The sequence below is a fragment of the Zingiber officinale genome, chromosome 9A (genome assembly GCF_018446385.1).
Source record: "Zingiber officinale cultivar Zhangliang chromosome 9A, Zo_v1.1, whole genome shotgun sequence".
NCBI classification, from domain to species: domain Eukaryota; kingdom Viridiplantae; phylum Streptophyta; class Magnoliopsida; order Zingiberales; family Zingiberaceae; genus Zingiber; species Zingiber officinale.
Genome location: NC_056002.1, coordinates 121295351 through 121367439, shown reverse-complemented (window position 1 = coordinate 121367439; position 72089 = coordinate 121295351).

Below are 72089 nucleotides of genomic sequence, written 5' to 3'. Positions count from 1 at the left end.
CTTGCGCCTTAGACTTCAAAGGAAGCTGGTGCCAATATTTATGCTTAGCAGAATTCGCTTACAACAATAGTTACCAGGCTACTATTTGAATGGCGCCCTACGAGGCCTTGTATGGGAGAAAATGTAGATCCCCTATATGCTGGTATGAAGGTGGTGAAAAGAAAGAGATGGGATTCCAAACAGAGTTCATCGATAACACAACTCGTGTTATACAGAACATCCGCCAAAGAATAGAAACTGCTCAGAGTCGACAGAAGAATTACACGGATAAGTGAAGAAGGCCATTGGAATTCAGTGTCGAAGACTCAGTATTTCTCAAGGTAGCTCCTATGAAAGGAGTAATGCGGTTTGGTAAGAAGGGGAAGCTAAGCCCGCGCTATGTGGGGCCATATCAAGTTCTGAAAAGAATTGGCAAGGTAGCTTTGAAATAGAGCTGCCTCAAGAGATGTCAGCCATCCACAACGTGTTCCACGTTTCGATGCTAAAGAAATGTATTCCGAGCATGGACCAAGTGATCGAACCACGGACAGTACAAGTGCAAGAGGACCTAACCTACGAGAGTCGACCGGTTCAGATATTGGATTGAGATGTCAAAAGGCTAAGGAACAAAGAAGTGCCCTTAGTAAAGGTCCTGTGGCAAAATCAAAGGTTCGAAGAAGCCACTTGGGAACGAGAGGATGACATAAAATGGAAGTATCCGGAGCTATTTTAAGTTCGAGGACGAACTTTCTATGAGGTATGGAGTACTGTAACACCCACAAAAACTAGTAGTTATACATATGTGAGTATCCTTTGTTTTTGTAGAATAAAAAGGGAGATAAAACAAAAAAAAAAGATATAAAAAGAAAAGAGGTGAGGTCAAGGATTGAATCTCGAACCTTTTAATTAAATGGCAACCTTTAGGAGTTATGGAATGACCACTTGGCCATCATGAATTATTATTGAAAGGGGGATGGAAATTTTAGATAAAGTAAGAATATGGTTAAGAGAAGGAAACAAGAAAATATCAAGTAGCTTTCTTCCTCCTTCTCTTGATTAAGAACAAGCAAAAGACAATTGTCTTTCTCTTCTTCTTCCTTCCATTTTCATGAGGATAAAGGAGGAGATAGGATTAGAAGAATGAAGGGGATGAATGGGGACATATTCTCATTAGGGAAAGATATAAATGAGTTAAGGAGAAAGGGAAGGCAAAGTTCATCTTTGCTTCTTCCTCCCACTTAGCATAAAGAGGAAAGAAAGAAAGGGATTTCATTTTTCTTCCTTCTTTTCCTCTTCCTCACCATTGCCGAAACCTAAAGCTCTCCCTCTCCTAATTCCGAAATCCACCTAAGGTTTTTCTTCTTAAGAATACTAATCCACAAGAAGGAGCCTTCAAGATCTACCCCTTCCAAGCAAGAGAAGAAAAAGGGAGTGCTAGAAGGAGAAGCTCTCTTCTTCCTCCTCACAAGGGTACCATTCTCTTTAGGAACAACAAGCGAAAGGAAGTGAGTATTCCCTCACCTGTGGTACAAGTAGCTCATGGTTTTTCCATAAATTTAAATGGCTTAAAAACCTAGGAGGTTTCTTGCAACTTTCGGCCATGCCAAGTTTAAAAGTCTAGGAAAGTTTAAACTCAAATCTAACATGCTTATGATCTTTCTTATGACATGATATGAATATTTTCTTGGTGTTTCATGCTTGTATGTTACTTAGAAGGAGATGAAACCATCTTAAGGTTTCAGCCATGAGGAGACTAAATGCCTAGGAAAGTTTAAATTCAAATCTAACATGTTTATGATCTTTCTTATGACATGATATGAATATTTCCTTGGTATTTCATGCTAGTATGTTACTTGGAATTAGATGAACCCCACCTTAGGGTTTCGGCCATGACAAGTTTAAAAAGCCTAGGAAAATTTAAACACAAATCCAACTTACTTATGATCTTCCTCATGATATGGTATGAAGATAACTTGATGTACTTATGATTTCATGTTGGTTAGAACTAGGTATTCATGCTTTGACCTTTCGGCCAAGTTAGGATTAAAAAGGGCTAGGCAAGCTTAAACTCAACCCTAACATGCTCATGTTTTTTCCCTATGATATGATATGAAGATAACATGATATTCTTATGCTTGTCTTTGGTTTAGAACTTAGTTTCACACTTCATGATCACTTTCGGTCACATCATGATTTGTAGACCTAGGAGCTTAGAACCTAAACTAAATATGCTCATGATGTTCCTTATTATAAATGATATGAAATTGGTTTAGGGTTCACATGTTTATATGCTATTTGTAACCTAGGTTTAGGCTTTGTATGTTTCAGCCACAACATGATTTGTAGACCTAGGAAGCTTAGAACCTAAATTAAATATGCTTATGATGTTCCTTATGATAAATGATATGAAATTAGTTTAGGGTTCACATGTCTATATGCTATTTGTAACCTAGGTTTAGGCTTTGCATGTTTCGGCTACACATGATTTGTAGACCTAGAAAGCTTAGAACCTAAAGTAAATATGCTCATAATGTTCCTTATGATAAATGTCATGAAATTGGTTTAGGGTTCATATGCTTGTATGTTGCTTTCAACCTAGGTGATTCCTTGCATGTTTCGGCCACCTATGATAGGTTGATGATTGAGACCCAATTATGACTCTTTATGTGCTTCACATGCCATGATATGAATTAGGAGATGTTAACTTATGTTCCTTGCATGATTATGTTCCCATGATATGATATATGTTCATCTATGTATGCTTATGAATCATGCATTTGAAATGTCTCCTATGATGTGCTATATACTCAAGTACGTATGTTTATGATATGCTAAGTGAAAGGCCTAAGAGTTGCTTCCCTATTTGTTGGGACCAAGAGCACTCTTTATGATATGCTAAGTGAAAGGCCTAAGAGTTGCTTCCCTATCAAGTGGGACTAAGAGCACTCTTTATGCAAAGTTAAGTTATGAATGACATGAACATGATGAATTATGAATGACATGAACATTATATGCTATGAATGACATGAATATGATATACTATGATTATATGACATATTATTTTACTTTGTATGGCTTGTACCAAGGGTGAGCTCCATAAGCGCCCCTAGGTCGACGGACTATGAACGGGTCTAGTAAAGGGATGGGCTCCTTAGTACGCCCCTAGGTCGACGGTCGTAGTACGGACCTAGATCCCTAGTAGGTTCGGGGCTAGCTACCCTGTCCTAGGGAATGCGCGCATTTATATATGTATGTGGTACAAGTCGGGCCCTCATGATGATATTATGTTCAAGTATTATATGATATGCTTTGTTTTTTTTAAAAGCATCTTGCACATGATATTACCTATGTTTTAAAAGACATTTTGCATTGCATATAGGATTATGCTATGATGTGATAGGTCATGATGCTTTCTTTTACATTATGATATGACATGACATGATGTTTCTTTTATGTTATGATATGATATGATATGATGTTCTTTATGCTATGATATGATATGTCATGATGCTTACCTTTACGTTATGATATGATATGACATGATGCTTTCAATTATGTTATGACATGATATGACATGATGTTCTTTTCTGCTATGATATGGTATGATATGATGTTCTCTTTTATGCTATGTTAAAATGTGATATGATACTCTTGCATGATATGTTGGTTAGATGTTTTATGTGTCCATGCTATATGTTGTATGATTTTGCTATGACATGTTTTTTTTGTGAGTAGGAAAGAATCTCACTAAGCCTTGTGTGCTTATAGTTACTGTCCTTGTACCACAGATAAAGGTAAAGGATGGATAAACTAAAGGAGCAGCAGGAGGGGTAAGAGATGTGTGTGATGGTGGCTTAGCTATGAAAGAAAGACCTGCTTACGTTGATTTAGGATTGATATGAACTATGTTTGATTTATGAACTTATGTTAGAAATGGATATTATGACTCTTTAAGTTCATAACTATGCTAAGCATGCTTGTGTGATTAGTAGTAATTTAAATGAAAAATGATTACTTCCGCTGTTTTTGAAATTCATGTACGTATGTTATGTATGTAGAAAGTAACCCCGCCTCCACTAGCAGGAGGGGCGGGCGTTACAGTATGAGACCTTCATTGTTGGAATGATGAATGTTCTTGGATGAGCAGTGTGGCGTGGTTTAATGCTCAAGGGTGAACCTTGGATACAATGAAGGGTATGAGACCTTCATTGTGATGTTGTGACCAACATGGCAGGTTGTGAACAACGTTGAGTAACTCTTCAAGGGGAGAATTTTTTATGTGTGCCAATAGGGAGAGAATGTAGGGTTTAAGTTAGACCTTCAATGCCCCTCTAGAAAAGTTTGGGGAAGAATGTAGGGTGTAAACTATGCCTTCATTATCCAAAGGGGGAGTTTACCCTCTAAGAAAGGGAGAGAATGAAGGAAACCCTCATTCATGCATTGACATGAAGAAAAACTTGAGGTTATGGGATTAGCCTAACTTAAAGGTATTGTCAAACATCAAAAAGGAGGAGATTGTTGGTGCAATATCCCTTGGGTCAGGTTGACTAGGTTGACTAAGTTTGAGTTGGCTCAAGCTTGAGTCTTGATGTTTGGATTTCGATGTTTGATAATATATGGAGATTGCAGGAGCAATCGTCTGATTGGGGGAGATTGTTGGAACAATTCCCTTCTGATTAAGGTTTGACCAGTCTGATGTGAAGAAGAGTCAAGCAGGTTAAAGGATTGACTGGATATTTGACTGGAAAAGTCCTAATTGGAGGTTAGACATATTGGAAGTTTTGGTGAGTGAAGCCAGACAGTTGGAAATCCTCGTGAGTGAAGCCAGATGAAAGACCTAGTGAGTGAAGCTAGGCAGTTGGAAAATCCTGGTGAGTGAAGCCAAGTTAAAGATCTAGTGAGTGAAGCTAGGTAGGTGAAAGTCCCAGTTAGTGAAGCCGGGAAGTGGGAAAATCCTAGTGAGTGAAGATAGGTGAAAGCCCTGGTGAGTGAAGCTAGGCAGATGGAAAGTCCTGGTGAGTGAAGCCAAACGAATGAAAAGTCCTAGTGAGTGAAGCTAAGCAGATGGAAAGACCTGGTGAGTGAAGCCAGGCACGTGGAGATCCAGGTGGGTCAAGGTTGACCAACACCTGGTGTTCGGAAGCCCAAGTAGGTCAAAGAATTGACCAAATACTTAGCATGAGGAAATTCAGATGGGTGAAGGGTGATCGAACATCTAGTGGAAGTCTAAGTGGGTCATGGAGGACTAGACACTCGGCATGAGACGATAAGTCCAAGTGGGTCAAGGTTGACTGGACGCTTGGCATGAGGAGAAAAGTCCAAGTGGGTAAAAGGATTGACCGAACACTTGGCACAAGGAGAAAAGTTCAAGTGGGTCAAAGGATTGACCGGACACTTGGTGAAGAAGTCCCAGCAGGTCAAGGTTGACCGGATGCTAGGCACGAGGAGTTTCAATAGGTCACGGTTGATCAGATGTTGGATTTGGGGACCCTTGAGCTTGAGTTAAGCAAGTCAAGGGTGGTCAATCGATCAGCCGATCGATTGGACCAAAGCCCAATCTATCAGCCGATCGATTGGGAGAATGATGCGATAAACAACAACCCAATCGATCGGTCGATCGATTGGGAGTGTTTATCGCACAAACAGAAGCCTCCCCAATCGAGCAGCCGATCGATTGGGCACTGCCAATCGATCGACCGATCGATTGGCAGCTGGAAATCACACACGATGCGTTGAAGGCTGAATCGATCGGACGATCAATTTAGGTCTTCTCCAACAGAGCACAGAGATGCTCTGAATCGATCGACCAGCCTCCCCAATCGATTGGTCAATCGATTGGGATGTAACTATTATGAAGGAAGCGTCGAGTTTAAAGCGTCCTCCTCGCAGCGACTCTGTAGAACTTCCTCTCCACTTCTTGTGATCATTTCTCACAGGTTCACGCTAGTTCTTGAAACTTCTTGGATCAAAGTGTTTCTACACTTCCAAGGTTAAGAGACGTTCCACACAAGAAGGAGAAGCTATCTAAGGTTTCATTTGTGTAAAATCTTGTAAGACTTTCTTTGTGTTTGCTTCTTTATTTCTTCTTGTTGTATTGAGAGTTTGTACAAGGCTTCTCCGCCTTCGGTAGTTACTGAGAAGGAGTTATTTCATAGTGGATGAGTGAGTGAGGGTCAGATTCTTAGATTAGTCACCTCTTCTTCAGGTGGATACCAAGTAAATCCCTTGTGTTAGCGTTGTGAGAGTTGCTTGAGTGTTTACCACTGCAACAACATCATCAAAGCAAGCAACCGAAGTACGATGAGTTATTCACCCCCACCTCTATTATCAATCAACCCTAACAATCAAAATTCAAATAGATGCACTAAATCAACATCTTGAGTCTTGTTCATCATCCTAACATTTCACTTGTATTTAATGTGCACTAAAACACATACAAGTCTCCTTATTGTTGAATCGTGACACACATTTGAGAGGGGTGAATCACGTGGTTTTTTAAAACTCTTCTTTTTTGGTTTTTAAAACTTGAGTATGCAATGGAAAGTAAGAAAGCAAGAACTAAGACATAAGAAAACATAGACGGTTTTTACATAGTTCAGAGACTTCGGTGACTCCTACTCCAAGGCCCAGGCCCCGGGGACCTATCGATGGGCAATCCACTAAAAACCTCTTCCGGTACCCCGGAAGAGAGAGTCGAGTACAAGAAGATTGAACAAGTGCAACACATTGCACTTGTTCTTTTGCAGTAATTAATTACAAGAAAAAAAGTTACCTACACTTAAGGATCTAAGTGGAAGTGTTCGTGTGTTGGTGTCGGTCTACTGACCGCGATCAAAAGTCTTCGGAATAGTCCTCGGGCATAGTAGCTTTGTAATAGAGTCGTAGCAGAAGCCTGGAGTAGTCAAAAACTCTAATGGATGCGCAGTAGCTCGTATATCGTTGTTCTTCCAATGCCTCCTCGAGACTACCTTATAAAAGGCTTGGAGGACGCCTCCCATAAGCATGGAAGGCGCCTCCCATAAGTATGGAAGGCGCCTCTAATGGGATAAAATTTATCCTGACTTCGTTGAACCTTATCTGTGAATCGGTCAAATTTTATCCGCGGAGGGTGCCTTCCATAACCATAGAAGGCGCCTTCCATGAACAGTATCAAGGCACCTTCCATAGCCATAGAGGACACCCTTGGGTACTATTCACCCAAAGGTAACTTGCTTACTTGCTTGCTTTCTTGCCCTGAAACAAATGTGTTAGTCTAAATACCCTGCAAGATAAGTGTTAGCATAAATATAATAAATAGAGTAATTAGTTCCTATCCTCCTAGGACCAGGAAATAGTCAAGGTCTTAGTATAGGAATCCCAAATGGACCTAAACTGGACCGATGCCTACTGCCCCTCAACTGGGACGCATTCTCACAGTCACTCTCCTCCAGCGACTTACCTTCACTTACTGTTTGCCATACATCCGGTAGCCCTGCTAGCTATCTGATAGTCCGTCAACCTAGCTGAACTTCCTTACAACACTGAGTTAGCTCAATAGATAAAATGTTAAGGTAAAATAGTGTTAACAGAATTCAAGTATAACCTAGGGTTATCTCCCCCTAAGGTTGCCTAGCTTGACTCACTAGGACTTCCATTGCCTGGCTTCACTCACCAGGACTTCCTCCACCTAGCTTCACTCACTAGGACTTCATCCACCTAGCTTCACTCACTAGGGTCCGACTTCACTCACTAGGACTTCCACCACCTAGCTTCACTCACCAGAACTTCCACTACCAAGCTTCACTCACTAGGGCCCGACTTCACTCACCAAGACTTCCACCACCTAGCTTCACTCACTAGGGTCTGACTTCACTCACTAGGACTTCCACTACCTAGCTTCACTCACTAGGGACTGGCTTCACTCACAAAGACTTCCACCACCTAGTTTCACTCACTAGGGTCTGACTTCACTCACCAGGACTTCTACTACCTAACTTCACTCACCAAGGCCCGACTTCACTCACCCGGACTTCCACTTTGCTTAACCTTTGGTTAGGACTTATCTTTGCTAGTCATCTAGTCCTGACTAGGCTTCTCTCTTCCAAATATCAAGTCTTGTTTGGATCAACCCTTAGTCAAATTATCAAAGATTGAAACCCTAGAGGTTGATTGCACCAATACTTATAGTCTTTGTGAGATGTAGATTTTGGTTTTGCCCTAAACTAAGGATCATGCATATCTATCTAGGCATTTTAGGAATTATAAACATCCACCTACGATGTCACTTGTTAATAAATGTCATTGTCATTAATTACAAGAAGATTAAAATAATGCATGATGATTTTATGGCATACATCAAAATAAGTAATTTTTTTAAAAAAAACATACTATAGCTACATGATGTATGTATGATATGATATGGTATCTTGTTGTATTTTTCATAGTAAGCATAAATGTAAAATATGATGTCATGACATATAATGAGCAAACAATCATGACAATTATCATAAATAAAATATACCTAGATAATCTATCTAAGTATCTTTAATTCTTAGCTAAGCTTAAAATTAATCCTAGATTTGTCCATATCTTCCTAAGAAAAATGTCAAAACCCAACTTGACATTTCTTTTGCTCTTGATGAGTGATCCTGTCTGGAATCTAAGTAAGATGGACCATAGGGTGAGGTGGATGGAATGTTGACTAAATCACGATGTCCCGGAGGAAAGGTATGTTGAGATGGCTTCTATGTTGACCAAGTCGTCAGAAATCCTTTGGTTAACGTCACCTGCAGCTAGCGATCGAGTCGCCCCGGTACCTAGTACCTCGATGCTTGAGGTAGATCCAATGAATATATAAGTAATAGACTTGTTAGGGTCATTTGGTGCTAGGGGGGGTGAATAGCTCATCGCGTGCTCGTCGTTGCTTGCTTCGTGATGATATGCAGCGGAATGAACAAGAAACAAACTTACAATGCTAACACAAGGATTTACTTGGTATCTACCTCACGATGAGGTGACTAATCCAAGGATCCATACACACGAGCACTCTCCACTAAGAAAATACTCCTTCTTGGTAACTATCGAAGGTGGAGAAACCTCGTACAACACTCACACATACAACACTCAACACAAGAAGAAAAATACAATGAATACAAGTGTAAAACCCTCTCTTCTTGCTTACTTGTTACTTGTTATTGCCTCTTGAACCTTGGAAGTGTGCCAACACTTATCCCTAAGAGCCTCCAAGAACTGGTTGTGAGCGTTGAGGAAGAGCGTGTGAAGATCGGGAGAAGTGTTGCGGAGAAAAAGCTTACGAACGGCTATATACCTCGCGCTCCTAGGGCTCCCAATCGATTGAGCATGCTCCCAATTGATTGCCACGTCAGATCTGCGCCATCCCAACCGTCCATTGCTCGCTTCCTATACAACATTTGAATCCCAATCGATCGGCTAATCGATTGGGGAGGCTTGAATCGATCGGTCGATTGATTTAGAGTGCCTCTGTGCTGTCTAGAACTAGCCTGAATCGATCGACCAATTAATTCAGACTTTCTCAAGAGAATTCTAGCCCTAATTGATCGACTAATCGATTGATAGCTTTTAATCGATCAACTAATCGATTTAGAAGCTCATTGTTCACTCAAAAACTCTCCCAATCAATTGACCAATCAATTGGGGAAGTTTTAATCGATTACCCAATCGATCAAGGCAGTTTCTGCACCAAATCATGTCAACCAATCGATTGGCTGATCAATTGACCCCCCTAATCAATTGGCCAATCTATTGACAAGTAGAAAAATATGTAGAGCTTGAAACGAGCTTCGTTTGGAATCTGAGATCACCTCATTCCGATATCCGAGTCAAAAGTTATGGCCTTCGGAAGTTTACTACATCCGAACTTCCTAGTTCCATGCCAACTCCCTATTGGACTTACGACCGCTAAGTATTCGATCAACTTTTGACCCATCTGAACTTTCTCTTTGCCAACTTCTCATTGGACTTCTGATCACCAAGTGCGGTCCTTCTTGACCCACTTAGATTTACTGTCTCGTGCCAAGTGTCCGGTCCTCTATGACCCACTTGGACTTCCTTCTATCAGATGTCCAGTCACCCTTGACCCATCTGGATTTTCTTGTACCAAGTATCTGGTCAATTCTTTGACTTACTTGGACTTCTCTGTTAGTTGCTACTCGGAAAACCTATAGGTTCCACTGTACAAAAATTTTGTACAAAGGTCTGAACCTTTTCCTAGCTACCATGTGTTCTTTTAAATTAAATTTTGGATCGCCTGCGGAACTTAACACGTTTGATCCAAAACTTAATCTATTTGTTCTTTTAGGTTTTGACTTGGATCTCCTGCGGAACTTAACACGTTCGACCCAAGTCTCCTTAAGTTATTAATTCCATTAAATATTAATTTCCATAATTGGTTCCCAGTACTGACGTGGCGAGGCACATGGCCTTCTTGGATATGGGAGCAACCACCACCGACTAGACAAAACCTTTTATAGAAAGCTAATATTTAATTTCCTAAAATAACTTTAGGTTAACCAAAGAGAACAATCAAATCACAAGGAAAAGAAAATACAAAAGAACACAACATCGAAAAACATATTCGAAATTCTAGAACGTAAGTCTCTTGTATTTGGTATTATTTCCATAAATAACTAGCATGATGCGGAAAGAAAAATTACTAGTTATACCTTGTAGAAAAAAACCTCTTGATCTTCTACCGTATTCCTCTTCTAACCTCGAACGTTGTGTGGGCAATGATCTTCCGAGATGAGAAACCACCAACCACCTTCTTCTCCTCCAAGCAAGGTTCGGCCACAAAGGAAAAACTTCACCAAGGAGGAAAACCAAAATACTAACCAAGCTCCAAGAGATGCTAGCTTTCTCTCCTTCTTCTTCTTCTTCTCCGAGTAGTATCCGGCCACCACAAGAGCTCCAATGGAAGAGAAGGGTTCGGCCACCACAAGAGGAAGAGAGGGAGAGGATGGCCGGCCACACCAAGGAACAAAAGAGGGAGAGGAATAATAGATGTTGTATCTCATGAAGGCACCCCTACCCCTTCTTTTATATTCCTTGGCCTAGGCAAATTAGGAAATTTAATTACAATAAAATTTCCTCAATTTCCTTGACATGATTTAATTGAGAAAAATAAAATAAAATTTCCCAAATTACAATCTCATGGCCGGCCACATCATTGGAGAACAAATTGGACAAGTTTTAATCAACAATTAAAACTTCCTAATTTGTTTCCGGAAATTTTAAAAAAATAAAATTTCTCTTTAAAATCTCTTCATGGTTGATAAAAGGAAATTTCTATAATTTTAATTTTATCAACATGTGAATAATTTTTAAAGAGAAAATAAAACATCTCTCCAATCTACAAATAAGGAAAGAGATCTAATCTCTTTCTTTAATCTTTTGTAGATCTTTTACAAGAGAGATATTTTAATTTTAATTCTCTATAAATTATATCTTCCACATAATAATAAAAATTAAAATTAAATTTCTTTTTTAATTTAATTTGGCCGACCCCACTAGCTTGGGTTCAAGCTAGGGCCGACCACCCAATTTTATACCTAGGCTGGCCCTAGCTTGGTTCCCAAGCTAGCTTGGTCGGCCCCTATTGGGTGGGTATAGAAGGTGGGTATAGGTGGGTATAGAACTCTATAAATAAGAGGCTACGATAGGGACCGAGAGGAGGAATTGGTTTTGGTCTCCCGATAAAATTAAGCATCCCGTGTTCGCCCCGAACACACAACTTAATTTTATCAATGATAATTCATTCCACTAGAGAACTATCATTGAACTACCGCACCAATCCCAAATTACATTTTTGGGCTCCTTATTATGAGTGTGTTAGTCTCCCTGTGTTTAAGATATCGAATGCCCACTAATTAAGTGAGTTACTGACAACTCATTTAATTAATATCTAAGTCCAAGAGTAGTACCACTCAACCTTATCGTCATGTCGGACTAAGTCCACCTGCAGGGTTTAACATGACAATCCTTATGAGCTCCTCTTGGGGACATTATCAACTTAGTATCTCTAGGACACAGTTTCCTTCTATAATCAACAACACACACTATAAGTGATACCATTTCCCAACTTATCGGGTTTATTGATTCATCGAACTAAATCTCACCCATTGATAAATTAAAGAAATAAATATCAAATATATGTGCTTGTTATTATATTAGGATTAAGAGCACACACTTCCATAATAACTGAGGTCTTTGTTCCTTTATAAAGTCAGTATAAAAGGAACGACCTCAAATGGTCCTACTCAATACACTCTGAGTGTACTAGTGTAATTATACAGCCAAGATAAACTGATACCTAATTACACTACGACCTTCCAATGGTTTGTTCCTTTCCATTATGGTCGTGAACTACTGTTTATAATTTATAAGATACTGATAACATGATCCTCTGTGTGTGGCACCACACACCATGTTATCTACAATATAAATTAATTGAACAACTACATTTATCATAAATGTAGACATTTGACCAATGTGATTCTTATTTCTTAATAAATGTTCATACCAAAAGCTAGGCTTTTAGTATACACTCTGACAATCTCCCACTTATACTAAAAGACTAAGCTGCTATATCTGCTGCCATACATCTGATTCCTAACCCTTCAACATGTCCATCAAAAGCTCTTGCCTTAAGGACCTCGGTGGAAGGATCTATAGGTCATCACCTGATGCAATCTAGGCAACAATAACTTCTCCTTGTTTATACGATTTCTCATATTGGGTGGTACTTGCGCTCTATTGTGTTTTCTTGCCTTTATAGACTTATGGTTTCTTCGAGTTTGCTACTGCACCAATATTATTACAATAAATTGTAATAATCTTTGGACAAACCAGAAATCATATCTAAGTCTATCTTGAGATTATTGAGTCATTCAGCTTTTATAGCTACCTCAGAGGCTTGCCATATACTAAGCTTCTATGGTGGAGTCCAGAAAAACACCTATGTTTATCACTCTTCCATAGTTATGACTTTACCTCCTAAAGTAAACACAAAACCCCGAGGTTAACTTATTATTGTCCCTATCCGATTGGAAGTCAAAATCCATGCAACCCACAAGGACCAAATTAACTGCCTTGTAAGCTAGCATATAATCTCTAGTGCCTCTAAGGTACTTCAATATATGCTTTACTGCAGTCCACTGTCCTTGTCCAGAGTTATTTTGATATCTGCCAACTATGCCCTTGGCAAAACAGATTTCTTATCTCGTGCATAGCATTTATTAGGCTTCTGACAGTCGAAGCATAAAGAACTACCTTTATTTCCTTTATCTCCTTTGATGTCTACAGAGACATATCTTTAGATAAAGTTACTCCATCCTGAAAAGGTAAGAAACCTTTCTTGGAGTTTTGCATGCTTTAAAACGAGCAAGGATTTTTCCGATGTATGAAGCTTGGGATAAGTAAAATATTCTTTTCTTGCGATCCCTTATTACTTTGATCTCAAGAATATATTCATTCTCCCAAGTCCTTTATATCGAATTGTTTGGACAACCATACCCTTACTTCTGGCAACATTTTGATATTGTTTCCAACTACCAAAAATGTTATCTTCGTATAGTACAAGAAATACCACCACGTTTCCATCACATCTTTTGTATACACAAGACTTATCCGGTTACTAAATCCATAGATCTGGATTACTTTGATAAACCGGATGTTCCAAGACCTTGAAGCTTTGCCTCAGTCCATAGACTGATTGAGCTTACACACAAGATGCTCTTAGCCCTTTGCAATGAACCCTTCTGGTTGCTTTATATGGATGTTTTCTTCAAGACTTCCATTAAGGAATGTTGTCTTAACATCCACTTGCCAAATAGATAAAAGAATCCGGATAGACTTAAGCATGACTACCAGTGAAAAAGTTTCCTTTTTCATCTAGCCTTGCTTTGAGAGTTTCTACCTTCCTGTCTATCCCTCTTTTCCTAATATAGACCTTTTTACACCCAAAGGCTTTTATACCATTTGGTGGTTCTATAAGCTTCCAGATTTTATTAGAATGCATATATTCTAATTCTGTTATTCATTACTCTTTGCCAAGATATTGCATCTTTATCTTGGAGTGCTTCGTCATATGTCCGGAGATCAGATTCATGTCCTCCAGGGATCGAGTCCAAAAAACTCTCCCAAAACATAAATCTTTTTAGGTTGCCTAACAACCCTCCCACTACGATGAGGCACTTTCTTCAATTGTGTATCATTTGTGATACGTGTTGCAGTTTCCTTGTGGTATCTCATCTTGTACAGTTGGTACTAGATTAGACATGTCTTTTATTATTTCCTTAAGAACAAATTTTCTTATGGGCATGAGGTTTATTACATAGTTCTTTTCTAAAAATCGATCATTGATGCTAATAATGACCTTCTGATTTTTAAGACTATAAACCTACTTTCATTTCTCTAGGATAACCCACAAACAAGTGAATTCCTGTCCAACTTATCATTGTCTCTCTTCAGCATATGTGCTGGACTACCCGAATCTGAATATGCTTCAAAATAGGTTTATGCCTATTCAGCAATTCTATATGAGTAGAGAGTTATGACTTTGGAAGGTACTATGTTCACTTCCATTTCCATAGATATCCTTAAAATGAATTTGGTAATTTTCTAAATAACTCATCATCAATCTACTTATTTCCATAAGAGTCCTATACCTTCCTTTTTCTACACCATTCTGTTGGGATATACCTAGGTGTAGTTAGTTGGGATTGAATCCCTACTTCTGATAAGTGACTCCTAAATTCTCCCAAGAGGTACTTGCCACTACGATCTCACCGTAGTGTCTTGATACTTTTACCTTGACATTTCTCCACATCAGCCTCATACTCTTTGAACTAATCAAAGCACTTAGACTTGTGGCACATCAAGTAAATGTATCCGTATATCAAATAATTGTCTATAAAATAGACGAAATATTTGAAACAACCTCTTGCTTGGATAGTCATAGGATCACACAAATCAGAATGAGCCAATTCCAATATATCTTTGACTCCATACCCCTTAGACTTAAAAGCTTCTTGGTTATTTTTCCTTCCAAGTAAGACTCGTAGGTTGGAAAGATTTCCACTACTAATGAACCCAAAAGTTCATCAGCTACCAATGAATCATACTCAAGTTAATATAACCTAGCCTTAGATGCCAAAGATATAATTGGTTCATTTCCGAAGGTTACTTTCTCTTAAAGTTAGAAGATGTGTTACTAATTTCCATTTGTTGCATCGTAAGAGTTATTGGATTTATAAATTGCCAACCAACGTACCAGAACAGATAACTTCCCTCTTTTTCTTAATAACAACTTTGTTATTAAAAGAGGCAGAATATCATGTTCTTTGAATAGTTTAGAAACTGAAAACTAGTTCTTTCTAAACTTGGTGCGTAAAGACAATTACTCAAAAATCCATGTTTTATTTTTATCAAAAAAATAAACATCTCCCACTACAACAGCTGCCACTTTTACAGCATTGTCCATGTGGACGGTGTTTTTATTTTCATTTAGTTGTCGGGTTTCCTGGCACCCTGCAATGAATTGCAGACATGATTAATGGCATCTGTATCTACACTCCAGGTTCTGGTAGATAACACCACTAAACATGTTTCAACTAATGAATTAAATACACCTATATTGTTCTTAGTTCTAAGAAGACAGTGTACCTTAATGTCCAAGTCCTATTTCCAATCATTACAATTGGGATTACTAAGTCTTTCTTATAGTATGACTACTAGGGGATTGACAAATATTTTAAATCCTAAGAATCTCAAAAATACTTGGTCAAGATCAACTCCTTAAAAATCCCCATGAATTTTGTATGCCACGATAGTGTGGACGTATACAAAATCGAAGAGAAGATTTTATTCATTAATTTTATTATCTCGTCAACTTTACTTTATGACGAATAAAATTAATAGTTGATCTGTCTTTAATCAAATATTTGGTCAAAAACTTTTGAATTAAAAAAAATATTGATTCCTCAAACAATATTATTTAAATTCTCCAACACCTCAAACACCGTGAATTTTGCATGCCACGTTAGTGTGGACGTATACAAATTCAACATTTGTAAAAGGAGGGTTTTAATCCATTAATTTTATTATCTTGTCAACCTAACTTTTTGACAAATAAAATTAATAGTTGGTATCATTTGGTCACACAAATAATAGCAGTGACTCCGATGGGGAGGATACTATTAGATGTGTCTAAGTGTATACCATTACTTGACACTAAGTCCATTAATAAGATTATGCCCCTTCCGTTGGGGAAGATCACACGCTCTTAATTAACTTCCTATAGTCATCCAAAAATGGAAGTCTGTTCTAGTGATCCATAAACAAGCTCATCCGTTATGGAGGAAGGCACTCAGAGCCAACACGCAAGCTTGTTTGCATCACTTACAAACCTGTAATAGAGACCATGGGATTTATTTAAAAATCCCTCTCCCACTTAGTTATTTATAAATGAGGAATTTTAACTATGCTAGCCTACTAAATATGTAAACTAACATGCACACACAGCACAATATAAAAGCAATAAATAGAAAATCTAATTTTCAACTATTATGACTTTTATCTCTAGTTGTTCTCCGTGTGTTGTCATCCCAAGCTGCTGCCATATTTGGCCACTGCCACCGGGTCTAGCTGTCGCATCCATCTTGCTCCTAGTTCCGCTGCGCCTCTGGTCCTTAGAAGGTTCCACGCTTTGCAAGATTCGATCCGCAACATAAATAGAATTTTACATTTTGATCCTATATTCCTCGAAGGAATGTACATGTAAAGTAGATCGAACATAAAATAAAATTTACATCCATCGATCCTATATTCCATAAAAGGAATGTACATGTAACTAGATCAAAAAATAAAATCCTAATAAAACTAAATACAGCTCCTGCTGTATTTTATAATACAATCATACACACACAATAAAATGCCCTTGACATGTCCAAGGGTCCAATCACACACATAATAACTATAAGCCATAATAGTTGGATCCTGCATCCACAAAGTTAGCACATCCTACTATTAACCTGCCTAAATTATGTATGACATGTGCATAATTAAACTAATACCAAATACACAGAGGCAAAACCCTAGCTCTGATACCAATTGTTGGTTGCTACTCGGAAAACCTATAGGTTCCACTGTACAAAAATTTTGTACAAAGGTCTGAACCTTTTCCTAACTACCATGTGTTCTTTTAAATTAAATTTTGGATCGCCTGCGGAACTTAACACGTTTGATCCAAAACTTAATCTATTTGTTCTTTTAGGTTTTGACTTGGATCTCCTGCGGAACTTAACACGTTCGACCCAAGTCTCCTTAAGTTATTAATTCCATTAAATATTAATTTCCATAATTGGTTCCCAGTACTGACGTGGCGAGGCACATGGCCTTCTTGGATATGGGAGCAACCACCACCGACTAGACAAAACCTTTTATAGAAAGCTAATATTTAATTTCCTAAAATAACTTTAGGTTAACCAAAGAGAACAATCAAATCACAAGGAAAAGAAAATACAAAAGAACACAACATCGAAAAACATATTCGAAATTCTAGAACGTAAGTCTCTTGTATTTGGTATTATTTCCATAAATAACTAGCATGATGCGGAAAGAAAAATTACTAGTTATACCTTGTAGAAAAAACCTCTTGATCTTCTACCGTATTCCTCTTCTAACCTTGAACGTTGTGTGGGCAACGATCTTCCGAGATGAGAAACCACCAACCACCTTCTTCTCCTCCAAGCAAGGTTCGGCCACAAAGGAAAAACTTCACCAAGGAGGAAAACCAAAATACTAACCAAGCTCCAAGAGATGCTAGCTTTCTCTCCTTCTTCTTCTTCTTCTCCGAGTAGTATCCGGCCACCATAAGAGCTCCAATAGAAGAGAAGGGTTCGGGCACCACAAGAGGAAGAGAGGGAGAGGATGGCCGGCCACACCAAGGAACAAAAGAGGGAGAGGAATAATAGATGTTGTATCTCATAAAGGCACCCCTACCCCTTCTTTTATATTCCTTGGCTTAGGCAAATTAGGAAATTTAATTACAATAAAATTTCCTCAATTTCCTTGACATGATTTAATTGAGAAAAATAAAATAAAATTTCCCAAATTACAATCTCGGTCACATCATTGGAGAACAAATTGGACAAGTTTTAATCAACAATTAAAACTTCCTAATTTGTTTCCGGAAATTTTAAAAAATAAAATTTCTCTTTAAAATCTCTTCATGGTTGATAAAAGGAAATTTCTATAATTTTAATTTTATCAACATGTGAATAATTTTTTAAAGAGAAAATAAAACATCTCTCCAATCTACAAATAAGGAAAGAGATCTAATCTCTTTCTTTAATCTTTTGTAGATCTTTTACAAGAGAGATATTTTAATTTTAATTCTCTTTAAATTATATCTTCCACATAATAATAAAAATTAAAATTAAATTTCTTTTTCAATTTAATTTGGCGGCCCCACTAGCTTGGGTTCAAGTTAGGGCCGACATAATATACCTAGGCCGGCCCTAGCTTGGTTCCCAAGCTAGCTTGGCCGCCCCTATTGGGTGGGTATAGAAGGTGGGTATAGGTGGGTATAGAACTCTATAAATAAGAGGCTACGATAGGGACCGAGAGGAGGAATTGGTTTTGGTCTCCGATAAAATTAAGCATCTCGTGTTCGCCAACACACAACTTAATTTTATCAATGATAATTCATTCCACTAGAGAACTATCATTGAACTACCGCACCAATCCCAAATTACATTTTGGGCTCCTTCTTATTATGAGTGTGTTAGTCTCCCTGTTTAAGATATCGAATGTCCACTAATTAAGTGAGTTACTGACAACTCATTTAATTAATATCTAAGTCCAAGAGTAGTACCACTCAACCTTATCGTCATGTCGGACTAAGTCCACCTGCAGGGTTTAACATGACAATCCTTATGAGCTCCTCTTGGGGACATTATCAACCTAGTATCTCTAGGACACAGTTTCCTTCTATAATCAACAACACACACTATAAGTGATACCATTTCCCAACTTATCGGGTTTATTGATTCATCGAACTAAATCTCACCCATTGATAAATTAAAGAAATAAATATCAAATATATGTGCTTGTTATTATATTAGGATTAAGAGCACACACTTCCATAATAACTGAGGTCTTTGTTCCTTTATAAAGTCAGTATAAAAGGAACGACCTCAAATGGTCCTACTCAATACACTCTGAGTGTACTAGTGTAATTATACAGCCAAGATAAACTGATACCTAATTACACTACGACCTTCCAATGATTTGTTCCTTTCCATTATGGTCGTGAACTACTGTTTATAATTTATAAGATACTGATAACATGATCCTCTGTGTGTGGCACCACACACCATGTTATCTACAATATAAATTAATTGAACAACTACATTTATCATAAATGTAGACATTTGACCAATGTGATTCTTATTTCTTGATAAATGTTCATACCAAAAGCTTGGCTTTTAGTATACACTCTAACATTCTCAATACTAGGTGTTCGATCAACTTTGACCCACCTGGATTTCCATGTACCTGACTTCACTCATCAGGTCTTTTCATCTGCCTAGCTTCACTCACTAGGACTTCCCATCTGCCTGACTTCACTCACCAGGACTTTCACCTAACTTCACTCACTAGGGTTTTCATCTGGTTTCACTCACCAAGATTTTCCCACTGCCCGGCTTCACTCACCGGGACTTTCACCTGCCTGGCTTCACTCACCAGGACTTTCACCTAGCTTCACTCACTAGGATTTTCCAACTGCCTAGCTTCACTCATTAGGTCTTTCACCTGACTTCACTCACCAGGACTTTTAACTGCCTAACCTCCAGTTAGGACTTTCCCAGTTAAGTATCCGGTCAACCCTTTGACCTACTTGACTCTTCTTCATATCTAATTGGTCAACCTTGACCAGAGGGGAATTGTATCAACAATCCCCTCAAACGGACGATTGCATCAACAATCTCCATGTATTGTCAAACATCGAAACCCAAACATCAAGACTCAAGCTTGCGCCAACTCAAGTTTAGTCAACCTGGTCAACCTTAACCAAAGGGATATTGCACCAACAATCTTTCCCTTTCTGATGTTTGATAATACCTTAAAGTTAGGCTAATCTCATAGCCTCAACTTCCTTTCATGCCAAAGTATAAATGAGAGTTTCCTTCATTCTCCTCCTTTCCTAGAGGGCAAACTCCCTCTTTGGGTAATGAAGGTCTAACTTAACCCTACATTCTCCCCCTATTGACACACATAAAAAACTCTCCCCTGAAGAGTTACTCACCGTTATTCACAACTTCACTCGTTGTCTACAACACCATAATAAAGGTCTCATATCCTTCGTTGTATCAAATGCTCACCCTTGAGCATTAATCCTTTTCACAATGCTTATCCTAACGCATTCATCATTCCAACAATGAAGGTCTCATACCTTTAACTGTATCAAATGCTCACCCTTGAGTATTAATCTACGTTATAATGCTCATCCTAGAGCATCTATAACTCAACAATGAAGATATACACTCTCCATTATTTTTCAATGCTCAACCTTGAGTATTTTTCTAAATGAAGGATTTACCACCTTTAATGGGTTCGAAAAAATATTTCCATATTTTTAAGAGTATCTCCCCCTAAAATCATGATTTAAACTTCTATCATTGCACCAACAATGACTTGGAATCCCTAAACCTTTAGGAAATCCAAAATTAGAAGTTTTGAGATTCAAAAATTCAATATTGAAATTAAACTTCTACTTAGTCTTCTTTAACCAATCCATCTTTTTTTTCATCATAAAAACTCTCCCTAAATATATACAAATGTGTGTCAAAGAGTTAGGAAATGGTTACCTAGACTAAAAATGATTTAAAATGCTGAAATTAGGCTTTCCCAGCCAAAATCAGCACTCCCAATCGATTGAAGTTGGGTCTCAATCGATTGAAACCATTTCAATCAATCCATTGATCGATTCCGCAAGCTTCTATTCACAGAAATTACCCTTAAATCGATCGACTCATCGATCCAGCTTGGGTCAATCGATCGACTGATTGATTCCGCGATGCTCTGGTCGCAGAAAATGCATTCTCAATCGATCGACTGATCGATTGTATTTCTGATTTCCTGAAATCCAATTTCAGCGAAATTCAAAAATGGCTTAAAAATTCTATAAAATTTTAAAAATCATGAAAATTCATGTAGACATTACTTAGTGTATATATTATCATGGAAAAAATAGTTTTCTAAGAAAATACTTCCTATTTTCAAAGATTGACACAAACTTGAAAACTTGTAAAAACTTTAATATTTTCTTCTAGTTTGTGTCTAACTTTTCAATGATGATTACTATCAAAAGATGGTCTTCACCAAGGTTTTCCAAAAGTATTTTAAAATCATTTTCAAAACCAATTTTCAACCATGTTCTTTGGGCTCAATGCACATGATTTGTACATTAACTTTCCCAATGATTGGAGTACAGATAACTATGTGTTTAGATGAAATTAAGACTCAAAAAAATACACTAAATCGACATCTTGAGTCTTGCTTATCATCCTAACATCTCACTTGTATTTAATGTGCACTAAAATATATACAAGTCACCTTATAGTTTTTGTGGGATGTAGATTTTAGTTTTGCCCTAAACTAGGGATTATGCATATCTATCTAGGCATTTTAAAAGTTATGATCATCCACCTAGGATGTCACTTGTTAGGATCCTACTTGTTAGGGGATTCACCACTCGTTAGTAGATGTCATTTGTCCTTAGTTGTAAGGAAATTAAAATAATGCATGATGATTTATGGCATACATCAAAATAGAAATAATTTTCAAAAGAAAATATACTATAGCTACATGATGTATGTATGACATGTCATGGTATTTTGTGTTTTTCATAATAAGCATGAATGTAAAATATGATGTCATGATATATAATGGGCAAACAATCATGGCAAGTTTTAGCATAAATAAAATATACCTAGATTATTTATCTAAGTATCCTTAATCCTGAGCTAAATTTAAAATTTATCTAGATTAACCCCATTTATTCAAAAAAATATCAAAACCTAACTTGGCATTTATTTTGTTCTTTTCCTTTTTGTGCCAATGAAAATTAAATCCATTTCCTCAAATTATGGCACATTTTACTCTTCCAAAGAGTAAATAATAATCCATTTCATTTTCAAAGGTTAATAATAACCTTGAAAATGCTCTCCGAATGTCAACTTCATCAAGGTTGGGTTAACTACCCTTCCAATTTGAGTTGACACTCTCTAACCTATCTAAGGGGTAGAGAAGATGCTCCTAGGAACCCAACACCTATTGGTGCTCCTTGGATGTTCTAGGTATTCACTAGGGATAACTTCCCTTGATACCTTCCTGATAACCTTTCTAGGCTTCTTAGAAGCCTTGGCCACTTCCTCTAGGTTAACTCTAGGGATAACTTCCCTTGTGACTTTCTTAGTGACTTTCTTAGACTTCTTAGAAGTCTTAGTCACATTTGTTGTTACAAAAATACTCCTAGGGATAACTTTCCTTGTATCCTTGACTTGACCCCTAGACCTAGGGTTGATTCCATAACTATATGGAACCCTATGATAAGATATTATATCCTTCTTAGCCTTGGGTTTGTATCTCAAACCTCTATGGCCATTGGATGACCTTTAATGTCCTAAATCTAGGTTATGCCCATTTTGACCCTTAAGAAAATTTTTGATTTTCTTTAAGGTCTTTTCCATGTTATCAAACATTGACCTCAAAACTTGATTTTCCATCATTAAATCCTTAGCTTTGGATTTTTCTTTAAATCCTTGAGCATTTCTATTTTTGGTCTTGTATCTACTATCCTTAGTATTTTTTCCCCAAGTAGTTATCTACCTTCCTAACCTTAGGTGAGGTAGTTTTAGCATGAAGAGCTACATGTTTTTCCTTAATGCTATCATTCTTTCTATTTTTATGGTAAATGACATTAAAATGATATAAACTAGAATTAGCATGTTCTTTACCATTTCTAAGAGGAATTGCATCAATAAATGTTACCTTGGGTATGCTCTTAAGAGCTCCCCCTTGACTTGTGCTTCCTCTTTTGAGCTTGACCAACTTCTTCCCCTTTAGGCATTGGCTCCGGTAATGTCCTTTTTGATTACACAAGAAGCACACTATGTTCTACTTGCTCTTCTTTGTTGTGGGGGCGGTCTTCTTGGACTTCTCCTTGCCTTTTGGTGCCACTTGGCCCTTCTTCTTAATCAATTTGGGGGACTTGCTCTTATAGTTCTCATGTTCCCTACACTCAAAACATATAATATGATTTTTATTTTTACTTGAGCTAATTATACCTTCACGGGTAGGGATGACACTTAATTCTCCATTTGATTTTGCTTGTGTTGTGGAGGTTGCCCCATCTTCTTCTTCTCTTGACCCGGAAGTAGAAGTTTCTCCTTCTTCTTGATCCGGTGTCAACAAAGGTCGCTACCCCTCAATTCTCAAGGTGGAGGCCTCTTCATCTTCATCCTCTACATGGAACAAAGAGTATGCTCCCTCTTTGACCTTCTCATTGCACTCCGTTGAGGATGAAGTTGTTGGATCGTAGACGTTCGATAGAGGGGGGGGTGAATATCGAATAAAAAAATTCGTTCGAGTATAAACGTAGCGGAAATAGAGAAACAATGCTAACACAAACCAATTTTACTTGGTTCGGAGCCTGTGTCGACTCCTACTCCAAGGTCCGCGGTCGTTGACCGCTTTCGGTGGGCAATCACTAGCAATTCGAAATTTATTACAAACTAAGTATAGAAAAAGCTAATGAAAATGACAGCAATACCGACAAAGGAATGAATCGAAAAGAAAATGTGTGTTGTCGGAGCTTCGTTAGCATCGTAGGAGCACAAAGCAGCAGAGCAAGCAGTAGAAGATCTCTTTTTTCAGTTGTGTTTGAAACTCCCCTCTGACCCTCCTTTTATAGGATGCTCGGGGCGCCTGGATCCCTTCCGGGCGTCCTGGTGTGACGTAGCCCGCCAAACCAATGAGCTCCACGTGTCGACGCACGCCAGGGATAGAAATTGCCTCCCGGGTGCCCGGATCCCTTCCGGGCGCCCAGACCACTTTTTCTCTAGAAACTCCTTTATCTGCAAGAAAGAGTTAGTCTGAGGCAAACAATATGTATATCCTGCAAAATAAGATGTTAGCACAGTTTATACTTTAATCAAAGAAGATTATGACTTAGATTTCGTCTTTCCGAGACTGGAATCTAGTCACGATCTCGACTTAGATATCCAAAATGGATCTAAGCCAGATCGACGCCTAATGTTCCATTCCCGGGAACGCGTCCTCACAGTCACTCCCTTCCAGTGACTTACCTTTACTCACCTGCCAGACGTCCGGTCAGCCCTTTGACCCGTCTGGACTTCTCGCCAGCTATCCAGTCAGCCCGTCGACCTGCTTGGACTTCGTGCCAGACATCCGATCAGCCCGTCGACCTGTCTGGACTTATCCTGCACACTCAATCAGAGTGTTAGATAACGACAAACCTAACTTAACCTGATTTATCATTTATCAAAACCTGAGTTAGACCGTTAGTGCTAACCGCACCAACAATCTCCTCCTTTTTGATGGAATGACAACCTGGTTAAGTTAGTGAAAAATATATACAAAAATCAAGCATGATTTTCGAGGTTTTTAAGATTTTAAGTTAGTTTTTCAAGTTTGCATTTAGTTGCTCTAACTTAACCACCTATCCCTCCCCCTTTGGCATTCATCAAATAAGGGCATAAGCATCAATACAGAGTATAAAGAAAGTAACAGAGATTTAAGAAATGATGACAAGTTAACTTGGGGGAATTTAAACTTTGGAAGACTTGTTTAAAACATTAGCTTTAGCTTTTGGAAAATAGCTAAGTTTTGAGAGAGTAGTTAATTTTTAAAGATCATTTTTGCAAAATTAATTTTTAAAAAATGACTTTGCAAACTCAAAGAGAATTTTCTAATCAGAAATTTGAAAAGCTTATCAAGTTTTAAAATTTCAAAGTATTTTCAAACATAAGTTTTCAAAATTAAAATTTTAAGACTAAGTTTTCCAAACTAGATTTATCAAGAAAATTTACAAACATAAGTTTAATTTTGAAACACTTTTCAAACCTGAGATTTCAAAGTTGAGTTTAAAAAGATATTTACTAAACTAAGTTTGCAATAGATTCAAAAAATCTTAGTTTATAAAATCTAATTGAAGAATATAGTTTTATAAAAGTTAGTTTAGAAAATTTAACACAAAAGTTTTTAAGATTGAGGATTTCATGGCTAAGTTTTTAAAAAAATATTTACTTTTCAAAACTGATTAAGTTTGTAAAAAACTATAAATTTGAAAGCTGAAATTTAATCTCAAAATAAAAAAAAAACTTAAAAAATATTATGTATAAGATGGAGAAAATAATTTTGGTGTTAAGTGATGATTTAATCCTCCCCTTAAACCTGACATCTAAAATAGCTGTCTAACCAATTAGGTACTTACTGACTATCAGAAGATAGCAGTTTTCACTTGGTTAGTCAAGTTAAGTTCATTGTGTTGGTGCGGGAAGCATCTAACGATCGAACCTGAGTTTTGATAATGGCAAAGGATTCAAAGTTAAGGTGTGTTGTGATCTAACATGTTGAATGAGTATTTCAGGAAAAGTCCTAACTGCGGTTAGGCAGGTGAAAACCCCTAGGGGGTGGTAACCCTAGGTGGAGAAAAGTCCTAGCTGCGGTTAGGCAAAGGGAAAAACCCTAGGGGGTGGTAACCCTAGGTCATAGAGGGTGGTAACCCTATGCGGAAAGTCTTGGCAGGTCGATGGCTTCAGGCAAAAGTCCTAGGGGGTGGTAACCCTAGGTGGAAAGTCCTGGTGTCGCGAACCAGGTGAAAGACTGGACTAGCCGGGAAGCGGATGTCCAGTAGAAAGTCCGAAGCGCCGAGTGTCGAGCAAAAGTCCGGTCGATCCGGAGGATCGCACCGCAATGTAAATCTCCGAGTGGAGTAGGTGAGGCGTGTTCCCGGAAACAGAGGCGTCGGGTCAACCTAGGGTTTCTGGGGAAATCCGTCGAATGATGTCAAAACTTTCATTATTATCATTCATTATGTTTCTGTGCTAACTTTGTTTTGCAGGGCATGTGTTTGGGACTAACACATTTTGCAGAACAAAGGAGCAAGTTACAACTTGGATGAACCGAGGCGCCCCCATGGAGCTTGAGGCGCCTCGGGTACAAGGTAGAAGAAGGTTGGAGGCGCCTTAGATGAAGTTCAAGGCGCCTTGGTCGAAGGTTGAAGGCGCCTTGGTATGAAGGCGCCTTGAACTGGATGAAGTTCGACCAAGTCTGTGCTGATCTCCGCGAGTGACTCGGCCTGTTTAAGGCGCCTTGAAGGGCTTCAAGGCGCCTTGAACACCCTTTATAAGGGGTCTCGAGCAGCAGCACCAGGACAACAAATACCAAGTAATCTCTCGTCAACGTGCTGCTCCAGAAAACATTCCGAAGTGTTGCTACATGTGTCCGACGACCCGAAGCTTCAGATTTAGCATTTCTTGTTGTCGGTATAATACTTATAGCTTTTAATTGTACTCATAATTGTAATCTTTTAACGAGCTTATAGTTGTTGCCCACGGAAAGCGATCAAGGATCGCGGGCCTTCGAGTAGGAGTCGCCTTAGGCTCCGAACGAAGTAAAATCTCTCGTGTCTCTCTGTGTGTATTTGTTCTTTATTCCGCTGCGTGTTTTTAAACTCTGATAGTTCTTCGATTTAACCGAACGATTTAGCCACGAGTGCTATTCACCCCCCCCTCTAGCACGTCTCGATCCAACAATTGGTATCAGAGCGGGGTCGTCTTGAATCAGTGCAACCACTATTCAAGACAATTTTCTTTTCGTGGTTTTGTTCGGAGTCAATTAGAATTTAGCCTCATAGCTATATTCTAATTTCTTTTTACGAATCGATTTTTTGCCCGAAGTTGGTGCAACACCACTCGAGCTCGTAATTATTACTATTCTCTTCCCACACTACTAATCCAAGACTCAGTCTTGGAATAGATCTTGTTGTTTTTTGTTCTTTTAGATCTAAATGGCCCAACAAGAAGGATATAGCACCGTTCGCCCCCCACTATTTTCCGGAGAAGACTTCGGATATTGGAAGGGGCGAATGGAAATATATCTAAAGATCCAGTTCGACACCTGGATGATTGTCAGAACAGGACTACAACTACCAACTGGTACCGATGGTAAGCCTACATCCTGTGAAAACTGGGAGCCCGCATTTATTAAGAAGGTGGAAGCCGACGCCAAAGCCACCTGCACCATCCAATGCGGTCTGACCAAAGAAGAGCTCAACAGAGTCGGTCCATTCTCCTCCGCAAAGGAACTATGGGAGAAACTGATCAAACTACACGAGGCACCTCGGAAACCAAGGTAAGTAAGCGTGATTTGTTATTAAATAAACTATACAATTTGAAAATGCAGGAAGGCGAGACGACAAGCTCTTTGCACGCCCGAATTCAAGATATCCTGAATTCTCTACATGGAATCGGGCAGAAGGTAGAAAACAGAGATATAATAAGGTATGCCCTTAACTCATTCCCTAGGAGTATACTATGGGCATCAATGGTAGATGCCTATAAAGTCTCTAAGGATTTGTCTTCCTTAAAATTAGATGAATTGTTTAGTGAATTCGAACTCCATGAACAGACTAATGCACGACCATCCGAGAAAGGGATTGCTTTGGTTGCAGGAACGAGTCGAACACGGGAATCAAGAGGAGGGCGAAAAGTTGAATCGGAATCAGAAGACGAATCCGATTCAGAAGATTCAGAAGATGAACTGGCCGGCGAATTTGTGAATCTTGTAAAGAAACTCTACAAGAAGAAGAAGGGATTCAACAAGAGAGATATGAAGAAGGCAGTTCAATCCAAGGAGGCCCAATCAAAGACAAAATTTGAAGTCACATGTTACGGGTGCAACCAGAAGGGCCATATCAAGGCCAACTGCCCCAATCAAAAGGAAGCCAAGAAGCAAAGAAGAAAGAAGGTCCTAAAGGCAACCTGGGACGAATCTTCTTCGGAGGACGAAGACGACGAACTCAACCAAACAAGTTTACTCGCATTGATGGCCCGGGACCAGATCCGAGAGCGAGTCAGAAGCCGACTCTGAGCAAAGCCACGGATCCGCATCCATTTCCGAAGGACCGGACTTCGCTGTAAGTATTCCTAGACTCAATAATTTAGTCAATTATTTACTTCGCAAATTAGCTAAGTCAAATTTGAAAATTAAGTCACTTTTAAGAGAAATAACCACTCTTAAAGGAGTAACTAACTCAAAATCTTTAACTGAAGATTCAACTCAAGTACAACGACTTGAGAAAGAAAATTCAAATCTGAAAAACCAGTTAAACAAGTTAAAAATTACTCTAGAAAAGTTCTCTCTGGGTTCCAAGAATTTGGATCTAATTCTTGGGACACAAAGAGCTGTCTACAATAGAACTAGGCTAGGATACAAAAGTAAAAAGAAATATAAATCCTATTTATCTTTAATAAACAAACAAAGTAGTAAATCAGTCCAAGCATGGGTCCCCAAGTCCAAATTGATCAATCAAGTTGGATTTGGTCAATACTGGGTCCCGAAGGATCAAATATACTATCTCGATAGACCACATCGAGGCCGTGATCCAGGGGGAGCAAAAAGAAAAACGATACTAAAAATAAATTAAATTTAAAATTCAAAATCTAAATTTAAAATTCGAAATTAAAAAATTCAAAATTAAATTACAAAATCTAAATTTAAAATTCGAAATTAAAAAATTTAAAATTAAATTACAAAATCTAAATTTAAAATTCGAAATTTTAAAATTCAAAATCTAAATTTAAAATTCGAAATTAAAATTTGAAATTAAAAAATTCAAAATTAAATTACAAAATCTAAATTTAAAATTCGAAATTAAAAAATTCAAAATTAAATTACAAAATCTAAATTTAAAATTCGAAATTAAAAATTCAAAATTAAATTACAAAATCTAAATTTAAAATTCAAATCTAAATTAAAAATTCAAAATTAAATTACAAAATCTAAATTTAAAATTCGAAATTAAATTATTCAAAATTAAAAATCAAATTTAAAATTCAAAATTCGAAGCTAAATTAAAAATTAAATTGTAAAATAGATGGAGGATCCAAACTAGCTGGCACCTCCGACAGAACTACCCGGCAGGGTAACTGAACCTAAATTTTACTCGAAATGGGTAAAACAAGAGTAGACTACCCGGTAGGGTAATTAAGGATAGATTTAAAAAAAAAAAAGGTTAGATTTACCTTGAAACTTAGTACTGGTGAAATTTTTGGATGATAGTACGTTAGGGAAGCTTGGGCATCGCATGTCTAGGAAGATATGGCTTCAACCTGGTGCATTTGGCCAAGTGAAACTGACCGAAGCTACCCTTAAATGGATCCTAACTAGTTAGACCAAGGTTTTGTACTAAGTTCAGTGGGTAGGACTATTTGGAAACTTCGAAGGCATGGTTACTTTAATGAGTTCCTTGTGACTCATCACAGCCCAGAAGTTTATCCAAAGAATGCTTACTTGTTGAACCCAAAGCTAAACCTGAAGCTAACACAAAGTTAAACCAGACCTTTAAATTCAACAATAAATCATCTCACATCAATTATAGGATTCCCTGATTGACAATTTAGATCGGGTGAGATGACTAAGAAATTAAAAGTAAAATTGAATTGAATTTAAATTAATCAAGTTAATTATCTTAAATTATCATCAAAGTAATTAACTCAAAATTTATTTCAAAATTATTTAAAAAATCTTTTTAAAATTAATTTCAAAATTATTTAAAAATCTTTTCAAAATTATTTAAAAATATTTTCAAAATTAATTTCAAAATTATTTAAAAATCTTTTTAAAATTAATTTCAAAATTATTTTAAAAACTTTTCAAAATTATTTAAAAATATTATCAAAATTAATTTTAAAATTATTTAAAATCTTTTCAAAACTAATTTCAAAATTACTTTAAAAATCTTTTCAAAATTATTGTAAATTCTTTTTAAAATTAATTTCAAAATTATTTAAAAATCTTTTCAAAATTATTTAAAAATATTTTCAAAATTAATTTCAAAATTATTTAAAAATCTTTTCAAAATCAATTTCAAAATTATTTAAAAATCTTTTCAAAATCAATTTCAAAATTATTTAAAAATCTTTTCTAAATTAATTTTAAAATTATTTAAAAATCTTTTCAAAAATTGGACTTAGCCTAGGATTTTCCCCTAGAAATCATGTTCCCCTAGGACTCAGCCAGAGCATCTCACAAACACCTAGGTTTACCTTGATTGTGTTTGTAAAACATAGAACGGCGTGAGATGCATAGGGTACAGCCTTGACTCAAGAATGCTTATATCTGTGCATCGATATGAGTCTGGGCGTTAAATATGCAATAAACACTAATCAAGTTAAGTTCTCCAGCTCTAGTCAAGTCTATCTGGACCAAAATAACTTAACTTGACTAACCAAGTGAAAGCTATTGTCCTGTAGACAATCAGCAAGTAACTCAAGGTTGTTGATACAGTCTGACCTGGATGTTGTTTTGCTGTTAACACTGATTTAAGTTTGTATCAGATATTTAACTCAGATTGATTACTAATCAAGGTTGACTTGGTTGACCTGATTGAGAAAGTCCTAGCTGGGATGTTAGGCAGTTGGAAAGTCCTGGTGAGTGAAGCCAGGCAGATTGGAAATCCTGGTGAGTGAAGCCAGGTGAAAACCCTAGTGAGTGAAGCTAGGTACAAATCCTGGTGAGGAAGCTAGGCAAGGGAAAATCCAGATGGATCAAGGGTGATCGGACATCTGGTGTTGAAAAGTCCAAGAAGGAAACTTGGCATGCGAAGTCAGAGAGGGCTCGGTAGCTCGTTCTCTGGACCTGATGGACTCGGAGAGGGCACGGTAGCTCGTTCTCCGGATTAGGTCAGAGAGGGTCCTAAGTGGACATTCCATGGCACATTGGATCGGTCGGTAGACCGATCCAGTGACACATGAATCAGTGGATCGGTCGGCAGACCGATCCAGTGAAACTGAGTTCCATGGATCGGTCTGATGACCGATCAGATGACACTCAGTAGCACACTGAGTGAAATCTGATCGGTCTGCAGACCGATCAGAAAACACTCAGTAGCACACTGAGTGCAATCTGATCGGTCAGGGAGACCGATCAGGAGAAGAGCCTGCAGAAGAGAGAAAGGGGTGGATCGGTCTGTGGACCGATCCACACTCAATCTGATCGGTCCCTACGACCGATCAGAATGGCCTCAGACCGATCAGGCTGTTGCCTGATCGGTCCAAGGCACTGTGATCGGTCTGGTGACCGATCCACACACTCTGATTTGTTCGCTGTATCAGCGATTCCTTCGCTGCTTTTGATATACCTCATTCATTTATGTGATATAATCCTCTGTTGTCACGCCCCAGGTAGTCCCTGTCCGAAGAAATTTCGGTAGCATCTCCCCTGTACGGTGGACAATATGAAGCTCAGTATACATATATCTCCATACCTCGGCCACACACGGCCGGAATAATACAATACAAAAGAACAAGCCACGCAGTTATAATATGAACAAACACAACGAAGAAAGACGATATAAAGTCATCGTAGATATATGTACACATCCTACTCCACTACATCGAAGAAAAACCAAATCCACGAAGTAATGAAAATATCTGCAGCGGAAAACAATAGTAGTAAACCCGAATGTTCAATGTAAAGTCCACAATACAAACCCACGATACAAGTATATAAGATGCAAAAGCAAAATATAATCCAACAAAAAAAAAAATCCTCGCGATAACGGGGCTAGCGACTGGAATCTCTCCTGACGGCCTCAACCTGAAAAATAATAACAACGGGGTGAGTTCAAAGAACTCAGCTGGTAATCCAATAGACATGTACAGCAATATATAACTACCAGTAATATCCTAAGGTACAGTCTCCTAAACCATAGGATCAATAGTAAAGTTTTCTAACCATACAACCTACGGTATAGTCTCCTAACAGTTCAACAGATATGCAGAGCTGAAACAAACTGTAGTAACCCACAATATGCATAAAGCACAATCTATAGCAAGAATAATAAGGAAATGCATAACTGTAATAAACTGTACTCACCTGCGAGGCTTGGGCAAATGACTGTGGACATACACAGACAAAGATAGTCAGAGCAAATAAGCATGTATCCTGAATGCATGTCAATCATATGCAGTCACTCAAGGGCATCATCCAATATGCAACAATCACAATAAATGCAATATGTGCATATGATGCAATATGACATGGTCACCCCTGACGCTAGTCAGCCGTCTCACACGCGATGGCGAGACCGAGTAGGTAGGGCTGTGACACCGTGCACTCGGCCACTACCCCTGATGAGTGACCGAGCGGACGGGATGTTGAGTACACCTATCCTCCTACCTCAAACATAGTGAGGGAGCGAACACTCTCAACTCCCGACGCAATGACGGGAGGGATCCTCGTCTGCTACCACGCGCCACACTACCCGTGAGCGGACCAAATGAGCACTACAGAGCAACCGCCATACACACCACGGGTGCCGTGCCACTACCCATGCAGGGGTCACGTGCAGGCCCTCATGTAGCCGACCGACGAGCTCAACAATAATGGAGTCGCCCATCGCCCAAAGATGCAATCATGCGGTATGGTGCATGCGGCTACAGAATGTCATACCTGAATGTATCCTCCTCCATATACGTAGGTGCCAAAAAGGTAAACGTAGATATATAACAGAGATATAAACAACATGAATCCAACAATATATAACAAGTATCTCCAACATCTAATCATGGGTAGATAAGCACTATAAGTAACCATAACCACGAACACATATACACATGGCAGGAGATAAAAGTAAACCAGACTAATGTAAAGCATCTAACAATAGAAGCATGTGATAGGTATCAACTAAGCTAAGACCAGGGAAGAAATAAATCTACCATCTATCACTAGTAACTATATATAAACTATACATATCATAAGACAGTATCAAAAGATAAGTCAAAGGGTACCCGCCTCAAATAGAAGGTACAATCCAAATCCGAAGTCAACGTCGAGACGCCTGTCTCAAATCAGACTCCTGCGTCAAACAACATATATATTTTATTTAGCTAAATCCACATGAATAGCTAAATAAAATCTCTAACACTAAATTAGGGTAAAACCCTAATCCACAATCTCAACTTACCAATTTAAATCTAATGGTCGATTAGGGTTAGTTACCTAATCCCTAATCACCAATTAGATAAGAAATCCAACGGTTGATTAGGGTTAATTACCCTAACCCTAACCATTTCATTAGATTTCTTCTACACAATTAAATCTACACACATGCATTAACTAATCATGGATTAATCCAATGCATTTCTAATCCAATACATGAATCAAATTCATCTAGAACAAGATCATCAAGCAAATATCCAATTTCAATACATGATCTACAACAAGATCAATTATCCTATTCCTTACCTCGAATCCAAGGTGATCACCAATAGATCACAACCAAAGGTGTAGCTGCCGGTTAGGGTAGCTGCTGTTGGAACCTAAGATCACATCCCCAAGATAGTACCTCTAGCTCACAACCATGCATACTAATCCACAGCACTCAATCAAAAGGAACAGAGCCTCCCCTCTGCCCGGATCGAGCTGCTGTCCACCACCAGAATAGCACAACCTACTGGAAACCATCTTATGGCTTGAATCAAGAACAGAAGATCCAAATTCATCAAGGCAACCTAAAGAAAAACCTAATTGAGAAGCTTACCGTGTGCGAAATGGAAGCTAGAACAAAAGACAGTAGATCCAAGCCGGCGTCGAAGAGGAAAGGTCGAGGCTAGGGCTAAGACCTCCCTTCTTGATCAGCGATCTGCTCTCACGAAGCAACGATCCAAAGGGAAAAGCACCGGCGATGGACCTAGGGCATGGTTCGGCGAAAATCAAGAGAAGAAGAAGAATTATCGACTGTGCTAGGGCACGAGTCGGAGGAAACCCAAAGAAGAGGAAGATCCGGTTAAAGCTAGCTTACCTATGCCGGGGATCGAGCGGATCTGGATCGATCCAGGGGCGTGGGCAGTCGATTAGAAGAGACGTCGGAGATTGAAGGAGGCGACAGACCTCCCACCTCGCTCCAAGACCCGATCTCCGCCTGCGACGCCGAGAAGATGAGAGAGATAGCCGAGAGCAGAGACGCGAAGGAACCGGGGAGAACAGAAAATCAGCTGCTAGCGATGTGCTCCTCCGGCGACTCGATGAGAACGATCGCTGAAGATGAAGGGTTTCCGCCGGCGTCGATTTCTCCGCGAGAGAGGCAGAGAAAAGTCGGGGGAAGGAGAGGGTTCGGGCAATCGGCGTTTTAGGAGAGGAAATAAGGAAAAAGAATTTATATAATAAAAACATTTCCTCACTTAAACGGGTATTCCAAATAGGCTTTATCCGAACCCGAAATTGATCCCCTCAAAACTCGTCGTACGAGCTCCGAAAAAATTCCTAGAAAATTCCTAAAAATTCCGGAAAAATTCTATAAGGCTATTTTTGAAATAACCCTATTTATTTAAATTTCAGAGATCTCACATCCTCCCCTACTAATAAAAATTTGGTCCCCAAATTTCGCTATAACCAACAGCCAACACTATAACATAACCAAATAGTATAAATGCTGAAAGAACTCTAACCCACATACCTCAAGTAAAAAGATGGGGGTATCGAGCTCGGATCGTATACTTCAGCTCCCATGTAGCCTCCTCGTCAGAATGATACTGCCATCCGACTTTAACCAGTCGGACAGTCTTGTTCCGTAGCTGACGCTCCCTGTGGTCCAGAATCCGCACCGGAACCTCCTCGTAAGTAACATCAGGCTGAATAGGAATAGATATATCTGACAGAACATGTGCCGGATCGGATACGTATCTCCTCAGCATAGACACATGGAATACATCGTGAATGCCAACTAGAGATGGTGGTAGCGCCAGACGGTAAGCTACTGCTCCAATCCTCTCCAAGATCTGGAAAGGTCCGATATATCGCGGAGCTAACTTACCTCGAAGACCAAATCTCTTCACCCCTTTCGTGGGTGAAACCCTCAGAAATACATGATCACCAATAGAGAACTCCAGGGGTCTCCGTCTCTGATCAGCATAACTCTTCTGACGGTCCTGAGCCTCTGACATCCTCCGTCTGATAGTGCGAACTAACTCTGCATCCTGCTGAGCTCTCTGAGGTCCTACCAACTGGGCCTCCCCAACCTCTTCCCAGAGGACGGGTGTCCGACAAGACCTACCATACAACGCCTCAAACGGTGTCATCTGGATAGCCGAATGATAGTTGTTGTTGTAGGCGAACTCCACTAATGGCAGGTGGTCCTCCCAACTGCCTCCGAAATCCATAACGCAAGACCTCAGCAAGTCCTCCAAAGTCTGAATAGTCCGCTCTGACTGCCCATCTGTCTGTGGATGGAATGCCGTACTGAAACGAAGCCGTGTGCCCAAGGCCTGCTGCAGACTCTGCCAGAACCGGGACGTGAATCGTGGGTCTCTATCTGATATAATACTCAATGGAACACCATGCAATCTGATAACCTCTCGACAATATAACACTGCTAATCAATCCAAAGAATCAGTCTTCCGGATCGCTAAAAAGTGTGCGGATTTGGTTAATCGATCAACGATTACCCAAATCGCATCATGGCCTCGTCGAGTCCTAGGCAGTCCTACCACAAAATCCATAGTAATATGCTCCCACTTCCACTCTGGAATAGGGATCCTCTGAAGTAAACCAGCAGGTCTCTGGTGCTCAGCCTTCACCTGCTGACAAACAAGACATCTAGCTACAAAATCTGCGATGTCTTTCTTCATGCCGTTCCACCAATAAGAACGTCTCAAATCGCGATACATACGAGTCCCACCTGGGTGGATAGCAAATCTAGAATGATGAGCATCCTGAAGTAACTCCTCCATGACCGGGTGAGACTGAGACACACACAATCTGCCTCGGAAATAAACAATACCCTCGTCATCTCGTGTAAACTCGGTCTGTTGTCCGGAAGCTATCTGGCTGCTAATGAACTGTAAATGCTGATCTCCGGCCTGGGCCTCTCGAATCCTCATCCTGATCGACGACTGAGCAACCATGGTAACAAGAATACCCTGCTCTGTCCGTCCCTGCTCCTCAAGGCCCAACTCGGAGAATCCCTGAATCAAGTCCGTGACTAAAACTCGGTGACAAGCTAAAGTCCCTCTGGACTTCCTGCTAAGTGCATCAGCAACCACATTAGCTTTACCCGGATGGTAGCTAATAGTACAATCATAATCCTTCAGGAACTCCATCCATCTCCTCTGTCGGAGATTGAGTTCCTTCTGTGTGAAAATATATTTGAGACTCTTATGATCAGTAAGAATCTCAAAAGTAATACCATAAAGATGATGTCGCCAAATCTTCAAAGCAAAGATAATAGCGGCTAGCTCTAAATCATGTACTGGGTAGTTCTTCTCATGCTCCTTCAACTGACGAGAAGCATAGGAGACTACCCTACCGTGCTGCATCAAAACAGCGCCCAAGCCCTGAAGAGATGCGTCTGTATAAAGTATGAATCCGTCATCACCAGAAGGTAAAACCAAGACCGGTGCTGATACTAATCTCCGCTTCAGCTCCTGGAAGCTGGTCTCGCAAGCCTCTGACCACGTGAACTTCACGCCTTTCCTAGTCAGACGTGTCAACGGCATAACAATACTGGAGAAACCCTCAACGAATCGTCGGTAATATCCAGCCAAGCCCAAGAAACTGCGAATCTCCTGGACTGACTTCAGCTGCTCCCAGCTAGTGATGGCCTCGATCTTCTGAGGATCTACTGAAATACCTTGGCTAGAAACCACATGTCCTAGAAAACCAACTGAGGATAGCCAAAATGCACATTTGCTGAACTTCGCATACAGATGATGTCGTCGAAGAGTCTCCAGGACTATGCGAAGGTGCTGCGCATGTTCCTCCTCGGAACGTGAATAGATCAATATGTCATCGATAAATACAATAACGAACTGATCTAGATACTCCAGAAAGATACGGTTCATCAAATCCATAAATACTGCTGGAGCATTGGTAAGCCCAAATGGCATTACCAAAAACTCGTAATGTCTGTATCTGGTGCGAAATGCTGTCTTCTGAATATCAGAATCTCTAACTCTCAGCTGATGATATCCAGACCGCAGATCAATCTTGGAATACACTGATGTATCTCTAAGCTGATCAAATAAATCCTCAATCCGTGGCAAGGGGTACTTATTTCTGATAGTCACTGCATTCAGCTGCCTGTAATCAATGCACAACCTCAGAGTACCATTCTTCTTCTTGACGAATAGTACAGGAGAGCCCCACGGAGATACACTAGGGCGAATAAATCCCCTATCTAATAACTCCTGGAGTTGAACCTTCAGTTCGTCCAACTCTTTCGGTGCCATACGATACGGAGCTTTCGATGTTGGTGCAGTCCCTGGAATCAGCTCAATAGCAAACTCCACTTGCCTTCGAGGAGGCAAACCTGGAAGCTCGTCTGGATACTCTCGGACCACCGGAACGTCTGAGAGCTGAGAACTACTGCTGTCGTCAGTATTAATCAAAGATAATAGAAATCCCTGACATCCATGTGATAGCAGTTTCTGCGCCTGTATCGCAGAAATGGTCGATATCCCATCGTCTCTGATGCCAGTGAAATCCCAAGAGGGTTGGTTCGGAGGTCGAAACGTAACCACCCTCTTCTGGCAATCGACTGTGGCATGATAAGCAGACAGCCAATCCATACCCAGGATAATATCGAACTCGACCATCTCCAGTACTAATAAATCTACCGTGAGTATGATGCTACCAAAATCTAACGGACAACCTCTGACCTCCTGAGTGACATCCAAGGTATCACCAGATGGTAAGGAGACGGTCAGTCGTCGAGATCTATGAGAAGGTAGTCTACCAATCTCTCTCATAAATGCACAAGATATAAAAGAATGTGAACTACCTGTATCAATTAACATATCAGCAGAAAATGCATAAAGTAAAACCGTACCGCGGAAAACGGATCTGTCGGCCCGCTGTGCATCCTCTCGGGTGACCGCGTGAACTCGTCCAGTATCTGACGGTGGTAGAGGCGGTAGCACTGCCAAAGGCTGCTGTGTCGGAGTCTCAGCCTGCCACTGCGTCGGTACTAGATACTGAGTCAGAGCTGGGGCTATGGGCTGCAGTATGTACTGAACTGGTGGCTGGGGCTGTAACTGATACTGCGTCGATGGCTGAGTCAGATACTGAGGTCCAGAAATAGAACCCTGGGACTCCATCAGGACACTGGAATGCTCCTGACCGTGCATGCCATATGCAGCTGTCGCAGGGGGAGCTGTCCTCTGCTGACGGTGTGAAGATTGGGCTCTGTCCCAAGGCGCACGCAGAGGTGAGGTGATCTCGGGATCCGCATTTGGTGCAGTAAGAGTCACCCGTGGACTGTTTCCGCTTCTGCTGAGCAGAGCGGGAACGTCCTGATCGCCCTGACTTCTGGCGTCGGCCAGATGACCCAGAAGTGCTCTGACCCATCTGAGTGCGACTGCTCTGCTGCTGTCCAGTAATCTGTGGCTGCTGAATCTGTCCCGCAGTCCGATCAGTCTGCTTCCTCTTCTTGTCTGCGTTCACTCTCTGATGAGTAGACTCAATCATGAGAGCTCTATCCAGTGTCTCGGTGTATGATGAACAACCAAAACCAGACATCTTCAGCTGAAGATGCCCGTCCAGTCCCTGGACAAACTGAAGCATACGAGATCTGTCATCGGCAACTAACTCAGGGCAGAATCTGGCCAGCCGATTAAATTCGGCATTATAATCCATCACTGAGCGGTTATGCTGTCGAAGACAAAGAAAATCCTGCCGAAGAGCCATCTGATATGCTCGGGGAAAATACTGACTCTCGAATGCCTCCCTAAATCTCGTCTAGGTAATATGTTGGTCGCCTATGATAAAGCGCTGCATGTCCCACCAAATCTCTGCCCCATCTCGTAGGTGGTAAGCAGCTAGCTCGGCCTTCTCCCACTCGAAGCAGGCCATGTAAAAGAATGTCCGCTCCATAGTCTCAATCCAAGACTGAGCTATGCTCGGATCAGTCTCCCCGCGGAATACTGTGAATCGGCTCTTCACCGACTCTGCTAAAGCTGGGATCCGTGCTCGTGCCGCAACTAGGTCAGTAGGAATCGCTGCGGAACTAGGTAGAACCACTGGAGCTGGTCCTATGGGTGGTACTGAGGGATAAGCCGGAAGAGGTACCACTGGTGCTGCCGTATAACCGGGAGTGGGTACTACTGGTGGAACTGCTGAGTAGGCGTAAGTAGGGGCGACTGGAGGTACGGTGGGCGGTACCGGATAAGGAGTAACCGGTACTACTGGTGCGGGTGCCTGGTATGTAGTAACCGGCGCAGGTATCTGGGGTGCCAAGTACGTAGAAGCAGGCGCGGCTAGAGGGGCTGCCGGGTATACTGCGGGTACTACCGCTGGGGGAGGTGCTGAATATGCCGACGGTGGTACCACTGGTGGTACAATCGAGGTAGGTACCTCGGAAGTCGGAGCTATCGGGGTCTGATAAGCACCCGTACCCACAATGACCTGAGGAGTCTGTCCCTGACGGACAGGCTCAACCCTACCAGACCTCTCTGAAGACTCTGTCTCAGGAGAATCTAACGGCCTCTTACGTGGCCGCCCACGTCTCGGTGCTGGTACACGTGTAGGTGGCATATCTGTAAAGAACATGTTACCCAGATATCACTACAGGTATAAGAACTGAAAATTTACCTAAATTACCTATTTGCCGTCTGGAGATATCCTGTCGCTGCTTAGCCCCAAATAGAACCTCGTCAAAATACCTCGGAATTCCGAAACGAGAAGTCGACGAAAATCCATACAAATCCAAAATACCGAGAAATGCTCACAAAAGTAAGCCTCGTAAATCCGAAACCCGACAAGTAGGTATCGCAAAACTTTGCACTGATACCAAAAATTGTCACGCCCCAGGTAGTCCCTGTCCGAAGAAATTTCGGCAGCATCTCCCCTGTACGGCGGACAATATGAAGCTCAGTATACATATATCTCCATACCTCGGCCACACACGGTCGGAATAATACAATACAAAAGAACAAGCCACGCAGTTATAATATGAACAAACACAATGAAGAAAGACGATATAAAGTCATCGTAGATATATGTACACATCCTACTTCACTACATCGAAGAAAAACCAAATCCACGAAGTAATGAAAATATCTGCAGCGGAAAACAATAGTAGTAAACCCGAATGTTCAATGTAAAGTCCACAATACAAACCCACGATACAAGTATATAAGATGCAAAAGCAAAATATAATCCAACAAAAAAAAAAAATCCTCGCGATAACGGGGCTAGCGACTGGAATCTCTCCTGACGGCCTCAACCTGAAAAATAATAACAACGGGGTGAGTTCAAAGAACTCAGCTGGTAATCCAATAGACATGTACAGCAATATATAACTACCAGTAATATCCTAAGGTACAGTCTCCTAAACCATAGAATCAATAGTACAGTTCTCTAATCATACAACCTACGGTATAGTCTCCTAACAGTTCAACAGATATGCAGAGCTGAAACAAACTGTAGTAACCCACAATATGCATAAAGCACAATCTATAGCAAGAATAATAAGGAAATGCATAACTGTAATAAACTGTACTCACCTGCGAGGTTTGGGCAAATGACTGTGGACATACACAGACAAAGATAGTCAGAGCAAATAAGCATGTATCCTGAATGCATGTCAATCATATGCAGTCACTCAAGGGCATCATCCAATATGCAACAATCACAATAAATGCAATATGTGCATATGATGCAATATGACATGGTCACCCCTGACGCTAGTCAGCCGTCTCACACGCGATGGCGAGACCGAGTAGGTAGGGCTGTGACACCGTGCACTCTGTCGTCACTACCCCTGATGAGTGACCGAGTGGACGGGATGCTGTCGGAGTACACCTATCCTCCTACCTCAAACATAGTGAGGGAGGGTAACGCTCTCAACTCCCGGTACGCAATGACGGGGAGGGATCCCTGTCCGCTACCACGCTGCAGTCACACTACCTGTGAGCGGACCAGCGGAGCACTACAGAGCAACTGCCATACACACCCTGGGTGCTGTGCCACTACCCATGCAGTGGTCACGTTGTGTGCAGGCCCTCATGTAGCCAACCGACGAGCTCAACAATAATGGAGTCGTCCATCGCCCAGCATGCAATCATGCGGTATGGTGCATGCGGCTACAGAATGTCATACCTGAACGTATCCTCCTCCATATACGTAGGTGCCAAAAAGGTAAACGTAGATATATAACAGAGATATAAACAACATGAATCCAACAATATATAACAAGTATCTCCAACATCTAATCATGGGTAGATAAGCACTATAAGTAGCCATAACCACGAACACATATACACATGGCAGGAGATAAAAGTAAACCAGACTAATGTAAAGCATCTAACAGTAGAAGCATGTGATAGGTATCAACTAAGCTAAGACCAGGGAAGAAATAAATCTACCATCTATCACTAGTAACTATATATAAACTATACATATCATAAGACAGTATCAAAAGATAAGTCAAAGGGTACCCGCCTCAAATAGAAGGTACAATCCAAATCCGAAGTCAATGTCGAGACGCCTGTCTCAAATCAGACTCCTGCGTCAAACAACATATATATTTTATTTAGCTAAATCCACATGAATAGCTAAATAAAATCTCTAACACTAAATTAGGGTAAAACCCTAATCCACAATCTCAACTTACCAATTTAAATCTAATGGTCGATTAGGGTTAGTTACCTAATCCCTAATCACCAATTAGATTAGAAATCCAACAGTTGATTAGGGTTAATTACCCTAACCCTAACCATTTCATTAGATTTCTTCTACACAATTAAATCTACACACATGCATTAACTAATCATGGATTAATCCAATGCATTTCTAATCCAATACATGAATCAAATTCATCTAGAACAAGATCATCAAGCAAATATCCAATTTCAATACATGATCTACAACAAGATCAATTATCCTATTCCTTACCTCGAATCCAAGGTGATCACCAATAGATCACAACCAAAGGTGTAGCTGCCGGTTAGGGTAGCTGCTGTTGGAACCTAAGATCACATCCCCAAGATAGTACCTCTAGCTCACAACCATGCATACTAATCCACAGCACTCAATCAAAAGGAACAGAGCCTCCCCTCTGCCCGGATCGAGCTGCTGTCCACCACCAGAACAGCACAACCTACTGGAAACCATCTTATGGCTTGAATCAAGAACAGAAGATCCAAATTCATCAAGGCAACCTAAAGAAAAACCTAATTGAGAAGCTTACAGTGTGCGAAATGGAAGCTAGAACACAAGACAGTAGATCCAAGCCAGCGTCGAAGAGGAAAGGTCGAGGCTAGGGCTAAGACCTCCCTTCTTGATCAGCGATCTGCTCTCACGAAGCAACGATCCAAAGGGAAAAGCACCGGCGATGGACCTAGGGCATGGTTCGGCGAAAATCAAGAGAAGAAGAAGAATTATCAACTGTGCTAGGGCACGAGTCGGAGGAAACCCAAAGAAGAGGAAGATCCGGTTAAAGCTAGCTTACCTATGCCGGGGATCGAGCGGATCTGGATCGATCCAGGGGCGTGGGCAGTCGATTAGAAGAGACGTCAGAGATTGAAGGAGGTGACAGGCCTCCCACCTCGCTCCAAGACCCGATCTCCGCCTGCGACGCCGAGAAGATGAGAGAGATAGCCGAGAGCAGAGACGCGAAGGAACCGGGGAGAACAGAAAATCAGCTGCTAGCGATGTGCTCCTCCGGCGACTCGATGAGAACGATCGCTGAAGATGAAGGGTTTCCGCCGGCGTCGATTTCTCCGCGAGAGAGGCAGAGAAAAGTCGGGGGAAGGAGAGGGTTCGGGCAATCGACGTTTTAGGAGAGGAAATAAGGAAAAATAATTTATATAATAAAAATATTTCCTCACTTAAACGGGTATCCCAAATAGGCTTTATCCGAACCCGAAATTGATCCCCTCAAAACTCGTCGTACGAGTTCCGAAAAAATTCCTAGAAAATTCCTAAAAATTCCGGAAAAATTCTATAAGGCTATTTTTGAAATAACCCTATTTATTTAAATTCCCGAGATCTCACATCTGTGCTGTTAGCTTTTGAGTTTGCAGGTTAACAGGTATCATTCCAAGCCTAATTTCAAATTAAGTTCATAAGAGGAATGCGACAAATGGTCTTTCTGCTGGTTTCAGCGGTGCATGGTGCATTTCAGGCATCAACGGATACTGCTGTGATCTGGCTGCGATCTGCTTGACTCCTGCGGATTGGTTCGAGCTCAGAAGACGCCAGTGATGACTGTGATATCATTGGTGTGAGTTCAGAGAACCGAGTGAGGAAGAGATTTGTAGCGCTGATTTGCGCAGTTTTTGACCAGATCGGTGACAGCAGAGATCAGGTTTGAGAAGCAGTAAAAACAGCGAGAGGAGAGAACAGAACAACAAAAAGAAAAAGCTTGAAAGAAAAGTCTGTGCTGTTGTGCGAAGTTCTTGAGCTCTCGGGTGAACTGCGATCTATGTTCTGCTACTGATTCTCGCGTGGTTGTAAGCATTTTTATTCTCCTTTGCCACCGAGCTTCTGTAAGTCTCGTGCTTTAACTTAGATATTTCTTGAGACATTGTGGGGAGGTTACTCCACCGAGAAGGAGGATTTGTAGCCGGAAGTTATCCGGGGTGCGATCTACCGAAGATCAAGGAGTCGTCCACCTTACGGACACGCCGAGGAGTAGGGGCAAGTTATCCCCGAACCTCGTAAATCCTAGTGTTAGTGTGCTTGTGTTTTTGTTTTCCTTTAGTTGTCTAATTCCGCTGTGCTAACAATTATCTGTGTAGAAGTTTTGTTTAAGTTTTTAGAAGGGGCTATTCCCCCCCCCCTCTAGCCATATAAGATCCCAACAAGTGGTATCAGAGCAAGGGGCTCTTTGATTCGGATTAACACCCAAAAGAGCAAACAAGGATGGCTATGAAGGAAGGCTTTAGCACAAATCGACCACCCTACTTTGAAGGAGCAGATTTTCAATATTGGAAGGGCCGCATGGAGTATTACCTCAAGACCGACATTGCCATGTGGTTCTCAGTCAAGGAAGGTTTCACACCACCAAAGGATGAAGAAGGTAAGGAACTTGATTCGTCAAGGTGGTCTACCGAACAACTCCGCAAAGCACAAGACGATGCCAAGGCTATGGTCACCTTGCAATGTGGAATCGCCAAAGACCAACTCGTCAAGGTAGGTCCGTTCTCGAGTGCCAAAGACCTATGGAACAAACTCATCGAGCTCCAAGAGGGAACTCGAGATTCTCGGATTGCCAAGAGGGACCTATTCTTGAATCAACTCCAAAATCTAACCATGAAGGACAATGAAACGGTAAGTGAGCTTCATGGGAGATTCAAGGAGATCATCAACGGTCTACACTCTGTGGACGAACGAGTGGAGAATCGCGATCTAGTAAGGTACGCTCTTAAATCTTTTCCTAGGAATGCCTTGTGGTCATCTATGGTAGATGCCTACAAGGTATCCAAGGATCTTTCCATTGTTAAACTAGATGAATTTTTCTGTGAGATGGAACTTCATGAGCTTGTTAACAAAGGTCAAAAAGAGAAGGGTATTGCTTTATTTGCAGGACCAAAGAGCAAGGAGGGAAGAAGGAAGAAGGAAAAGAAGAAGGAAAAGGAGATTTCCTCATCCACCTCTTCCTCCGAATCCGATGATGAAAGTGGATCATCATCAAGTGAGATGGCGAACTTCGTAAGAAGGATTATGAGAAGAAGCCGAAGATACAAAGGAAAAGGTAAAACTAATGATCAAAATTTTGATAAATCTAATGTTATATGTTATGAGTGTAGCAAGAAAGGACACATTCGGAGCGAGTGTCCGAAATTAAAGAGGAAGGAGGAACGAGCCAAAAAGAAGGAGGAAAGAGTCAAGAAGAAGAAGGCTCTCAAGGCCACTTGGGATGAGTCCTCATCAAGCTCATCGGAGGAAGAAGAGAAGATGGAAAAGAGCACACGACAATTAGCACTCATGGCAAGGGAGGTTTCGGACTCCGGAAGTGAGGGAGATTCGAGCGACGCTTCAACCACGGCTTCATCATCATCGGATGATGAAGAGGTAACCTCTTCTCATATAGAAAAGTGTTATAAGACTATCACTCACTTATCTACATTGCTTAAAAAGTCAAAAACAGAAAATAAATTGTTAAAAGAAGAAGTAAAAACCTTAAGGACCCTTAGGGAAGATGAGGTCGATGACCTACATCTAGAAGTCCTTGAGGATGAGAACAAGGCTTTAAAGGGTGAGGTTGAGAAACTCAAGAAAATGCTTGAGAAGTTCTCAACTAGCTCTAAGACTCTAGACATGATTCTAAATGCCCAAAGGGCAGTCTACAACAAGGCCGGGCTAGGGTATCAACCCAAGGAGTCGAGTTTCATTTCTCTAATGTCTAGAACTCAAACTAGTAGATCACATGTTTCTAGGGCTCATGGAACTAGGAGAGGTATGACCAAGGCATGGGTTCCTAGGTCTTTCATTGTAGAAGCATTAGGTCCCAAGATTTGGGTACCTAAAACCTCTATCTTCCGTGTCTTGTAGGCATTGGTCGAGGGGGAGCATCTATCAACTTGGTTTGTTGATAGTGGATGCTCCAAGCACATGACCGGAGACAAATCACTGTTTACAACCATTCAAAACAAAAGTAGAGGTAATGTGTCTTTTGGTAATAATGGTAGCCTTAAGGTTGTAGGAGTTGGAGACATTCATATATCCGAATGTTTCCATATCAAGAATGTCCTTCTAGTCAAGGGGATGACTTTTAATCTCCTAAGTGTCAGTCAATTGTGTGATATGGGTTACACAATTGAATTTCATTCAAGTCAATGTTTGGTTAAACACATTGACACACTTGACACAGTACTAGTAGGCACAAGGGTTGATAATATTTATCAAGTATCGTTTAAAAGTGCTACTAATGCTTTGATTAAGTGTTTCATGTCGAAAGAAGAAGAGTCTTGGCTATGGCATAGAAGGTTGGCACATGTAAACATGAAGAACATCCGGAAGTTGGCCAACCAAGGATTAGTACGAGACTTACCCAGCATCAAGTACCACAAGACCAAACTATGTGATGCATGTCAAAAGGGTAAGCAAACAAAAGTTGTTCATAAAGGTAAAAGCACTGTAAGTACATCTACTGCTTTAGATTTATTGCACATGGACCTATTTGATTGCAGTAGTGTAATATCATTGAATGGAAGTAGATATTGCTTGGTAATCGTTGATGATTTTACTAGATACACATGGACTTTCTTCTTGAAACATAAGGACCAAACTATAGATATTTTTATCTCTTTTTGTAGAAGAACTGAAAATGAAAAATCGACAACAATTAAAACCACTAGAAGTGATCATGGTGGGGAATTTCAAAATCATAGGTTTTTAGAGTTTTGTCAAGAAAAGGGATATAGGCATGAGTTATCTACTCCAAGGACCCCACAGCAAAATGGGGTTGTGGAGAGAAAGAACCGAGTCCTACAAGAGGCTGCACGAAGCATGCTCAATGAGTACTCACTACCGAGCTACTTATGGGCTGAAGCTGTGAATACAGCTTGCTATGTGCAAAATCGAGTTTTAATTCATAGGTTTTTAGGAAAGACTCCCCATGAACTTTGGTTTGGGAAACCACCTACAATTAAACATCTTAGGGTGTTTGGTTGTAAGGTGTTTATCTTGAACACCAAGGATCATCTTGGGAAGTTCACGGCTAAGGCTGATCAAGGGATACTGGTCGGGTACTCTCTTACCAGCAAAGCCTATCGAGTCTACAACAATAGGACTAAATTGATTGAAGAGTCCTCTGATGTAGCTTTTGAAGAAATTCCTAACTTAAATGATCAACTAAGGGATGTAGGAGAAATTCAATTTGAACTTAGAAATCTAAGTTTGAATGATCAAAATGAAGAACGAGTCGAAGTTGACTCTGATGTTGATGAGCAAAGGCAACAAAGAACTCAATCTGATCCTTTGCCTGATATTGAGTCCTTGCCTGTGCCGAGTGAGACCACTCATGAGGCACCACCAACACCAAGACAGTCTAGGTTAGCCACTAGTCATCCCCAAGACCAAATTGTGGGAGATATCCACCAAGGGGTTAGGACTAAGTCATTCTTTAGAAATGAGTCTAATGAAGTCGCATTGATTTCAGAGATTGAACCAAAATTAGTTGATGAGGCATTGCACGATCCTGATTGGATCATAGCTATGCAAGATGAGTTAGGTCAATTTGAAAGGAGCCAAGTGTGGGACTTAGTTCCTAGACCTAAGAAGACCACCATTATTGGAACTAAATGGGTCTTCAAAAATAAGTTAAATCAAAAGGGAGAAGTTGTAAGAAACAAGGCAAGACTTGTAGCCAAGGGCTATAGTCAAGTCGAAGGTCTCGATTATGATGAGACTTATGCTCCCGTGGCCCGATTAGAGTCCATTCGTTTGATGCTAGCTTTTGCTGCACATAGAGGTTTCAAGCTCTATCAAATGGATGTTAAATCTGCCTTCTTAAATGGCTTTATCAAAGAAGAGGTCTATGTTGAGCAACCATCGGGGTTTGTGAGTACCGAAGCTCCAAACCATGTATACAAGCTCAAGAAAGCTCTTTATGGGCTTAAACAAGCACCTCGAGCTTGGTACGAAAGGCTGTCAACATATTTACTAGAAAAGGGATTTGTGAGAGGCCAAATAGACCCAACACTATTTCTACGTAGAGATGGTGAAAATATTTTTGTAGCCCAAGTTTATGTCGATGACATAATTTGTGGCTCAAATAACAAGGGCTATTTGAATGAATTCATTTCTCACATGGAAAGTGAGTTTGAGATGAGTCTAGTAGGAGAGTTGACATTCTTCCTCGGACTTGAAATCAAACAAACTCGAGATGGAATTTATGTCCATCAGACAAAATACACTCAAGAAATGCTTAGAAAATTCAATATGAGTGACTCTAAGGAAGTGTCCACTCCGATGGCGACAAACACTCGTCTTGACAATGATGAGAGTGGAAAACCAATTGATCTAACGTAATATAGAAGCATGATTGGTAGTCTTCTATATCTCACAGCTAGTCGACCAGACATACTTTTTGCTGTGGGCATGTGCGCTAGATATCAAGTCTGTGCCAAGGAATCTAATTTAATTGCAGTTAAGAGAATATTGAGATACCTTAAGGGCACAATTCGAGTAGGTCTATGGTACCCTCGTTCAGAGTCTTTTGACTTGATAGGCTATACCAATTCCGATTATGCTGGGTGCAAATTGGATCGGAAAAGCACTAGTGGGGGTTGCCAATTCTTAGGTTCATCATTAGTTAGTTGGTCAAGTCGGAAGCAACATTGTGTTGCTCTCTCCACGACCGAGGCTGAATACATTGCCATGGGAGAGAGTGTATCACAATTGTTGTGGATGATTCACACTCTAGAAGATTATGGACTTTCGTATAAGGGAGTGCAAGTGTTGTGTGACAACATTAGCACAATAAACCTAACGAAAAATCCAGTCTGTCATTCAAGGACCAAACACATTGAAGTGCGTCATCACTTCATTAGAGATCACGTAGCTAGGGGAGACATTGCACTCACATATGTTGAGTCAAAGTCAAACTTAGCCGACATTTTCACAAAACCCCTTCCGGAAAATGAATTTAGTCATTTAAGGAGGGAATTGGGAATGTGTTTGGCTCAATAAGTCCTTTTGACCACATCATGATCACTAAGGACCATTGAAATGACAAGAGAAATTGGGAAAATAATTTGGGTTACTTGGGAACATCTCACACAAACTATAAGGTTTAACAAAATATTTTTGTTTGCTAGAAATGGGGTGAGATGCTTGGATCAACTAAATTATTCAAAATGTATCATGCATCCCTTGAATAATTAGATTGAAGAGATATAGATTGAGTATGGGGAAGACCTTTACACAATTCATGTGTAATTGGTTCCTAGATCTTACTCATATATTCCAACCAAGGAATCTTGGTTGGACCTATGTCTAGAAATTCTCTAACCTTGTTGTGTTGATTGATACCATTGCTTGATACCTTCCTATTTGAATTTAGGACAAGTTGGTGAAAAAAAAATATATTTTGACAAACTTGGAACTATTCATTGCAAGGATATTTTTAGGTCAAGTTGATTGAAAATTTTAATATATTTTGACAAACTTGGAACTACTCATAACAAGGAGATATTTTGAACCGATAGCCTGAGTACTTGTTTCACTATAAATTATGGTTTCAACAAACAAGCAAACAAAGTAAACTTATTCAGCACATCCGTTATGATGTGTCTGAAAAAGTTTCGCGCCCTAAATAATTCCAAACCATTAGAGCTCCTCATTAGAAAATATTCATTGGTATCACTGAATATATTCTGTGGGCTCTCCGGATCCTAGGTTCTTAACTTGGAAGCTGTTAAACCAAAATTTCAGAGCTTTTGATAAGAATTTCAGAGGCTGAAATCGCTGACTATCAGACACTGATCGGTCCAGGGACCGATTAGGATGATATCTGATCGGTCTCTACGACCGATCAGGGGCGTATGCTCAGTTAACTGATCGACCTCTGATCGGTCCAGGGACCGATCAGGAGGTTCCCTGATCGGTCTCCACGACCGATCAGGAGGATGTGGCACGTGAGGCTCCCTGATCGGTCTCAACGACCGATCCAGGAATTCCCTGACCGATCAGGACGTTCCCTGACCGATCAGGATTTCTCCTGATCGGACAGCCGTCCGATCTTCTGATCTTCTGACCCTCTTTTAACTTCTCCCCATCCCTCACTCTCTCATTTTTTTTAGCCGAACCCCTCCTCAGTCCCGACTCTTCTCTTCATCCTCTCCGAAAACCTCAAATGGCGCCTAGGTAACTCTCCTTCTTCCCGAGATTTGTTCATTCTTAGAATTTTAGCTTCTTTTCACAGTTTCTCTATGTGTGCTGTCTCGGTTCTCTCTGTGTGGCTCCCGTGGACTCCCATTTGCCCTGACCGTGTCCAAATCTTTATCTATTTAGGAAGAAAGCAGCCGGTGAGGGTTCTTCTAAGTCCCTAGCTGAGAAATCCAAGTCCCATGCACCCTCTCGACCCCAACCAGCTAGTTCCAGTAGATTCCCAAACCGCCAGTTTGAGCAAGCATTTCAACAGAGGACATTCAAGCTGCTTCCATGTCGATCTGTGGATCGAAAGTGGATGGATGAATTTTGTCCCTCTGTATCCGAAATCCTAGCCTATTATAAGCTTGATTCAGTAGTCTACCTAGAAAGGGACATCAATCTTGACCTAATATCTGAATTCTATAACAACCTTCATCAAAACCATGATGGTGTTTATAACACTCGAGTCGCTAAAAGAAGTATCGATTTCTCCATCAGAGAATTCTTTGGGTATCTAGGTTGCCGTATGTGTTCAGGAGATCCTTTTCCCTTGTATCCTGATTTACCAGAGTCACTACCTCCTCCATTTGATGTATCACCTGACGATATTTATGAGTACTTCTTCAGGCAACCTAGACCGGATGGACTAGATGAGCTAGATGTTGACTTCCCTACTTTTGCAGCCTTGAGATTATCTCCTCAAGACTATATTCTTTTTAAGATTGTCACGAACTGCCTTCTACCTATCACATCTAAACCATTATCTGAGATCCGATCATATCATTGCCTTATGCTTTATGGTTTGCGTCGGCGTCTCAATTTTGAAATCATGTCGAGCATCTACTCCTCGATCATATCATATTCTAAGCCTAGCGGCTCCACTATTTATATGCCTTATGGGCATATAATTAATGATTGGCTCGAGACCCTTCAGGTTGATGTCTCTAAGGGTAGAATAGTCAAAATGGTCAGGCAGGATTGCCGACTTGGGAAACGGGCATTTTCCAAGTCTGGCATCATAGGGCAAAATGGGGATGTTCGGTGGAAGGATGGGAGAGCACTGGGTGAGTTACCACGGGGACCTCCACGACAGGTTGCTCAGCTGCTCCTGCTGTTTGGAGAGGCCGATCCTGATTTGCGCTGGCAGATCGCCGAGCTGGAGGGACGCTTTGATCAGCACGATGAGATGATATCTGCTGAGCTGGATGGCCTGTGTATTCGGATAGACCAGCGCTACGATGACCTGCGCGGGCATATTGACCAGCGCTTCGATGATATGCGCAGTCATCAGGTGGTGACACAGCAGTTGCTACTCGGATGGATGGCACGCTACCCGCCTCCGCAGTCTTACCCAGGCTATCCATCCTCCAGCGTGCCGCCTCAGGATTTCACCCCTCCTGCCGATGATGGTGATGTTCCTCAGTGTGAGGATATTGATTGATACAGTTTGTTTGTTGACTGTATGTATTTTAGACGTTATTTGTTAGTCTTTATGTCTGACCTGGTTGTTTGCACTTCTGATGCTACTCATGTATTTATGCTACTCAGTTTTATATTTGCTTGCTTTTCTATCCGTTATTAATATGCTGTTCACTTGCATGTCTTGTTTGTCCTTTATTTCCTTATTACTGTCTTATAATACACTTAGAGGGAATTCTAAGTGCTTTAAGAAACAGACAGTAAGGGTTAAGGGGGAGTTCTTTAAGTTATCTTACCTTATTCGCACCTTTTCGGTGTTTGACAAAGGGGGAGAGGATACCTAAGTTTAGAAATGTATGAAAGCTTGATTTTAGGGGGAGAGGATAACGGGAAGGATCTTGATTCCCGTCATTGACTTGGTGGTGTATCCGTCTTAGGGGGAGGATCCTGATTTCCCAAAAAAAAATTATGGGTATATGAGTATTTCTGATCTAAACTTAAATCGTGTTGTCAAACAACAAAAAGGGGGAGATTGTTGATACAGTCTGACCTGGATGTTGTTTTGCTGTTAACACTGATTTAAGTTTGTATCAGATATTTAACTCAGATTGATTACTAATCAAGGTTGACTTGGTTGACCTGATTGAGAAAGTCCTAGCTGGGATGTTAGGCAGTTGGAAAGTCCTGGTGAGTGAAGCTAGGCAGATTGGAAATCCTGGTGAGTGAAGCCAGGTGAAAACCCTAGTGAGTGAAGCTAGGTACAAATCCTGGTGAGGAAGCCAGGCAAGGGAAAATCCAGATGGATCAAGGGTGATCGGACATCTGGTGTTGAAAAGTCCAAGAAGGAAACTTGGCATGCGAAGTCGAGAGAGGGCTCGGTGGCTCATTCTCCGGACTGATGGACTCGGAGAGGGCACGGTAGCTCGTTCTCCGGATTAGGTCGAGAGAGGGTCCTAAGTGGACATTCCATCGCACATTGGATCGGTCGGTAGACCGATCGATGTTTATGAATCGGTGGATCGGTCGTGAGCCAATCCGGTGGCGGAGTTCCATGGATCGGTCGATGACCGGTCGGATGACACTCGCACAGAGTGAAATATGATCGATGCGGACCGATCGAAAACTCGAGCACTGAGTGCAATCTGATCGGTCGGGGAGACCGATCGGGAGAAAGTCTGCGAGAAGAGAAAAGGGGTGGATCGGTGCGTGGGTGATCCACTCAATCTGATCGGTCCTGCGACCGATCAGAATAACCTCGAACCGTCGGGCAACAGGACCGATCGGTGTTGCGATCGGTCAAACTGTATGATCGATCGGTGGTGATCCACACACTGATTTGTTATTTGTATCGTGATTCCTTCACGCTTTTGATATACCTCATTCATTTATGTGATATAATCCTCTGCGTTGTTAGCTTTTGAGTTTGCAGGTTAAAAGGTATCATTCCAAGCCTAATTTCAAATTAAGTTCATAAGAGGAATGCGACAAATGGTCTTTCTGCTGTGTTTCGCGCATGGTGCATTTCAGGCATCAACGGATACTGCTGTGATCTGGCTGCGATCTGCTTGACTCCTGCAGATTGGTTCGAGCTCAGAAGACGCCAGTGATGACTGTGATATCATTGGTGTGAGTTCAGAGAACCAGGTAAGGAGGAAGAGGGATTGGCTGCAGCGCTGATTTGCGCAGTTTTTGACCAGATCGGTGACAGCAGAGATTAGGTTTGAGAAGCAGTAAAAACAGCGAGAGGAGAGAACAGAACAACAAAAAGAAAAAGCTTGAAAGAAAAGTCTGTGCTGTTGTGCGAAGTTCTTGAGCTCTTGGGTGAACTGCGATCTCTGTTCTGCTACTGATTCTCGCGTGGTTGTAAGCATTTTTATTCTCCTTTGCCACCGAGCTTCTGTAAGTCTCGTGCTTTAACTTAGATATTTCTTGAGACGTTGTGGGGAGGTTACTCCACCGAGAAGGAGGATTTGTAGCCGGAAGTTATCCGGGGTGCGATCTACCGAAGATCAAGGAGTCGTCCACCTTACGGACACGCCGAGGAGTAGGGGCAAGTTATCCCCGAACCTCGTAAATCCTAGTGTTAGTGTGCTTGTGTTTTTGTTTTCCTTTAGTTGTCTAATTCCGCTGTGCTAACAATTATCTGTGTAGAAGTTTTGTTTAAGTTTTTAGAAGGGGCTATTCCCCCCCCCCCCCTCTAGCCATATAAGATCCTAACAAAGGTTAGACAGTTGGCAAAGGATACTCAATCTTTTAGTTAAAAATGCCTATACTTTAGGGCTCTGATATCTGATCAACACCAATTACATTGCTATTCAACTTGACTCATGCTTGGACTTAAGGACCAACTGAATAAATAACCTAAATTAAAATTTTAGCTACTCTCTCTCTTCAACTTAAAAATTAACAAGTTTTTTTAATTAAGCTAAGTCACTTTTCACTTAAGCTACATTTTCAAAGTTCAATGTTTGCAAAAGGCTTAGCTAAGTGGTTCATAGAGCAACTTTCAAATTTTTTTTCAAACGTAGCCAACCTTGAAACCTAACGTTATATATTATTGCTAAGATATTTTCTAGGTTACCTTTCAGATAGTTTTGCAAAATTTTAACTCAGTGCTTTCAAAATTTTAGGTGAAAAGTTATTTTTCAACTTAGCACTTATCCTGTTTTTTAGTCTAATAAAGAAAAATTGAAACTGGCTTATTTTTTGATAAAGGCAAAGGGGGAGAATAAGAAAATTCAAAAGTAAACTTTAAAAGTAAAAAGTAAAAATTTAAAAAGGAAGCCCTGTATTAAGGGGGAGCTTCACAAAAGTTTAAGTGTTAGCTTAAGTTAGGCGTTGATTTGAATTTTTATACTTAAGCTTGCTCACTTAAAACCTTTTTATGCATTTGTTTTTACTTAACTTTGAATTTGGGTTGCCATAATCAAAAAGGGGGAGATTGTTGGTGCGGGAAGCATCTAACGATCGAACCTGAGTTTTGATAATGGCAAAGGATTCAAAGTTAAGGTGTGTTGTGATCTAACATGTTGAATGAGTATTTCAGGAAAAGTCCTAACTGCGGTTAGGCAGGTGAAAAACCCTAGGGGGTGGTAACCCTAGGTCCTAGGGGGTGGTAACCCTAGGTGGAGAAAAGTCCTAGCTGCGGTTAGGCAAAGGGAAAAACCCTAGGGGGTGGTAACCCTAGGTCATAGGGGGTGGTAACCCTATGCGGAAAGTCTTGGCAGGTCGATGGCTTCAGGCAAAAGTCCTAGGGGGTGGTAACCCTAGGTGGAAAGTCCTGGTGTCGCGAACCAGGTGAAAGGCTGGACTAGCCGGGAAGCGGATGTCAGTAGACGGAAGCGTCGAGTGCTGAGCAAAAGTCCAGTCGATCGGAGGATCGGCAACAGGTAAATCTCCGAGTGGAGTAGGTGAGGACGTGTTCCCGTGAGGGAACAGTGGCGTCGGTTCGACCTAGGGTTTCAGGAAACCGAAGTCAAACCGGATAGAATGCCTCAAAATTTTCATTATTATCATTCATTATGTTTACGTGCTAACTTTGTTTTGCAGGTATGTGTTTGGGACTAACACATTTGCAGGAACAAAGGAGCAATTACAACTTCGGATGAGCAGTGTCAGGCGCCTCCATGGAGATTGGGCGCCTCGAGTCTGAGGAAACGCAGAAGGTTGGGCGCCTTAGATGAAGTTCAAGGCGCCTTGGGTCAAAGGTTGAAGGCGCCTTGGGTGAAGGCGCCTTGAACTGGATGAAGTTCAACCAAGTCTATGCTGATCTCCGCGGGTGACTCGGCCTGTTTAAGGCGCCTTGAAGGGCTTCAAGGCGCCTTGAACACCCTTTATAAGGGGTCTCGAGCAGCAGCACCAGGACAACAAATACCAAGTAATCTCTCGTCAACGTGCTGCTCCAGAAAACATTCCGAAGTGTTGCTACAAGTGCCCGACGACCCGAAGCTTCAGATTTAGCATTTCTTGTTGTCGGTATAATACTTATAGCTTTTAATTGTACTCATAATTGTAATCTTTTAACGAGCTTATAGTTGTTGCCCACGGAAAGCGATCAAGGATCGCGGGCCTTCGAGTAGGAGTCGCCTTAGGCTCCGAACGAAGTAAAATCTCTCGTGTCTCTCTGTGTGTATTTGTTCTTTATTCCGCTGCGTGTTTTTAAACTCTGATAGTTCTTCGATTTAACCGAACGATTTAGCCACGAGTGCTATTCACCCCCCCCCCTCTAGCACGTCTTGATCCAACACATTGTAATCAGTTAGTGGTTGACTTAACTGCGTAACTTAACTTGATTAATGTATATTTTGTATTTAACGCCCAGACTTATATCGATGCACTGACATAAGCATCTTAAGTCCAGGCAATTGGCTTATACATCTCACCCCTTTCTATGTTTGTCAATCACAGGCAAAGTAAACCTAGGGTGTTGGTGAGATGCTCAAACACTAGTCCTGGGGGAACATGATTTCTAAAGGGATTTTCTTAGTCTAAGGCTAAAAATTGTTTTGAAATTCTAGAAGTAGGAAGGTTTTGAAAAAATAAAATAATTTTAACCTAGAATTTAAAACAATTATTTTTGAAAAAATAGTTTTGAGTTTGAAAAAGTCCTAGTCTATTAAGTTAGAGTCTAACCAATCAGATCTGAAAATGAAGATCAATAGAACAATATATACTACAAAGGTTGTAATAGTGTCATAACAGTGCTATGTAATAAGCACGACTACTGAGACGATGACGGAGGTGGTCCGGAACCCAACGATCAAAGCAGAGCCAATATCTCAGTGTGACGAGTCCGGTCATCCTCTCCTAGGTTTCGTTGTAGGTCGGAGATCTCTAGCCACACATCTCGCCGTAAATCGGAGACCTCCTACCGCACCTCCCGTCGGAGATCGGAGACCTCTCGTCGTATGTCTCGGTGAAACTCAGAGGACTCCTGCTGGAGGCTCGATACAGCTCTCTCTAGTCTGGATACTTGATCGGCTAGAGTGCGAGGAGCGGGACATGGGGCTCGAGCCCGTGCTGGGGCAGGAGCGGCCTCGTCAGGAAACAGTGTGAGAAAAAACTCATCTGCCTCCTCCTGCTGTGCATCTGGGTCAGGCTGGTGCTGTGCCCTCCTCTGCCAAGTCATGATACCCTCACTATCTATATGAATACTAGCTAGGGAAAAGTTCCTAGCTCCTATAATGTCGAACTCGGTCATATAGCGGATGTCACCTCTGGTGACATCAATGTCCAAAGAGGACATATATGCTGTCAGAATATGACAGTAGGGCATTGAACTCGCCCACTCGTCACATATCTGGCCGAGTAAATAATGGTGGAAAATATATGTAGGCTAATGTCAATATCTAGCCTATGACACAGGGCATAGAGGAGAAAAGAATGGAATGAGCGCATCACCGCGATGTCGCGAGTGCTCAGTGGTAGAATGCAAAAGACTAAGACCTTATAAAGGGCGTAGTCCTGGACTCGAACGGTAACTGACCTAAACTGGGTCACTGTGGTACTCACTCGCCCCTAAAAAAATACGAATAAATTATATCAAATGTGATATGTGAATAGGGATCTCCAAAGGGTAGCTCCCTGGGAGGATAGCACTGAAAGGGACAGGTAGACTCCCATAACTCCAAAAACTCTCGGATGGCAGTAGGGGACAACGTGATATCAGTCCCAGCTGCCCTAGTAGTATAGGTAAAGTCGTCTACTTTCACTAGGTTGTTATAAAATTCGGCACACAAACTTATGTTTACTGGGCTAGTACATTCAATAAGGTTCTGCAACCTATAGTGGTTTATGACCTCCATAGCTGGAACGCAAGAGCGTAAAAAGAACGCTCTATCTATGCATTTGGTCCTAATGGTCATATAAATGGTCGACTCAAACTTAATCCTAAGCTCATCAGTGGGAAACCTAGGGTCAACACTAGGAGTAGAGGGCCCAGCACCAGATTTAGAACGTTTCCTAAATTATAAAACAAAATTATACTAATTAAAGAAAACAAACATGCAACAATATTCTGAACTTTTAAACAGAAGATAAGAATTTTACCGAGGAGCTATTGCTAAAAATCTTTTTAGAACTAACGGCCTCGGTTGATTCGCGACCGCGTATTAACCGTACAACGAGAGAAAATTTATTTTTTGAACACTTTCGTAGAAAAGCCTGAAAGAAGGCTTAACGAAAGTGAGTTGAAGTAGTGCGAGTGGAGAGGGGCGCCCCTGCCCCCTTTATAAAGGGGGCTCCGGGCGCCCGGACTTATCCAGGGCGCCCAGGGTCAACTGGGGTGGAGCACCTGGATCCCCTTCGGGCGCCCCGGGTCCATATACCAGGGGCGCCCGCCTCTGGTTTTTGACTCTGGTATTTTTTTAAAAAAATAGAAGTCTGAGAGTTAAAAAATGTAAGTTTTTTTAGGTAGAAAATTTAGTTTAAAACAAATAAGTTTTAATTTTCAAAATAATTTTTAAGTTAAAAAATTAAGTTTTAAAATAAATTTTAAGTTAAAAAAATAAAGTATTAATTTTTAAAATAAATTTTTAAGTTAAAAAAATGTAAATTTTAATTTTTAAAATAAAATTTTAAGTTAAAAAAAATTAAGTTTTAATTTAAAATAAATTTTTAAGTAAAAAAAAATTAAGTTTAAATTTTTAAATTAAAAAAAATTAAGTTTTAATTTTTAAAGTAAAAAAATTAAGTTTTAATTTTTAAAATAAATTTTTAAGTTAAAAAAAAGGTTTAATATTTAATTTTTTTGTAAGTTAAGAAAAATTAAGTTTTAATTTTTAAAATTAAATTTTTAATTTAATTTAGTTTTAATTTTAATTTAATTTAATTTAATTTAGTTTTAATTTAATTTTAATTTTTTTAATTTTAATTTAATTTAATTTTAATTTAATTTAGTTTTAATTTAATTTTAATTTGTTTTTAATTTTAATTTAATTTAATTTAGTTTTAATTTTAATTTAATTTTAATTTAATTTAATTTTAGTTTTAATTGTAATTTAATTTTAATTTACTTTTAGTTTTAATTTTAATTTAGTTTTAATTTTAATTTAATTTTTAATTTAATTTTAGTTTTAATTTTAATTTAATTTTAGTTTTAATTTTAATTTAATTTAATTTTAATTTTAATTTAATTTTAATTTAATTTAATTTTAGTTTTAATTGTAATTTAATTTTAATTTACTTTTAGTTTTAATTTTAATTTAGTTTTAATTTTAATTTAATTTTTAATTTAATTTTAGTTTTAATTTTAATTTAATTTTAGTTTTAATTTTAATTTAATTTAATTTTAATTTAATTTAGTTTTAATTTTAATTTAATTTAATTTTAATTTAATTTAGTTTTAATTTTAATTTTAATTTTAATTTAATTTTAGTTTTAATTTTAATTTACTTTTAATTTGATTTTAGTTTTAATTTTAATTTAATTTTGTTTTAATTTTAATTTAATATAATTTAATTTAATTTTAATTTAATTTTAGTTTTAATTTTAATTTTAATTTTAATTTTAATTTTAATTTAACTTTAATTTAATTTTGTTTTAATTTAAATTTAAATTAAATTTAATTTTAATTTAATTTTGTTTTAATTTTAATTTAATTTTAATTTAATTTTAGTTTTAATTTAAATTTAATTTAGTTTTAATTTTAATTTGATTTTAATTTAGTTTTAGTTTTAATTTTAATTTAATTTTAGTTTAATTTAAATTAATTTCCTTAGTCATCTCACCCGATCTATGTTTTCAATCAGGGAATCCTATAATTTTGTGAGATTAATTAGATTCAATTTTAGAGTTTGGTTTAACTTTGTGTTAGATTCAGGTTTGGTTTTGGGTTCAATAAATAGGCGTTCTTTGGTTAAACTTCTGGGCTATGGTGAGTCACTTGGACATCATTAAAGTAACCATGCCTTCGAGGTTTTTCAAATAGTCTTATCCACTAGACTTAGTACCAAACTTTGGTCTAACTGGTTAGGATTCATAAAGGGTAGCTTCGATCAGTTCCACTTAGCCAAATGCACCAGGTTGAAGCCATATCTTCCTAGACATGCATAGACTAAGTTTCCCTAACGTACTATCATCCAATATTTCACCAGTACCATTTTTCAAGTTAAACTTGAACCCTTTTTAACTAATCCTAATTACCCTGTCGGGTAGGTTGGTTAGGGTTACCCTGCCGGGTAGGTTAGTTTTGGAGGTGCCAGCTATTCTGGAGCCTCCCCCTGAATTAATGTCCATTTAATTTAATTTTGTTCTTGGTTTATGTCTATTTCTTTTGTAATTATATTTTACTTGGTGATAGTTTACATTTTGTTGAATTTTAATATGTTTAGATTTTAAATTTTTTTGTTTATGTTTATATTTTGGTCTTTGACTTGATTTATTCGAGTTTATATAAAATATTTTTTCTTTAGGTATGTAGTATTGATTAAGTCCTACTTGCGTGATTAAACACGCTTTCGGAACCCAAACTTGTTTTGTTGGTTTGTGTTGGGTTATTAATGACTTGAATGTTTTATTTGAGCTTGACTTATTGCCAAGTCCGGTTTTATTATAAATTACTTTTTGATTATTTAATATTAAATCTAAGTTTTTGAATCTTGTTGTGAATTTTTCTAACATTTCTTTTAAATTATTAATTTCATTTTTTAGTGATAAATTCTCCTCCTCAAGTGTTAGATCTTGAGTTGGATTTGAATTTTTTATTTGTTCCTTGAGATTTTGATTTTCTTCAAAGAGCAACTCATTTTCTTTTTCTATTTTAACTAATTTATTGTTTAAGCAAGAAATCATTTTAAAAAATTTCTTATTTAAATTTTGGTATACCTTTTCAGGACCTTCAGAAACAAGTACGGACTCGTGGCTCGATTCAGGTTCGGACCCGTCTTCTGATTCTTCCTCTGATTCTTCTTTGCGGGCCATCAGCGCGAGGTAACTCTTGTTCTTATGTTCTTCGGCTTCCGATTCATCCGAGGAAGTGTCGTCCCCCATTGCTTTAAGGGCCTTCTTTTTGGTCGTCCTTGGTTTCTCATTTTTCAATTTCGGACACTCGTTCTTGTAGTGGCCCTTTTTGTTGCATCCAAAGCATGTCACACTCCTCGGGTCGGTTGGAGAGTTGATCCTCTGAAGGTCCTTTTTGCTGAAGCTCCTTTTCCTCCTAGTGAACATTTTCCTTACCAAGTTCACCAAGTGCTCTTCATCTTCAGAGTTCTGATCAGAGTCGTCTTCAGGTTCAGACTTGTTCTTTATCTTCTCCTTGTAGGAACCTGCAAACAAAGCTATACCCTTCTCGGCCCCGACGTTAGTTTGTTCGTGTAGTTCTAATTCACAAAACAACTCGTCTAATTTAAGTTTAGATAAGTTTTTAGAAATTTTGTAGACATCCATAATAGATGCCCACAAACTATTACGTGGAAACGCATTCAGTGCATACCTTATTAAGTCATGGTTCTCCATTTGGTGGCCTATCGCGTGGAGCCCGTTGAGGATGTCCTTGATCTTCACGTGCAGCTGACTTGCAGTTTCCCCTTCCTGCATTTTTATATTAAATATTTTATTTAAGAGTAAATCCCTTTTTGTTACCTTAGCGTCGCTGGTTCCTTCGTGCAGCTTGATTAGTTTATCCCATAGCTCTTTAGCATTTTTATGCGGTCCGACCCGGTTGAGTTCTTCTCTCGTTAATCCACACTGTAAAGTGTTGATGGCTTTGTTCTCCGTTGATGCCTTCTTCTTTAGGTCTGTTGTCCAATCTTCAGGATCCAGTAGATTTCCTAAGCTGTCTACTGGTATTTTATAGGCTTTGGTGACGCTCATCCACTGGTCGAAATCTGTCTTGAGATATACTTCCATCCGCTTCTTCCAGTACGGGAAATCATCCCCGTCGAAAAGGGGAGGTCGTAGTGTGCTGAAGCCTTCAAGCTAAGACATTTTAATCCCTGCACACAATCAAACAAATAGACAGGAAAATTCCCAAGACTTGGTCTTGGATTAGCAGTGCGGGAAGAATTAAAAGATAATAGAGGAACTAAATTGGTGTTGCACCAATTTAGATTTAATTGCAACGAGAAAACTTTCCAAAAAGATAATAGTATCAGTTTGGAATTAAACGTAAGACTGAAAGCGAAAGAAATAAAACAAAAGAAAATTTCACCCCCTTATCTGATTGGTGGTTGCACCAAATCAGAGCGGTACCTGTTCTGATACCACTTGTTGGATCGTAGACGTTCGATAGAGGGGGGGTGAATATTGAATAAAAAAATTCGTTCGAGTATAAACACATCGGAAATAGAGAAACAATGCTAACACAAACCAATTTTACTTGGTTCGGAGCCTGTGTCGACTCCTACTCCAAGGCCCACGGTCGTTGACTGCTTTCGGTGGGCAATCACTAGCAATTCGAAATTTATTACAAACTAAGTATAGAAAAAGCTAATGAAAATGACAGCAATACCGACAAAGGAATGAATCGAAAAGAAAATGTGTGTTGTCAGAGCTTCGTTAGCGTCGCAGGAGCGCAAAGCAGCAGAGCAAGCAGTAGAAGATCTCTTTTTTCAGTTGTGTTTGAAACTCCCCTCTGACCCCCCTTTTATAGGATGCTCGGGGCGCCTGGATCCCTTCCGGGCACCCTGGTGTGACGTAGCCCGCCCAACCAATGAGCTCCACGTGTCGACATATGCCGGGGATAGAAATTACCTCCCGAGCGCCCGGATCCCTTCCGGGCGCCCGGACCACTTTTTCTCCAGAAACTCCTTTATCTACAAGAAAGAGTTAGTCCGAGGCAAACAATATGTATATCTTGTAAAATAAGATGTTAGCACAGTTTATACTTTAATCAAAGAAGATTATGACTTAGATTCCGTCTTTCCGAGACTTCTCGCCAAGCGACCCGCTTGGACTTCTCGCCAAGCGTCCGGTCAACCCGTCGACCCGCTTGGACTTTGTTCCAGACATCCAGTCAGCCCGTCGACTTGTCTAGACTTATCCTGCACACTCTATCAGAGTGTTAGATAACGACGAACCTAAGTTAGACCGTTAGTGCTAACCGCACCAACAGAAGCTTCTTCTTCTTCCGATGTTGAGCATCTCTCAACCTCGGTGTCCTCCTCCTTTTGGTTTTGCTCCAATGAGTTTCCCTCTTTGAATTTCTCTTGGTTTGGTGTAGTGGAGGGTTCTCTATGAAGCTTGGCCAATTTGCTTCATAATTCTTTTGCATCTTCAAATTCTCCAATTTTGCATAGAATTGTGCTTGGCAATAAGCTTACCTATAATTTGGTTACCTTGTCATTCGCCTCGCACCTTAGGATTTGCTCTTGACTCCATTTACTTTTTTTGAGGATCTTGCCTTTTGAATTTTTTGGAGCTTCGAAGCCTTCCATTAGAGCAAACCATTGCTCTATCTCCATCATAAGAAAATTTTTTATTCTTGATTTTCAAGAATTGAAGCTTGTTGATATGAATGGTGGAGGCACCCTTGTGTCGAATCTGAGTCCATCTCGGAATTTCATTTTGAAGTTGAGCTCTTGATGAATTCTTTGACTTGATGAATTTTACTTCAACTTCTTCACCATCTAGCCTTTTTGCCCCTTCCGGCGATGATTCTGGTAAAGAGCGACCTCGCTCTGATACCACTTGTTAGGGTTGTTTAGTGCTAGAAGGGGGGTGAATAGCTCATCGTGTGCTCGTCATTGCTTGCTTCGTGATGATATGCAGCAGAATGAACAAGAAACAAACTTATAACGATAACACAAGGATTTATTTGGTATCCACCTCAAGATGAGGTGACTAATCCAAGGATCCACACACACGAACACTCTCCACTAATAAATACTCCTTCTCAATAACTATCGGAGGTGGAGAAATCTCGTACAACACTCACACATACAACACTCAACACAAGAAGAAAAATACAATGAATACAAGTGAAAAACCCTCTCTTCTTGCTTACTTGTTGCTTGTTGTTGCCTCTCAAACCTTGGAAGTGCACCAACACTTGTCCCTAAGAGTCTCCAAGAACTGGCTGTGAGGGTCGAGGAGGATCGTGTGAAGATCGGGAGAAGTGTTGCGGAGAAAAAGCTCGCCAAAGGCTATATACCTCGCACTCCTAGGGCTCCCAATCGAGTGGGCATGCTTGCTCCCAATCGATTGTCATGTTAGATCTACACCATCCCTGCCATCCATCACTCGCTTTCTATGCAACGGTCAAATCCCAATCGATCAACTAATCGATTGGGGAGGCTTGAATCAATTGGTCGATCAATTCAGAGCACCTCCGTGCTCTCTGGAACTGGCCTGAATCGATCAACCAATCGATTCAGGCTTTCTCGTGAGAATTCCAACCCCAATCGATTGACTAATCAATTAGAAGCTTTCAATCGATCAACTGATCGATTTAAAAGCTCACTGTTCGCTTAGAAACTCTCCCAATCGATTGGGGAAGTTTTAATCGATTACCCAATCGATCAAGGCAGTTTCTGCATCAAATCACGTCAACCAATCGATTGGTTATTCGATTGACCCCCCAATCGATTGGCAAGTAGAAAAATGTGTAGAGCTTGAAACGAGCTTCGTTTTGCATCTAAGATCACCTCATTTCGATATCCGAGTCAAAAGTTATGACCTTCGGAAGTTTACTACGTCCGAACTTCCTAGTTCCATGCCGACTCCTTATTGGACTTACGACTGCTAAGTGTTCGATCAACTTTTGACCCATCTAGACTTTCTCTTTACCAACTTCTCGTTGGACTTCTGATCACCAAGTGCGGTCCTTCTTGACCCACTTAGATTTACTATCTCATGCCAAGTGTCCGGTCCTCCATGACCCACTTGAACTTCCTTCCACTAGATATCCGGTCACCCTTGACCCATTTGGATTTCCTTATGCCAAGTATCTGGTCAATCCTTTGACCTACTTGGACTTCTCAATACCAGGTGTTCGGTCAACCTTGACCCACCTAGATTTCTACGTGCCTAGCTTCACTCACCAGGTCTTTTCATCTGCCTAGCTTCACTCACTAGGACTTCCCATCTGCCTGACTTCACTCACCAGGACTTTCACTTAGCTTTACTCACTAGGGTTTTCACCTACCTTCACTCACTAGGATTTTCCCACTGCCCGACTTCACTTACCAGGACTTTCACCTACCTGGTTTCACTTACCAGGACTTTCACCTAGCTTCAATCACTAGGATTTTCCAACTGCCTGGCTTCACACATATGTCTTTCACCTGACTTCACTCACCAAGATTTTTCAACTATCTGACTTCACTCACCAGGACTTTCAACTGTCTAACCTTCAGTTAGAACTTTCCCAGTCAAGTATCCGGTCAACCCTTTTGACCTACTTGACTTTTCTTCATATCTAACTGGTCAACCTTGACCAGAGGAGAATTGTATTAACAATCTCCCCAAACGGGCGATTGCATCTGCAATCTCCATGTATTGTCAAATATTGAAACCCAAATATCAAGACTCAAGTTTACGTCAACTCAAGCTTAGTTAACCTTGTCAACCTTGACCAAAGGGATATTGCACCAACAAGACTAAGGTGTATAATAATGAAATGAATGTAGAGTGAGTACGGAGAACGTACCTTGGCCCAGGGGGCACCCTCGAGTGGATCGGTGAGCTGGTCGGGACGCTGCTTGAGTTATCATGACCTGGAAGAGTAGATAACTCTGAACAGGACGTAAAGCTGGATCTGATGATGCCGAGCCAAACACGGTGGCACGAAACCGGATGTGACAGTGGCACGCAAGCTGACTTTGACATCGACATGCATGCTGAGAGATAATAGCGACACGCAGGCCAGGATATAATATCAGCACGCAGGCTGAAACACAATAGCGAGATTCACTACGGCTGTAGCTCAGGGTACGACACACAAACTGGATAGGCATAGGGGTCAGAACACAACAGTGACACTGAATTAGAATCAGGACGAAGTCAGCGCATGGACTACCGACACATGGATTGCTAGTACGTGGAGGTTGCCGACAAGGGAGGCTGCGGCGCATGGTGGCTGCAGGCCCCTATGGTGGCGCTAAAAAGTGGGAGGACGAGGTGGCAGGGGAGCCGATAGTGACGCTGGTAGTGATGTTGGTGGCTGCTAACCGAGATTGTAATCGGAAGAGAAGCGCTGTTGACGAGAGGAGGAGAGGAAGAGGGAAGTGGCTACTGGTGTCAGTGGCGTCCAGAAGTAGCGATAGCAGAGGCGTGCGTGAACAGAAGTGAGGGGCGATTGCTCGAGGGAGAGAGAGCTGCGACGTCGGAGGTGGAGTCGACAACGTCTAGGTGGAGAGGAGAGGCGGCTGCTGCTTGCATCACCTACGGTGTTTGTGAATGGGAGAAAGGGGGTGATTGCTCGAGGGAGAGAAAGTGGCAGCGAAAGAGAGTCTGAGGCGGGCGGTAGACCGATGGCGTTGACGACCTCGGCGGCGTCAGCCTAGAGAAGGCAGAAGGCATTGGCTCTCCTACTCGTTCTGGCGAGGTCTCGGCGAGAGCCTCCGGTGAGGCAGCATCGATCGACTGTGGCAGTGTGCATGCCTTATAACCGTGATGGCAGTGGAGACAACCAGCCTTTCTTCCTTGGTGACGGCAGAAGAGAAAACACGAACCCCCCGTTGCAAACATGCCTCTCCCTCCCCTTAATGCCCTACTAGTGATTTGACCAAAATACCCCTCTTCTCCCTCTTAATTCCTCCTATACCCATAGGTTGTATTCATATCAATGAGTTTTACCAATTTAAATCAAGTGTAATTCCTCAAATTTGGCACTTTTACTCTTTCAAAGAGTAATCACTTAATCCTTTTCATTTTCAAAGGTTAACAAAAACCTTGAAAATGTCTCCAAGTGTCAACTTTATCAAGGTTAGGTTAACCACCCCACCCATTTAGAGTTGACACTCTCTAAACTCATCTAGGGTGTAGAGAATATGCTCCTCGAAACCCAAAATCTATTAGTGCTCCTTGGATGTTCTAGATATTCGCTAGAAATAACTTCCATAGATACCTTCTTAATAACCTTTCTAGGCTTCTTAGAAGCCTTGGTCACTTCCTCTAGGTCACCTCTAGGGATAACTTCCCTTGTGACCTTCTTGGTAACTTGCTTAGACTTCTTAGAAGGTTTAATCACATTAGTATTTGCAAAAATACTTCTAGGAATAACTTTCCTTGTATCTTTAATTTGACCCCTAGATCTAGGGTTGGTTTCATATGTATATGAAACTCTATGATAAGAAGGAACATCCTTCTTAGTTTGAGGTTTGTATCCCAAACCCCTCCTACCATTGGATGATTCTTGTCTAATTATCTCTAGGTTATTATTCTTGGACCCTTGTTTTTCATGTGTGATTTTTCTAAGAGTCCTTTCTAATTTGTCAAGTCTTGATTTTCCTTCCATAACATCTTAACCTTAGATTTTTCATTAAGGCCTTGAGGTTTCCTTTTCTTAGGCATATATCTAAAATCCTTAGAGTTATTATCTAATTTATTATCTATCTTTCTAGCCTTAGGTTGAGTGATTTTAGTATGATAAGCTATATAATTTTTCTTAATTCTATCATGCTTCCTATTTTCATGATAAATAGCATTGAAATGATATAAAGTATTTCTAGCATGCTTTTTATCATGTGTCAAAGGAATTGGTTCAATGAATGATACCTAGGATTTTATCTTGGAAAATCCAACATCTGGTCAATTGTGACCTATTGGAACTTCTTATGCCTAGCATCCGGTCAACCTTGACCTGTTGGGACTTCTTCACCAAGTGTCCGGTCAATCTTTTGACCCACTTAGACTTTTCTCTTCGTGCCAAGTGATCGGTCAACCTCGATCTACTTGGACTTACTGTCTCATGCCAAGTGTCCGGTACTCCATGACCCACTTGGACTTCCTTCCACCAGATGTCCGATCACCCTTGACCCATCTGGATTTCTTTGTGTCTAGCTTTACTTACCAAGTCTTTTCATCTGCCTAGCTTTACTCAGTAGGACTTTTCATCTGCCTGACTTCACTCACCAGAACTTTCCATCTGTCTGGCTTCACTTACCAGGACTTTCACCTAGCTTCACTCACTAGGATTTTCACTTTGCTTCACTCACTAGGGGGTTCCCACTGCCCAGCTTCACTCACCGGACTTTCACCTGCCTGGCTTCACTCACCAAGACTTTCCCAGTCAAGTATCCGGCCAACCTTGCCCTACTTGACTCTTCTTCACATCAAACTGGTCAAACCTTGACCAGAGGGGAATTGTAACAACAATCTCCCCAATCGGATGATTGCACCAACAATCTCCATATATTGTCAAACATCGAAACTCAAACATCAAGACTCAAGCTTGAGCCAACTCAAGTTTAGTCAACCTGGTCAACCTTGACTCAGGGATATTGTACGAACACTTGGGATACACTTGAGTGCTCGACATATGCCCTCTATTACTGTGAAGATTGAAGAAAAAGAAGACAAGATAAAGCTGGAAGTGCTTACATAGGGATAAAGAAGCTTCTAGCATGGATAAAGAAGCTTATTTTTCATTTTGGAAGACTTTATTTGTTATTTGAAAGATTTTATTTTTCATTTTGCTTTATTTTCATTTGAAATACTTTATTTTTCATTTTAGAATACTTTCTTTGTCATTTTAAAGATTTAACTTATTTGAGATTTTGAGTTATTATCTATGTGGTTGTCTAATGAGTAATGTCTATTATTATTTTAAAATATGTTATTTTTTTGTTGTATTCATATTTATATTTTATATTTCATTGGATATAGGGTCGAATATCCAAATAACTGATAATCCGTCGGATATCTAATATATAAGAACCACTGTATATAGGGTCGGATGTAGAGTCATGATATTGAATTATTTGATCTAGTAGGGTCGAAAGTTTTTTACCCCAATAACCAAACCAACCCGATCCGCAATCACCCATAGTGTTGATAGCCAAGCCATCAATAGAATCACAGTGAAGTATAGATATCTGATTCCTTGCTTAGATGACATGTTGGATTAACTTTCTAATTCTAAGATCTTCTCCAAGATCGATCTTAAGAGTGGATACCACCAGATTTGAATCAAGCTTGGAGATAAATGGAAGACCGCCTTCAAGACACAACATGGGTTGTACGAGTGGATGATTATGTCTTTAGGTCTATCAAATGCACCCAACACGTTCATGAGATTTTTATATCAGGTCTTGTGACCTTTTATGGGAAGATTCTGTTGATCCAGTGGGGGTCGTTAAGAAGAGGGGGGGGGGGTGAATCGCTTACAAAAAATAAAACTAAATTTTTTCTGATCTTTCACTTAGATTAGTAGCATAATTATAAAAAAAAAATTGAACAACTAAAAATAAAAGAGGCAAAAGAATTACTTGATTACAATCTAGGTAGTTGTTAATCCAAGATAAAAGAAAGCACTATAAAGTCTCCTTCGTTGAAGATGGAGAAGCCTTTTACACTCGTTGAACACTCAAAAATATGCTGGGAAATGAATACAAAGGTTGTTGAATATTTTCTAGCTCCAGAGGTCTTTTTATATCGCTTGAAAAAAGTTATCCGCAACTTGAAGGTGCCTTCAAAGTGGTCTAAGGTATTTTCCATCGGATAGATTTTATCCGTCGAGGATAAACTTTATCCTCAGGTAACGGCTAGTGAAGGTGTCTTCCATAGGCTGGAAGATGCCTTCCATGAAGCAATGAAGGCACCTTCCACAAGGCAGACCAAGCTGGTATTCTTTGTTTCTTCACATGGGTGATGCTCCGGTTATCCGGAGTTGAGTTCACCCGAACTCAATTCCTACCTTCTCCTCGAGCTGCCTTCCTCCCAGGCTTCTCGTCCCTCGGACCGCCACGTGTGTCCTTCTCGTCTGTCGGTGTACTATTTTGTAGCACCTCATCCTACGGATGTACCGAGTTCGTTAATTCCTTTCCCATACCATCCTTCTCGCTAGTTGCGTCTTTCGCTCGACTTCTCGTATTCCTAAGTTTTTGTACACTTAGACACAAGATTCAAATATAGACAGGATCTAACTTAACCTGGTTGATCACATCAAAACTAATTCGGGGTACTTATAGATTCATGGTTCTATACTTTGATGGCATCCTCATTTATAGTCTAGCATGGGCTTTACACCTTGATCACCTCTGAACTAATTTTTAGAAGCTAAAGGTGGAACCCTTGTTCATCAACAACAAGATGTATTCTTTTTTCACGATCTCAATTTCATTTCTTGGATTTATAGTGTCTACTGATGGTGTTCGTGCAGATCCATCAAAGATAGACACAATCTTATAAAGCATTGAAGGTGCCTCCAACCTCATCCGAGGTGCCTCCAACTGTAGAAATTATCCCCTCAACCTCAAACTCGATAAACTCTACAACCTATGGCCTTTATTCGCGCGAGGGTGCCTTCCAAGTGCTTCAAGGCACCTCCGAGCCAATCTCCAGGGTGCCTCTAGCTACATGGGAGGGACCTCCATGCCTTTCCGCATGGGATCTTCGGCCAAGGCATATGAGGTGCCTCCAACAACACAAGAGGCACTTTGAGCACTATTCACCCGAGCTGTTCTTTGAGTTTTTTCTATTGCAAGTTTACGTTAGCCCAATAATAAAGAGTAACATATAAAACAAAGTTATCATAATATAAAATAATATTAATTAATTAATTTGATAGTCTTAGGGTTGTATGGTTCTGATTTTCAGATTTTTCATGAAATTCTAGGTCGAACAGACGCTTACTATTCCCTCAACTTGGAACACGTCCTCACCTACTTCTCTCAAAAGAGTTTACTTGATGCCAAACTAGTCTTCCATATCGTTTAGACTTTTTCTCAACATCTGAGACTTTAGGACTTTCTGTTTGACATCCACTCCCTGACCCATTCAGTCTTTCGCCTGGTGTCCGCGACCTCCAGAACTTTCATCTATTGTCCTCGACTAGTAGGATTTTTTGCCCAATGCCCTTGACCTGCTAAGACTTTTGCCCAATTCCTCAAACTAGAACTTCCTTGCCTAGCAGCATCTAGGGTTGTTTCACATGCCTAGTATTCACTAGGGCTTTTACCTTATCTAAATTCACTTAGGACTTTCCTGCATACTCAGTCAGACTTATTAGAATCACAATAACACTTAACTTTAAACTCTTTGTCATTATCAAAACTTGGGTTCGATCATCTGTTACTTCCTACATTAACAATCTACCCCTTTTTTTATTATGACAATATAATTCAAAGTTAAGTAAAATGTAGCACTTAAAAGAAATTTAATACAAAAAAACTCTTAAAAATAAGTTCAAGTGTTTTTTAAATAATTTTTAAATTTTTAAAGGGTTTAAGGATTTTTTTTTAACTCAGCTCCCCCTTAATTTATCATTCTCCCCTGGAGATTTTGAAAGATTGCATATTTTAAAAATCTTAACTTAATTTTTAACTTTTCTCTCCCCCTTTGACATTATTAGTTCGAAAGTCAATTTAGCTATTATACTAACTAATACTTGGTGGATAGATACCGATGCTACTACTTATATAAGTGTCACTATGTAAGATTGTCTCAGGAGCCAACTTCCACTTAATGGTGAAAGATACATCTATAAGGGGAATGAAAAAAAGGCTAAAGTCGAGTTGATTGATGTTTTTAGGCTTTGTTTATGAACCAATGTCTTTTTGAATTTAGAAAATACATTTATTGTATAGTCTTTTTTATAGAATTTAATTTTAATTTCTTGTTTGGATAAATTAGGTTATTCTTGCTTATTTAGAAATAAAATTTTCAGTATTTTCTTTAATTTAGTGTTGGTTAATAATGGTTCCTTGATTGATAAGCTTTATAAATTGAACATCTTTAATCCTACAGTTGATAATATAATAATGCATAGTATATGTATGAAACATAAATTGACCAATGAGAATTCTTTCATGTTGTGGAATAGACATTTAGGACATATATCTAAATAACGCCTAGAAAGATTAATGTTACATGGAATTCTCGATTCCCTTGATATGTCAGACTTTGATGTCTGCATAGAGTGTATTAAAGGGAAGACCACTAACAAAAGAAACAATGGGGTTAGCCATTATAGTGACATTTTAGAGCTAATACATACGGACATTTGTGGACTATTTCCTAAGGCATCTTAGAATGGACATATATTTTTTTATTAGCTTTATAGATGACTATTCCAAATTTATCTATCTATACCTTATTCATGAGAAGTTATAATCTTTGGACATATTCAAAATTTTCAAAGCCGAGGTTGAACTTCAACTAGGTAAGAAAATTAAAGTCATCCGATCTGATCATGAAAGTGAATATTATTGTCGATATGATGGAATAGGTGAACAATGCCCAGGACCTTTTACGAACTACCTTGCTGAGTGTGAGATTATGCCTCAATATGTCATGTCTAGTATATGTAGCTAAGTATCGTAATGAGCCCTAATAGACATGGTGGGAAGTATGATGACCTTCACTTCTCTATCGAAGTCTATGTAGAGTGAAGCACTCAAGACTATAGTTTACCTACTCAATAGAGTTTCTAGTAAGGCAGTAACTAA